At 32.2% G+C, this 61,546-nt stretch overlaps 1 pseudogene; it reads right to left on the minus strand.

The window, feature by feature from the left end:
* Positions 1 to 17,623: 17,623 nt before the first annotated feature.
* Positions 17,624 to 44,545, minus strand: LOC120092453 (annotated as a pseudogene).
* Between the last annotated feature and the right edge of the window lie 17,001 nt (positions 44,546 to 61,546).

Genomic DNA, 61,546 nt, shown 5'->3' on the forward strand with positions numbered 1-61,546 from the left:
TTTGTGCCAAGACTCTGTGTGAACAAGTTAAATTTGAGCATATAATTTGAGCAATTTATTTTTCGTTTGTGCATGTGTTTAATTTATAGTATCTTTTCATTCAACAAATGTATGCATGCAGCATAATGGCAGGTAATGGTAAAAGGACTAAACACGTATGGTCGAAGGTGGAGGATGCTAAGTTGATGGAATCCCTATTGTATTTGGTGGAGACCGATTGGAGGTCCGACAATGGGACGTTTCGACCAGGATACCTACAACACTTGGAGCGAATTCTGCATGAGAAATTGCCCGGTGCACACTGAATCAGAACACCATTGAGTGCAAGGTGAAGAGTTTGAAGAAATAATACAACATAGTATCAGAGATGTTAAGTCAGTCGGGGTTCAGCTGGAAAGAGGAGTTCAAATGTATCCAGGTTGAGAGGGAGTTTTCGATCTTTAGATTCGGGTAAGATTCTAGAAAAAAAAATGTACGGGTACGTGTTATAATATGAATATTAATAATGTGTATGTGTATCAATGCAGAGTCATCCCAATGTGAAGGGATATGGAACAAGCCATTCCCCCATCACGATGACCTCTCCACCGTACTTGGGAAAGACAGAGTAATAGGACAATTAAGTGATGACCATACGTGATGGCGACGAATGCATTCAGAGAGTTTGAAGATGAGTTTCGACTTGGATCACAAGACTGTTGCACACCTGAGGTTCGCCAGACAAAATCACTATTAAATCAAGATGGAATAGATGATGAGCCAATAGAGCAATCTCCAGGTAGAGTGAGTGTACCTGCCCAGTCATCTCGAGGCAGACTTGCATTGATCCATCATTCCAAGCTGAAATGATCGACATCATGAGATCGATTGTTGAAATGCAAAACACACACATGGGTAGACTTGCATTGTGGCAGAAGGAGAAGTATGAGCTGGAGTTCGGGCGTCAGAAGAAAGTAGTAAACGCCATATACAACATTGATGGGCTGGATGAAGATGATCAGATCCCCAAACTCAACTCAACTCTGCACTCAAACACAGACTTCCAAACTCAACTCAACACAACTCTGCACAACAAACACGACAATAGTTACCAACTCAACTCAATTCTGCAAACAAACGCGGACAATTTAACTCCTCAGATAATTTAACTCTCCAGATAAGAATTATCAACTCAACTCAACTCTCTACTTTTATCACGCACCAAACGCACTCTTAATGTTATTGTATATTAATTAAATCAAAGGAACTTGAAAGGTTATAACTAATTAAGTTTCATTACTTTTTCACCATTATTAAAATTAATTTTAAAATTTTACTTCATACTTATTTTTAATTAGTTAAGAGACATTCAAACGGTTGGCTTTTTGGCCCTTAATCTCAAATTAATTAATTATAATTAATTAATTAATATTTTGATGATAACAAGTATGTTGTTATTTACTAATAATTTAGTGTTTTTGAGTGTCTATTGCGTAGATCTTGGAACAACAATTCCAACGAAATTTGAATCATTTAAATTGGAGCTCAAACGGAAAAGATAGCCAAAACAAGTTTAACGGATAAATCTCAAGTTGATGACGTGACATATATATATATATATATTTATATTTATATATTTAACTAAAGTGGACCAATTAAAAGATGCCACTTGGGACATAAGTGGAATGACACAGGTGGGCTTTTGATTTTTGAATTGATTTTAAAAAGAAATTNATTTAAAAATATATATATTATTATATTATATTATGTTTATGTTTAACAATTACTTGAGTTTAAATCTTCACCATTTAATTTTCTTTTATCAACATCCATTGACCCCAATTGAATTTAATTTTCACCTATCCCATCTCTTTTTAAACACTCCATCCTCTCCAAATTTTAATAAAAACTACACATTTTTACAATCCTCAAAACCACCATTATTATTCTCTCCAAACTCTTTTTCTTTTCATCTTATTCTTGAGAGATTTATTATATTGAGAGGAATAATTTGTTGAAATCAACTCTTTGAGAGATTTTTTTTTTCCATCTTGTTCTTCATCTTATTCTTGAGAGATTTACCATGGAAAGGATCAAGTTTGTTCTTGTGTTCGTAAAAGGAACAAGTCAAGTTCGTAGTGATATACCCAAGAGGAGCTTGGGAAGTAGATGTAGGCTAGGTTGTGCTGAACCACTATAAAATTATCGATGTCAATTTCTCTATCCCTCTAATATTTAATTTTGCAATTGATTTGTTAATATATTTTATTGTATAAAATTAATTGCTAGAGATTGTTCTTCAATTTGTTAATGTCAATTTATTGATCATTTTGCATATGTATTAAATTATTGTTTAAATTACTTATTTTTCAAAAACGGTATCAATTTGCTTTATCGGGACCACATTAGGAAAAATTTTTAGTTAGTTTGATTAAACCCTATTTACCCTCTTTAGAGTTGTCATACCGATCTTACATACATAAAAGACTAAAAGTGGGTATTTAGTGAAAAATAATTAAGATTAAGAGTGTAAAATCTTGAAACCTAAAGACCAAATTAGAACAAAACTCAATTATCAAAGATAAAATTGTAACACTTTAAATGTGAGGGACTAAATTGAAATTAAACTAAAAACGTAAGGACTAAAAAATGTAACATTTGAAATTTATCGACCAAAATAAAAATTAGATCCAAAAACCAATAGACCGAAAAGTATTTTTTTCACTATATATGTATATATATATATATAAACCCCACAAAAATGGGCTCTAGAAAACATGGATAGGAGATTCATCAACCATTTTCAAACATTTCAATTCCCCATAAAGAAAGAGCTAAGGGACAGTCAGAGATTGGCTCTAATTTTGTGTTTTAGTAAGACTTTGAATTTAGTGTAGAAAAAACAATACAAGGAGAGAGAAATAGAGTGAACAATAGAAGCATAGAACACCTCAAATTACAGCCCCCAACAACCCCAAAAAAAAAAAAAACATAACAACACTTCCTTTCTGCTGTACTTACTCATTCCTCAAGGCCAAACTTTGCTGTTTTTTCCATTACATCATTTATATTCATCTCCCTTTTCTCTCTGTCTATTACCTCTATATTCATTTACATTGAACAACACAATATTGACACTCTTTTAAAGTCCTCTTCCCTTTTGCTTCATTTCTTCAATACCAAAGTGAAAGGCCTTTGAGTGTTTTAAGCATGGGAAAAGAATGGCACTTTGGAGGAAGATCATCTTCTCGTCATACAACCACCGTCGACCACCACCGACGATGCCACCGCCCCTCTCTTCCGAGCTGTATGAGCACCCTCTTTTGCTTCTTTGATTTTCGTTCCTCTCATTTTACTCACACCGTCTTCGATAATCGCCACCCGTCCTCATCCGACCTCCCGCATCATCCTCCTCCCCTACCCAAAGCTTCCCATCATGGTATATGCTTTGAAAATTTTAAATTTCAAATTTTTTTCAGAAAAATATTGTTTGATCAATTTCATTCTCTATGAATGCTTGTGAATATATATTACATAAAGTTTTGATGATGTAATAATGGATGATATTAGAAAAGCGTTACATTATTACATATATATATATATAAGGGCCCATTTTCAAACTATAAAGAAATAAGGAAAAAAGTGAGAGATGTGACCATTTTTATTTAATTAAAATTTAATTTACTCATATTTTCATTGGGAAATTCTCAGAAAATTTTGGTACCATCTTTTTGTACTTCAGGTGTTGAAGCACCAAGGAACAGCTTGGAATTAGATGGAGCTTCAATTTCTTGCTTAAGAAATAAACAAGAAAATTTGCAACTTCAAGTAAACTTTTCCTCTCTCCTCTTTCATCAAGTGTATTCAAATGATAGTGTAATGATGTTCAATCAATCATTTTTTTAATGTTATATATATATATATATATATATATATATATATATATTCAGACTTTACTAAAATATAATATTATACATCTTAAAACAGATGGGACTTCAAATCAAAACTAGAAATGGTAGCACAAAATCAAAAGCAAGTGAGCAACAACTTCCAAATAATGATCACATTATTGTATTAGAATCTCCAAGTACAAAGACACCAAATCTCTTGGCAAGACTAATGGGTCTTGATATTCTCCCTCAAACCTCCTCTTCTTCCTATTGTCGCGGGTCAAACTTTGGAACACGTTCTCTCCCAGAGAGCCCTAGAATATCGTCAGCAAGGCTATCAGGTGTCGACTATCATCATCCTCGCCTCTCACTCCATATTAATCTAGAAAATGAGAATATCGAAATTTGTGAAGAGATTAACCGAGAAAAGGAAATTACGAGAAGGGAAGTTGCTCTCGTTGATATCACCAATAGTAACAAAAGAATAGTTGGTTCTACTCAAAGTAAAGTCGAGATCAAATCCTCTAAGAAACTTAAGAAAATGACAGTTGATCATGAATCAAGTAGTAGTTCAAAAGTCCTACTAAGAAATCAAAAAGTAATGATTTCAAAGAAGCAAAAGTTCATATCGACGCCGATCCAAATACCAAAACCGAGGACAAGAGAAGGAGAAGCATTTGATTGTCCAACAAGTAATAACCTTCTTAACAACCTCAATCATTCAACCATTTTTCCAGTTAAGAAAGAGCCTTCTCCGGTGACCAAAGTCCCTCGTGAACAGGTACTTCACATTACTTTACATGTCCTTCAATTTTACCATCAGAGCATATTCTAAGATATTTATATAAATATATATTTAAAAAAATTTAAAAATAAAGTTTTGTGTACTTTTTTATATGTGACTTGTTATTAATGACCATAAAATAATATTGAAATAAATTGTATGAAAATAGATAATGTAAATAATTAAATACAAGTAAACTATACCCAAAGTCATTCATGTGAGTCAATTCGAAATATGAACCTCTACTAAGAGGGCATACAGATAAGAAATTCAATAATACGATAAATAAAATAATATAACCTCTTGTACTTTTTTTTTTCTTTTTAGTTTAAGGAAGCATAAATTTGAACTTATGACTTTTAAGAAAAAAAATACTAATGTTTTGATCATAACTCGATTTCACTCCTTATTCAGTAACACTTTCATCAAATATATATAATCGACTTAGAGGTCAGAGGTTCAATCTTCCACTTCATACATGTGGGCTATAAAAAGTTCCTAATTGATGCATATCATTTATATTAAAATATATGTTTTTTTTTAGAAAAGTAAATACATCACTATTTATTATATTATTCTATTTAATAGATTTGGTATTTTTGTAAATATTAATTATATGACGACTAGATAGATACAAAGACAAGATTTATCACAGAAAAATAGTTAATTGAACATAGGTAAATTGTTATGATATTGCTTTTAAAAAAGTCTAAAGGTTCAAATCTAGCATATTTGTGATGTAATTGAAAAAATATGCTAGAAAAATGTTTTTTTTTGGGTGCATTGTTGATGGTTGTAAATGAATTTCAACTGTCATAAAAGTTATAGCGTCTTTTCTTTTTTTTTTTTTATTTTTTTTTTTTTTTTAAGAATAAAGTTTGTTATTATGTTCTTGTCAACTTAAAAATATTTTAAAAATATATAATCTGATCTTAAAAAACTAAAAAATAGTTTTTAAAAATTTATTTTTATTTATGAAACTAAAGATTCAACTATCATCTATAAGAAAGGAGAGGAAATAGACTTAAATAATAATAATAGTAATTTATATTTGAAAGATCACAAAAATAAAGTTTGAAAGTTAAATACTTTTAAAAAGAAGAAGAAAATAAGATAGGCACAGGTAATACAAAAAGTTGAAACATTATTTTAATTTATAAAATTTTACTGTATTTCTTTATAGTTAACAGGTCATGTAAGATTTTCTGCAAAAGAATAAATTGATAATTTAAGTTGGTCAAGAGGTTCAAATTTTTCTGGTAAAAAATAGGTGAATAACTTTATTGAAGAATTAAATGCAACATTTTGTTTTTCTACATAAATTTGTTTTTAAGAAACAAAAGTAACTCTTTTTAATACATAATTGCATAGACTTGGAGCGTAAATTTACCACTGAGTTAAGTTCACTTTGACAAATAAAAATAATTTTAAGTCCAAAAGTTATTTATCATTGGTATTTTTTAATAATTTGTTTACCTTAAATTAAGTATCATATTCATTCAATTATCATTTGTCTTGCACAATTAAATTACTAAAATAACTCCAGAATGAAGAGTAATTTCAAAAATCAATTGAATTTGGGCAATTAAATTGATTCAATTAACAAAAAAATAAGAAAAAGAAATTATAATTGAGTCAAATACTTTACTTAAAATTTTTTGGTCCATGCTAAATAATTAAATGAAAATTTGATAATATGTACAAAAATAGAAGAATTAAAATAATATAACCAGTTGAATATTAATATAACCAGTTACTTAACTATAACTTAACATTGTGGTTATAAGAGTTAGTAGTAAGTTTGGTTGAACTTTTGGTATAGAAGTCCATGCACTTTAAAATAGTTCCAATAGCTTGTGATATTTTAAAGGTTATATCTGATTTCTTAAATTATAACAATTTTTAATATATTTTTTTAATTCTTTATATAAATCTTTCCTTCCCATTATAGTTAAGGTTTAAAATATCGATGTTAATTGAGATTCTAAAAAAATATATTAAAAATAAATTAGTAAATAAATATTTTATGATTTTTAAATAAATTTAAATGTATATTATTTATATTATATTTATATTAGTGATATTTTATTGTTTATTTTTTATTTTTTGTGGTTTTTTACAATATAATGACAATATTGATTCACATTTCTCGATATCAAACCCACAGAATACATAGGAATATTGACAAGTCAATAGAAATTTAATATTCAACTTAATTCTAAATTATAGATAAGTATTTAACCAGGAAAATAAATCAATTTGAAATTTTGATAACAAACTTTAAAAAAAAATTGATCATTTTTATTTATTTAGTTTTTTTATAAGCTCAACTTTCAAAAATCAAAAATTAAAAGATGGATCTTGTTTGATAACTATTTGATTTTTATTAAAAATTAGGCTTGTTATCTCACAAAATTTTTAGTTATTATTTTCATATTTCGACACATTTGAATTCTTAGTTAATTTTAAAAGACAAAAGTCTTTAAAAGCTACTTTTTTTTAGTTTTTCAAAATTTGGTTAGTTTTTTAAATCATTGGTAAAATATAGATNATAGTTTTTAAAGTTTCATTTTAAAAACACTCCTGTTTTTTCTTTTAGAAAGATTGAAAATACTCTTTTAAATGTAAACAACAAAACATAGAAAACAATAGATGAAAGTGTTGCACAAGTTTAATTTTTTAAAAAAATTTAAAAATAAATTTTCGTTTGATAACCATATGATTTTTTGTATTTGATTTTTTAAAATTAAATCTATAAACACCCTTCAACTTCAAATTACTTACTTTGTTACCTAATTTTTCACTAATATTTTTTAAAATCTAGTTATTTTTAAAAGCTTATTTTTAATTTAAAAAATTGACTAAGAACTCAAGAAATTAAAAGGAAAGTAAACTTCATTTTCAAAAACCAAAAACGAAAATGGAAAAGATTACGAAATAGACCCATTAAATTTCTTTGTTCAAAAATGTAAAAAATTGTTTCAAAAACAGCCGTGTAGGTACTCAAAGGGCAAGGGGAAGCCGGCGGGCAGAGACGACGGAGCGAGAAACGCCGTGAAGACGATGACCACGACCACCACAGACGGCGGATCAGCGGAGTTGAAATACATGAAAAGAATTCTAACCGATGAGGACAATTCAAACTCGATGATCTCACCCTCCAATAACAACCCATTGAAACAACCCTCAATCTTCCACCACCTAGAAACCACCGCCAGCGCTGCCGCGGAGGACGAGCAATGGGACAGGCACGTGCGAAGAGGAATGGAGAGAGTGAAGAAGAAGTACTTCCCACGTGGGAAATGTGAAGTAGTGAAAGATATGAATGCTTTAATAATCAACAAGAGAATGGCGGAGGAAATAGAAGGGATTGTGAAGGTGGTTGAGCTTCACGTTTTGGATTCCCTTTTACAAGAAACTGTTGCCCTAATTTCTTCACTACCAAAACGCTCTCGTTTTCCTTTGCATTTCATTTCATCTCAAAACATTCCTATTTTCTAATCTTTTTCCCCCTCTCCTTATGTTTTTAATTTACATCTTTTCTTTAACCTAAATTCCGAATTTTATTAACTAATTAAAGTTACTATATATGAGTTAATTACTTCTTTGTCTAATTAATTGTTGAGCATGTTCATTTAATTGTTCTAACCCGAGATTGGGCCCAAAATAGAATTTAATCTGATTTAATGAAAACATCAATCGGTTTGAATCTTGAATTTTCATCCAATCTTTATTTTCAAATATGAATTTATCTAATCATTTTATTTTATCCACATATTTCTATGTATTTTAGATTTTACTTTTATATGTCAAATAATCTCAATTTGTCTAATTATTTTTAGTTTTCCCTTCTTTGAACAAGTTTTTGTGTTTTCTAATTTTAATATTTTATATCACTTTATTTTTATTTTTATTTTTATTTTTTACTTTTTTATATCTATATAGTTTGAACTCTTTAAAGGCTTTTTTTTTTTTAATTAAAATTTTGATTTTTTGAATTTTTCTTAATCGATTCTAATATTTGTTGTATTTCCCGTCGTTTCCAAATAAGCATCTATAAGCTTTTGTTGTTTGTTCTTGTCATGGCTTTTCAACCAGCAATGTTTTTTTTTTTTAATCGTAAGTGGGATGATACCTTGTAGAGAGCACCATTGATTTCTTTTTTATGAATTCTTGAAGAAAAATGAAGCTTGATTGAAGAAGAATTTATTTGAGAATAGAGGTCTACATGTTAATCGAGGATCCTAACTTTAGGTTTGATTTCCTTCTTCGTAACTTTATAAATGTCGACATCGGTGCTTATACATCCATGGATCGCTCTTAGGTTCAAAATTTCTTTCAAAATACCCATAGCCCATGATTTTGTTTAAATTTTGCAATATCGCATCTCTTGTGTTGTATGATTGATTTTGAAAAAAATTAGGGAAAAAAACTTACGGAGAGGACTTATAATGCATTTAATTTTTTCTACCCACCAATGTTACTTTGAATAAGGAATTCTTTAGATTTGGAGTTTGAATGAGGTCAATCTTAAAGAATTATATTGTACTTATTTCAAGATCTCTAGCGCCTTATCTTTTGGTGTTGTTAGGTCAATCCTTTATTTTGAAATATTAAAATCACATTTTAGTTTGTTAGGAGGTTAGATAATATCTTACTTTTTTAAATAAAATCTATTTTAAATACTAATAAAATTTAGGTTGTTATGATTTTAAAATTATATATTTTTTAAATAAATTAATTGTAGGTATTATTTGGGTATTTTTTAATCTAATAATTAGTAATTAATTAAATCTAAATTAATTTTGCTATTTTTCATAGCCTAAAAACATCTTGCTATTTTTCAAAATGGAACCTTAAAAAATGTTATTTCTCTTGATAACTCATTTTTTAAAACGTAAAGTTTTTGTCCTTTTGCTTGTGTCATCGCTGGCGAAAATTTACTGAAATGACCTTATAGTACATGGCTCTCAACTCTTGATTCTTGCTATAATCGCTCATCCTTCCTTACTTTCAATCTCACAATGTCTGAATTATTCACTTTCTTTTAATACAAATAGAGAGAGCAAAGAGCAAAAAGTGAGAGACATGAACAAAAAGTGAGAGCGTGAGAGAGAATGAGTTGTAAGATAAAATAGAGGGAGGAGAGAAAGAAAACCTAAACCCTAAGGATCGAGAGTAGTGAGAGCACGATTCCAACTCATGTACACAATGGTCTATTTTGGTAATTTCACGCTAATATGACGTAAGAGTAAAAAAAAATACAAAACAAAACAAAAAAACAACTTAAGTTTTAAAAAGTCGTGCAGATTTTACATTTCGAGATCAAATTTCGGTCATCCGTACGTAAACTCCATTCAATTCCCAATACCAAAGAGTGAATTAATTGTAATTTTCAATATATATTTTAAAATTTGTTGAATAAAATTATTGTAACTTAACTAAGCATATGAATACATGTATATGTTATCAACCCAAGAGACACTATTTTGATGGACATGTGTTGAAGATCCCACGTGAAAAAAATTTAGAAACAATGGAATAATCCTATGTTTATCTAATATAGTATTAGAGCCTAGGAAATTCAAACGAGTATTTGGTTTTTTAAAAATAAAGAGACCCAACCAAAGAATAGTGAATCTAAATAGAACCATACGTCTTGATGTGGAATATTGAAGATCTGACATGAAAAAAATGGAAAAATCAACCTTACACTATTTGAAAGATATGTGGACTATACTCTTCTCATTATCCAATTTATTTTTATTTATGTGTGTGTGTGTTTTTTTTTTAATATAATTTAATTTCTAGTTTTTTTCAAAAAAGAAAATATATGTCAGTATGTTTGGCATTATTTTAAGTTGGGGAAAATACATGATAAAGGTTAGCTAGAGGTAGAATGTTGAAGTGAACAAATTATGTAGAATTGGCATGGAAAGAAAAGTCTTTGAAAAAAATAAAAAGAAAAAAAGTAATTACTTAGGGAAAAAGGTCTTACAACCAAAGAAACATTATAAAAAGAGAAAATTTAGAGATAGATGTTAGGGAAACAAAAAAAAATAGGTCAAGAAAGGAGGGACAAAAAGTAATACAAAGAAAAAAGTGGGAGATGAGTTGGAAAGAAAAAGGAAATTGTAGAGAAAAAGAGTAAAATATATAATTAGGGATAGAAAGATAAGTTAGAAGAATTTATAGAGTGAGAAGTTTGGAAGATAAATTAGGGAACTTATCATTTTTCTCGTATTCAAAATTAATCTAAAACATATTTTTAATATTTTTAAATTAATTTTAATAGTATAAAAATATTTTTAATAATAAATAAAGAATGAAAATTAATTTTAAACTTTTTCTCCATCGAATAAAATAATTTTAATCATTTCAAAATTATTATAATATATATCAAAAACTTTGAAGAAATTTAATAGAAGAAAAATTAGTAAGTGATTTACATTATGCAAGTGGCAGAGGGAGAAATTAAAAATAGTTAGTTGTTTTAAAAATAAAATATACATATATTTTTTTTTTTTCAAAAGTATCATATATCATTATTCAATTGATATACAACTTATATTATCGATTTCAAGATGAGGTCCGATCCCTCTAATCTTCACCCTACCTATTCTAAAAAAATACACTTTTCAAAATCTTAAAATCGAAAACTGGAAAAAAAAAAATCATGTTTTGTAATTAAAAGAAAATTTCTTGCTAGTGTACTAAAATTTTTTAGGTTGAATAAATGTGATGGTGCCTGTTCAAAGATTTGACCAATAAACAAATGTATAGTTAAACATATTAACTAGTTAACTGTGCAACTTACGTACGTATTATTGTAGTTAGATTTACTCTAATTTTTCCAAGACAAATTGATATTTTTTACGAGTAATATTGAACCCTAGCATGATGTATTGAGTTCGAAGGCATAATTCAGGGTTTTTTTTTTTTTAAGTTCAATAATTATGCATTGATGATTATATTTGTTAGAGTTGTGGTATTGACAATTAAGATTACAGTAGAATATTTTCTTCGTATAAGTTTCTTTTTCTGTTGATTTCAAAATATTTTGTTTGGATTGTCTTTTGCGTTCTACTCTGCATATTTAAGGATGATCTTTATATTTGCTAGCGATTCTAAAAAGATAATTATCATTGCGATTGTCTGGTGAGTTCGAGGAGAATTAGAAGTGAGTGTGGCCTTCTTGGCAAATGCTAAGTGTTCTTATCTCATCCGTCCTCATCTAAAGAATACTGGTTGAGTTTACAACAAGTTGAGAGAGATTCTCTACCTTAGCAGGAATAGACTGGAGTGATCTTCATTGAAAGAAATAAAGATAAACTATTTGAGTGAGTAGGAGTCTAACATTTAGTGGGAGCGAAAATGTTATTTAATTTCAAGGAGATAAGTTTGACTTGTGTCACTGTTAATGTTTGTTTCAACATATAAATACAACATTGTAAATGTTTTTTTTTTTTACATTAGTAGATTTATCTTTCTTAGACATACTGCCCCAAGATATAGGTGATATCTCAACAAATTGGGTTAAGAATTTCTTCTTTTTTTCTTTATCTTTCTTTGTATATTGTTCTATGAAGTGTTACAACATCACTATTAACATCTATATTTGTGTATTATATTATCTTTCTATTTTTTTTAGAATCATTAATCTTTGAGATGGTAATTGATGTTTTATCTACTAAACCATACAATGGTAGATTTCTTACACTATTATAGTCAATCTATAATATTCTAAAAATATATCTATTTTTTAAATTACTGTTGTTAAAAATATAATAATAATACACAAGAGAAGAAGCATCATGTCCTTGTGTATTTACTTCCAAAAAAAAAAAAACAAATAAATAAATAAAAGAAATGAAGTCCTCTTTCCTAAAAGGTGTGAGATAACAAGAGCTTCATTAAAGGCTTTGAAATTAAAATGCAGAGTCAACTGGTGGGACAAAACTGCAAAGATTCCTACAAATAACTCAATGAGATTGATGAGATGTGTATGTGAGATTTTACCTCTGCTCTGACACTATATGGATTCAAATATAAAAGCCTTTTTTGTGATCTATTTTCAAAATAAATTATTAAAAAAAAAAAAAAAAAAAGATGCCTATTTATTGTGAAGAAAAACTTATATGAAAACATGAATAGATCTTTTGAAATTTTTCTTAATTCCTCAAATGTGAAATGCATAAACCAGACAGTTTTATGTATGACAAAACAAGAAGCAAACAATTGTTTTGAAAACAAATTTTCAAACAAACACAATTTTCTTACCGGTTAAATTATAAATTTAGTCATGAATAAATTTTTATATTTTTGTATTGTAAATTTTTAAACTTTAAAATATGTCGTATAGAACCATTGATTTAACATTAACTACTTTAACCAAAAGGGTAAGAGGTTCACATTTATTGAACTATACAAAAAAAAAAAGTGTTCAATACGTCACGGACTTCTACTTTGTGCCTCCTTTAAAAATAAAATTGCATTTATGTCTAATTATTCAAATTTGTGTTTAACGTATTTGTGAATTTAAAAAAATATATATATTGAATAAGTCAATATAATGATCTTTACAAAATTGAACATTTCTTATAATATACAAAATCAAAGAATCTAAACAGATCGGTACATTGTACTCAATAATCTTTAGTGTGTATTAAGGAAAAAAAATTGTTTTTTTTTTAATTTTATTTTATTTTTTTGAAAAAAAATAAAGAGTTTCAACTTGCAGAAAGAAAAAGTGAAAGGCAAAGGAATTTAAGCTAAAGTCTGAGAAATCTCTTAGATACTGAGCATATTGATGAAAGGGTGTAATTTGTTATTAAATACAATGGTAGAATACAGATGCCATTATATATGGTAATAAATATTCACCAGGAAATTCAAGTGCAAAAAGATAGATTACGGTCAATTATTGATGAAAGGCTATAATTATAATTTATTAACCTGCCAGGTCCTTTTTTTTCTTTTTTGTTCTTTTAAATAAATAATTAAAAAAAAGAGAGAAAATTGCAAAAAAAAAAAAAAAATTGAAAATTGTTTTCATGGAAAAACTAGCTATCAATATCTATCACGGATAGACATTAGCATTTTGTTATAATTGAAAATATGATCCTTGATAGATTGACATTTTACTATATTTGAAAATATTTTTAGCAATTTTCTATAGAGACTACTATCATTTATCATGATAGACACAGATAGATATGGATAGATCTATCAATATCTATTACAGATAGATTATGACATTTTACTATATTTATAAATATTTTGATTGATTTTACTATATTCGAAAATAACCCAAACGGCCAGGTTGATATCCATGAAATATCAATACCCCTTTTCCCCTCTCCTCTACTTGATGTATAATTTAATGTAATTTCTAAAATTCAAGTGTATGGAAGAAGGATATGCATGGGATTAATACGTGATACAGATGATGGGGTTGATTCCAATTTTTGGATGTATTTATTTTAGTTTCTAGTTTTCCATTATCAATAGCATAAAATCATTAAAAAAAATTGTTTTTCTTTTCACTTTTTAAAATGTAAAATATCTAATATGTTTGATAAATGTATTTCATTTTCTTAAAAGTTAAGAGATGTAAAGAGAAACTTAGAAAGTAAAATATGTGGAGAGGCACATTGATAAAAGTTTAGAGAGAGATGATAGTAAGAGAGGATAAAGGTTTTGGAGAGAAAGAAATTAGAAAAAGAGAAAAGTTAGAGAGAGTGAGAGTTATGTTAGCAAGAGAAGTAGAAAAAACAGTTATAGTACAAGTGAAGATATGGGTATTTGTGCGACTTCAAAGGAAAGAAATATTACTACCATAAAATCTACCTTACTTGATACTTTGTAGTTTTTAATTATTTGACGTTTCTTTGATGTGATTTTGGATAAGAAAATGTCAAGTAAAAGGGTTAAAAAAGCAGAGATCGACAAAATATTCCGCATATTTTCATGTAAACTAGTATGGTCTTGTAAATTTTGGAATCGTTCATATACATAGAAGGTAGTAGAAGATGGAAGAATTGTCTTATTGGAACAAATGTAATGCAGGAAATGAGAAATGGAAATTAAATTCGAATGTTTAATTTGAAAAAAAAAAAACATAGATGACATTGGAAATGTGTCAAGAATTAGATTACTTTACCATTATTTCGTGTCAAGATAAAAATATATTTGACAAATAAAAAATGTCAAGAGTAATCACAATAATAAGTGTCAAGAATTAATACACTTGACATGTCATCAGTGTCAAGTGTATTATATTTCTTGACACGTAAATTGTGTTAAGAAATATTTCTCTTGACGTTTTTCCAGTATCAAGTTATGATATTATAGTTAACAGTCGAATACTCGACGCTTTTATTAGCGTCAAGTATACCCTCTGCTTGACATTGGAAAAACGTCAAGTAATCCAATTTCTATAGTAGTGTACGTCCTACTTAACATTGAACTATGTTCATTGACAAAGAAAGTGAAAAAAAAAAATAGATTTTACGCTAGGACAAGATATGGACATATTTTGAAGTTTGAACTTAATATAACGCGTATTGTTAATTTTCTTATTCTTAGGGATTGATGTAACGTTTTAATGCTTTAATTTCATTCACGCGTTTATTTGCTTAATGTTTTTGATCAATTGGCAAGAACTTAAATGCTTTTATGTGCTTAATGCTTTGATCATCAACTGACAAGAGATTGAATGCTTTATTGTATCTAAATTTGTCACTTGAGAAATGTGTTTTATATTCAAACTTAAATGCATGGCTAAATTAGGTCTAAGATTGAAATATTTGGGATGGGTTTGGAAGTTGTTGAAAAATTCCAAGGCTTAAGGCATTGCATGTAAATGTAAATACATAGGAATATTAATTAGTTTCTATGCATGAGAAATATTGTGCTTAGAAGAGACAATTGTGATAATGAATTTCTTGACTTGTGGAACGTTGCATATATATTTTTTTTTAAAAAAAAGTCTAATTCAATTAAATTAAATCTTAAATATCCAATTGGTTTAATAAACTCCCTAAGACATGATTTCCATTGATTTTTCTCACTTATATTAGTTTTAATTTTAGTAATCAACGTGTTTCCATCTTTATATAAAAATAAAAGTTAGTATCCGTGGTAGTCAGATGAGTTAGAAATTCAATATAAAGAATAACATTCATAATTTAATAATGAAATGAAACCTTTAAAAAAGTACTTTTTAGAAAATATTTCAGACCTAACTAATAGATCAACTTAGTGGGCTTGATGGGTCATTCTCAAGACAATTCGGGGCCTAAATCTAAGAGCCTTGAAATAATGCCTAGGAAAGCCAAAAAAAAAATCTATCCAATGTGATCGATGAGTCATTTTCAAGATAATTTAGAGCTTACCTCGAAACCTTGAGCTAAAACTTAGAAAAATTATCAAAATGTGTATTACTCAAATGGTATAAAGCTTGTATAATCGAGTTTGAGATTAGAGGTTCGATTCTCCGATCCACGTATTGTCAAAAAAGAAAACTTAGGAAAACCAAAATGTCAATCTAAAAAACTTAGTCATTTCCACGATAATTTGGGGCACCCTAAACCCTAGATTCAAAGTTTAGAAAAAAGCCTAAAAATAAGTCCAACAGGCTTATGCATCATTTTCAAGACAATATGAGGTCATTTAGGAAAACCAAAAAAAAACCAGCCCAAATTTATCTCGAGACCTATCCAAAAGAGCCTTGTAGGGTTTGGTGGGAATTTTTTAGGACAAAAAGCTACAAATTAAATCTAAGAATAACCTAACAAAAGGATAAATATCCAAGTATTAATAAATAAATAATTAAACAGAATAATTTTAAATTTTGGAATTCCTATAATTAAGCCATCGAAAAGAAATGTGTACCTTGTTGGTATAAGTAGTAACTTTCAACTATTTTAAACCTTCTTAATTATACTTTCATATCCCCACATTCGTATGTGATCAAATAAAAAAGTTTACTATCAAATCACATTCAAATCAAGTGAGTTTTCTTTGCATAAATTTGTGCTTTATAACATCAACCGTTTAAAAAAATTCAATCCCTAACAAATCAATGTATACAACATTATGTACTGTCTGCCTATGCAAATTAATACACAGTATTAAGTGGAAGCAAATCAATGCATAAGATCGATATTTATAACCAAAAAATGCACAAAATTGATCATTAGAAAGATCTCCAAAAGCTCACTAGTTTTACAAAATATTGTGTTTTTCAACCTCATTAGCAAGCTGGTTAAAGTAGTGCTTTTAAAATGACACATAATTTTCAAGGTCACTTGATCACTAAGCTACAAACCCATAAAAATTTCAAATAGTATTCTTAATTTCAACACTTCTACACTTAGCCAACGTAAACATATAACTCAACTAACATGAAACATTAATCTCAACTAAAAGATAAGAGATTTCAATCTCTCATCTTCCATTTTTTAAGAAAATAATATTGTAGGGATTTAAATAGAGGATCTTCTAAACCACCTTCTCTAATAATATCTTAAATCATCGATTGACCCAAAAGCATAAGTTAACTGGTGAAGACAAATTTAATATTATATCATCTAACATCTCATATTGTTTGACTCTAAAAAGAAAAAAAACAAAATGCTTCTACACTTCAAATGTCACGTCAAATTTTCGATGAGATTTACCGTACAAAAATAGTTGAAACTCAAACTAACTTTATGGGGTACTTTATCTAAACTAGAAATTGTGTTAGAAATATGTACTGAATCTCTAACCTCTTAGTGGAGTAGCATCATCGATCCTTCTATTCTTGGTTTTTCTTGGAGAGAGGTGTGGAATATGGAAGAACTAGCAACCCATTTTATAATTTAATCATTTCAGGTTACATATCTTTTAAAACCAACTTCTTTTTTCTCAAAACAAACTTCATTTAAGAGATTAAGAAAAAAAGGAAGAAAACTAGAAAAACAAGTTGTTTTCAATGGCCTTAAGCTACACAAATGAGAGATATTATTACACCTACATTATATTTCTATATCTTATTTCATTGTGTTGAATAATAATTTTACATACAACTAAGGGTTAAATTAAAAGCAAGGCTTAAAAATGTTTGCAAATTGTGGTGTTTGGTTTTGTTAAATCTTTCATGAACATAGCTATAGATGCTCCCATTATTATGAGCAAGGCAATCCAATGAACAATTCAGTCTGCATGTCAGAACCTTGGCTACTTTGGCTGCATAAATTACTCATTATGCCTCCCTCTCCTTCAACACCTTCTTGCCATGGCTTAGCACCACACTAATGTGTAATCAAAGTCCCAAATAAATGTATTAGCAAAATTAACACAAATATTTATATACTACAAAAGCATACTAATAATGTATATTTAACATTAATTTTTTCAATATTCTAATTAAAACCACAAAACTTTCCAATCAAGGGTGGAATGAGGAAGGTATTAGGGGCACAATTGTCTTCCTTCAATTTGTTTTATGTTAAAAGTAATCCTCTAAAGTATCATAATTGGAAGACTCTAGCCTCTATGAAATGACTTCAAAGTGAATGTTTGTTTAGCCTAAGGAGTTCTTTAACCCATTGTACGCCACACGACTAACAAATATTAATTCCATGACTTAGCCTATGTTTGGTTTAACTTTTCAAGTGTTTAAATTTGAAAATAAGTCCTTTTGGAAAAAAATTGAATTGTTTAGTAATCACTCAAAATAACTATTTTAGACACTTTTTATCAAAAGAGTTTAAATAAAAAAGACTTTTTTCTCTAGTTAATCAAAACATGCCCTTATTAACGTTCCATGACTACTAAACAACTCTACTCCTAAACTTAAACGCCCCCTAAATACTTAAAATAGTATAAGACTTAGAAAGTTATTCCAAACATGTCCTTTATATTTGTATATAAATTTTTTACTATGCTCATGTTTCCAATACTTTCATGGAGTTTGATCCATGCATGAGAAAGAATTTGTCAACTTGAAAGCTAGTTTTACAAGTAGATTTTGGATTTTCAAAACAAAATTAGTGAACACACATGATTGAGTGGATGCCTTGATTGAAAAGAAAAAGATTGAACTCACATGCTCAACAAGTATAACATAAACTCAACTAAAAAGAATTATATGTCTCACACTCTTAGTGACTAAAAAACTTAAGGCTACTCTACTTATGAACATAGCACTCAAACATGGCCTTGGTATAATATTTTTTTCAATAAACTAACAGAAGAATCATTCATTTAGAGACAGTCAGAAGCAAGCCTATTTTAAGTTTTGTTGTGATTTTCAGCAAGGTTATAGTAAGATGTAGTCTTTAAGAATAATTGAAAAATGAGGCCTTACCTTTGCAGATAACTTTAGATTTTCTTCTAAAAGGAGTTTCCCCTGATTCAATAAAATAAACAGATAATGAAAATAATACATATGCAAAACATAAATTGATATGTAAAGTAAGAAGTAGAGTTATAAATGGATATATACAGGCTTATGTAAGGCAATTTTCATGTGAGCATTCTCTTTTTGTAAGATTGAAGATGAAATCTAAATATCAAATAATGACAGTTCTCCATATATGTTTCTGGGAAAATATTTATCAGAAATTTAACATGTTTTTTACAGGCATATTGACCATGAGATTGAGAAAGTATATGAATTGAATTTAAATTATAACTGGACAAAAATGTAAATTAATAAGCAGGTTTGGTAATGATTTCATTTTTCGTTTTATGTTTTTGAAATTTATACTTGTTTCTTTTCTACATTTTCCTCATTTTCTCATTATGATTTTTTACCTTTCTTTTAGAAAGGTTTGAGTCTTGAATCAAATCACAAAAGTAAAAATGAGTTTTTGAAAACTACGGCCTTATTTGATTACTATCTACTTTGTGGATTTTCAATTTTTAAAAAATTAAAACTATAAACACTTCTTCAACCTATAAGTTTTTATATATTTGGTTATCAAATTTCTACAAATATTTTCAAACACCAAGCCAAATTTTGAAAATTTAAAAAAAAAAAAAAAGTAGTTTGTGTTTTTTTAGAATTTGACCTAGAATTCTCCAAATATCTCCACAAATGCTACGATTCTATTCACTTTGGCATAAGTTCTCATGGTTTTTCTTTTGGTTTTACCCGAAAGGTACTGTACCAATTAAGATAATTATCCTTACTTATATACCCATAATATTCTTCTTATCTATCCAATCTGCAACTTTGATCACATTTCCAATAAAATAAAAGTGTTTCTTTGAGAAAGTTGAAAACTATAATTATGAATATGGTAAGAAACTGTTAGTAACTCAAAACTGCAAATTAGTTTTTGAGTTGGTCTAGTCAATTCCTAGTTTCTAGGAAATAGTTGAAGTTATTTTTAGTTGTAGTCAAGGCTAAGTTCCTATTCTTGTGGAGTTCGCGGGATTAGTTGCTAACATTGTGGAGTCTATTTTTAGACTTAAGATATGTATTTATATGGAGTTTTCTAGAATGAAATTCACACACTTCCCATTTTTCTCATTTCCCTCTCATTAGTTAGAACAACAGTGGTATCAGAGCCCTCAATTCTTAAGGGATCTGCGAGTGAGAATCAGTGAAATATTTCTAAGAGAAACCGAGTGATACACTTGTGAGAGTTGTTAGAGATGGAATTAGGATCAAACAGTCTTTCTTCATTGGCTCCATCTGTGTTTGGGTATCAGAATGCAAGCCTACATAGAGGGTTGTGATTATTGGGAAGCAATTGAGCAAGAGTATGAGATTGATCTACTTCCCAATAACCCAACAATACATCAGACCGAGACTCACAAGGAGAGGGTCACCAGGAAGGCAAAAACTCGAGCGTGCCTATATGCAGCTGTGTCTCCCGCCATATTCAACAGAATTATGGCCTTGAAGTCGGCAAAGGAGATCTGGGAGTTCCTCAAAAGTGAGAATGAAGATGATGAGAGGATTAAAGACATGAAAGTGTTCAACTTGATGCGAGAATTCGAGAATGTAAATGAAGGATTCTGAGTCCATTAAAGAATACTCAGATAAGTTGATTGGGATTGCTAACAAGGCAAAAGCATTAGGAACCAATTTATCTGACAACAGATTGGTTCAGAAGAATCTAGTTTCAGTACCTGAGAGGTATGAAGTAACCATTGCTTCTTTAGAAAATACTTAAGACCTCTCTAAACTCAAGGTGATAAAAGTAGTTAGTGCTTTGCAAGCACAAGAGTAGAGAAGGTTGATGAGACAAGAAGGAAGCATTGAGGGGGCATTGAAAGCTAGAGTGCAGCAGGGAGAAGGTGGAAGAGAGAAGAAGGGGAAAGGGAAGAAGGGAAGTGGCAACAATAACTCAGAGTCTACTGTAAAGGATGCTGGTAGCACATGCAAGCACTGCGGGAAGCAGAATCATCCACATTTCGGATGCTAGAGAAGGCTAGATGTGAAGTGTAGAAGATGTCATTTGTTGGGGCACATGGAACGATTTTGTAAGAAAGCAAAAACTCAACAACAGAGGAGCACATGTTGTAGTACAGTAAGAAGAAGATCAACTCTTTGTGGCTACTTGTTTCGCATCAGTCACTCAATGTGATGGTTGGTTGGTTGATATGGGTGTACCAATCACATGACAAGTGACAAAGAGTTGTTCAAGGACCTTGACAAGTCATTCAAGTCAAGGGTGAAGATAAGAAACGTTGAGTATCTAGAAGTAAAGGGGAAGGGCACAATGTCAATAGAGAGTTGTGTTGGAACCAAGTTGATTACTGAAGTGTTGTTTATCCATGAAATTGATAAAAACTTATTAAGCGTTGGTCAATTAGTAGAGAATGGATTCAAACTATTGTTTGAAGAAGGAAAGTGCCTCATTTCTGATTCCAATGGAAATGAGTTGTTCAAAATAAAGATGCAGCATAAGAGCTTCTCGTTGGATCCACTCGAGAAGGAGCAGATAGCTTTCAAGTGTCAAGTGAATGACACTGAGTTATGGCACAAGAGGTTGGGGCATTTTCATCAGTAACGATTGCTATCTGCAGAAGAATGAGATGACAGTAGGAGTACCAGTTCTAGAGGAGCTGAAAACAAACTGCAGAGCTTGTTTAACTGGGAAGCAAACAAGGTTGCCTTTCAAGAAGTCACAATGGAAAGCAACTGAGAAGTTGCAGCTCATCCATACTGACTTGTGTGGACCTCAACCAACTCTCTCACTAAATGGTAGCAGATATTTCATTATCTTTATTGATGATTATACCAGAATGTGTTGGATATATTTCATGAAGCATAAGTCTGAAGTAGCTGAAGTGTTTCTGAAGTTTAAGAGATGCGTTGAGAATCAAAGTGCCTGTAAGATTCATGTGGTGAGAACTGATAATGGGACTGAATATACATCGCAAAGATTCAATTCCTTCTGTGAAGAAGATGGGATAGAGCATCAGCTCACTGCTCCATATTCTCCACAGGAAAATGGAGTCAGTGAGAAGAAGAATAAGAGTATTATGGAAATGACAAGATGCTTATTGCATGAGAAAAGCTTGCCAAAGGAATTTTGGGCTAAAGCAGCAAACACAACAGTCTTTCTATTGAATAGACTACCCGAGGGTATTGGAAAAGAAGACACCTTATGAAGCTTGGTTTGATACTAAACCAAAACTAACAAATTTGAAGGTGTTTGGCTGCTTGTGTTTTTGTTATGTTCCACAGGTGAAGAGAGACAAGTTGAGTGAGAAGGCCGAACCAAGAATCTTTGTAGGCTATAGCATGGTGTTCAAAGCCTACAAGATATATCAACCTCACACAGAGAAGATGGTGATTAGCAAAGATGTTCAATTTTTGGAGGATGAAGAGTGGGACTGGATAGAAGAAGAAGAGGTGAAGCAACAAGAAGTCTCTCTGGATCCTAATGAATTAGTTGATGATGCACCAGTTAGAAGGACTAGACTATTGAGGAAGGTGTATGAAAGAAGTAGTGTAGCTCCATTAGAGCTTGCAGAATATGAAGAAGCTAAAAGAGATATGAAGTGGATGGAGACAATGAAGGAAGAGTTGAGTATGATAGAGAAAAAAAATACATGGGAGCTGGTAGAGAAGCCTGCAGACAGGAAAGTGATTGGAGTCAAATGGGTTTTCAAAACCAAATTGAACCCAGATGGCTCTGTGAACAAGTTCAAGGCCAGGTTAGTGGTAAAAGGGTATGCACAAGTCTGGGGAATTGATTTTTCTGAGACTTTTGCACCAGTTGCAAGAATGGACACAATCAGGTTGCTACTGGCTGTGTCAGCCCAGCATGGATGAAAGGTGTATCAACTAGATGTGAAGTCAACATTCCTAAATGGAGTGTTAGAAGAAGAGATATATATTAAGCAACCAGACGGATTCATCATACCAAGACAAGAACAGAAGGTTTATTTGTTGAAGAAGACTCTTTATGAGTTGAAGCAAGCTTCTAGGGTATGGTACAGTAAGATGGATGATCACTTGCTGAACCTGGGTTTTGTGAAGAGTCTAAGTGAATCCACACTCTATGTGAAGAAATCAAGTACTGCTATTGTGATTGTATCTCTCTATGTAGATGACTTGCTAGTGACAGGAAGTTATGATGTTCAGATAGAGATATTCAAGCAAGAAATGATGGAAGGTGTTTAAGATGACTAATCTAGGTCCGATGCATTACTTCCCAGGTATGGAGATTCAGCAAAGACAAAATGAAATGCTCCTCTGTTAGAAGAAGTATGTAAGAGAGATATTGAAGAGGTTCAATATGGAGGAGTGTAAGAGTCTGAACACCCCAATGATTCAGAAGGAGAAGTTGCAAAAGGATGATGGAGAGAAACCTGCTAATGAGAATATGTACAGAAGTCAAGTTGGATGCCTCTGTATCTCACATCCACTAGGCCTGACATTATGTACACTGTAAGTGTCTTATCTAGGTTTCTTCACTGTCCAAGCAAGAATCATATGGTTGTTGGAAAAAGGGTTATGAGATATCTGAAAGGCACACTATCATTTGGGATCAAATTTAGAAAAGTTAAAAATTTTGAGTTGCAAGGCTATTCAGATAGTAATTGAGCTGGGTCATTAGATGATATGAGAAGCACCTCTGGCTATTGTTTCACTTTTGGCTCAAGGTGTTTCTCATACTGTTCAAAAAAGCAAGATATAGTGGCTCAGTCAACTGCAGAAGCTGAGTTCATTGCAGCGACGGCAGCAGTCAACCAAGCTGTTTGGTTGAAGAAATTGATGCATGACTTGCATCTGAAGCAGGAAAAGTGTGTGAAGGTGTTTGTGGATAATCAAGCCACTCTAGCCATTTCATTGAATCAAGTTTTTCATGGAAGGACCAAACATTTTAAGATCAAGTATTATATTCTGAGAGAGGTGCAGAAGGAAAGAGAAGTGTAGCTGGTACATTGCAGCTCAGAAGAGCAAATAGCTGATATCTTCACTAAGTCCTTTTGTGTGAGTCGTTTTCAAGCTCTTAGGAGCAAGTTAGGTGTTTGAAGTATTTGAGTTAGAAGGAGAATGTTAGTAACTCAAAATTGCAAATTAGTTTTTGAGTTGGTCTAGTCAATTCCTAGTTTCTAGGAAATAGTTGAAGTTATTTTTAGTCGTAGTCAAGTCTAAGTTCCTATTCTTGTGGGGTTAGTAGGATTAGTTACTAACATTGTGGAATCTATTTTTAGACTTAAGATATGTATTTATATGGAGTTTTCTAGAATGAAATTTACTCACTTCCCATTTTTCTCATTTCCCTCTCATTAGTTAGAACAATAGAAACAAGTTTAAATTTCAAAAACAAAAAACTAATAAGAAAGTTGTCATCAAATGTGACCTATTTTTTTAGTATTCAAAACTTTGCTTAGTTTTTGAAAATATTGGGAGAAAGTAGATAACAAAACAAACAAATTTATGGGTGAAAGTAATATTTATAAACTTAGTTATCAAAAATGAAAAACCAAAAATCAATAGTTATTAGTTCTGAACCTTCCCACATATGTCACAAGATTTCACAAGTACACAATCAATAATATGTTGAAATTAGGGTTTTTTACTCTAGGGGCTTTTTTGTCTTTATACTTGTACCCTAGGGTTTTCCTTTTTTCTATTTAAGCTGACAGTCACTGTGTATTCTTTGTATCAGTTATATAATAAAAATTCTTCTTCCCGTGGTTTTTTCTCCCTGATTAGGGTTTTCCACATAAACCTTGTGTGTGCTATTTTTCTTTCTCTACTCTGTTTTTTTCATCATGGTATCAGAACATGGAGACAAAACCCTGGCCACAACCGAGGAAAACCCAACAGGAGAATCCCAAACTAATGGCACAGATATAGCCATTGTTATCCAAAACGCCATTAACCGATATTTCCAATCTCTCTTTCCCCACTTTCAACGTGATGACCAGCTGACCAGACCCAGTCACCCGATTAGATCTGACCAGCCGACGATCGGATCCGACCAGCCAGCAACTTTCTGCCCGATTTCGTTCGATCCCATATAGACGCAACCGATTGAAGCTTACCCACAGCAGACCCATTTGATGGCTTCCGTGCCGCATAGGTTGAAGTCGCCTCTGCCCATCGATGCCTTCCAAGTGACACAGCCGATCACCGTCGAACCACAAGGGTTGAAGCCGAACCTGCCTTTCTAGTCGACCTGCGACCTTCCGCCAAACTTCCAGCTAGGTAACGTCGTGTTTTCCGCCAAGCCAGGCATTTTTCCTTCCGTGCGGGTCGACCCATCAAGTTCAATAGGTAGGTTTCAGCCGATCCCTTGAGCAGGTGTAGACAGAGACTTCCAGCTGGGTTAACCGGGAATAAATCCAATAAGTGGCTGTCATTTAATCAATCGGGATCCCATGGCTCAGCCGGATGCGAATAGTAATTTGGGACAGTTATCATCAATCATTGGTGGATTTGGAAGAGGAGATTCATCGTCCCATCGTTGGGATCATGGGAATATAATCCAAGACCAGTTTACTCAGTTGCAACTACAGATTAAGAAGCATAATGAGATGTTCCAACAACAGATGGCTACCATTGGAGAAGCATAGGATCGACATCCAATGTCCAGTCAAATCTAAATCAGAATCAACCGATTTACCCTAGAAATTCGGTAACTTCTTTCCCTACGTACTCTTCAAATTTATTTTCTAGAGCTATAGGCAATTCTTCTAGCTTTATTATAAGAGAAAAGTTGAATGGTGAAAATTATTTTTCTTGGTCCCAATCTATTAAAATGGCCCTTGAGGGTCGTCACAAATTTGGGTATCTGACGGGAGAGATACCGAAACCAAGGCCAGGAAATCCCCAATAAAGAATTTGGAAAAGGGAGGATTCTTTGTTGAGATCTATTCTGGTAGGAAGTATGGAACCCCAAATTGGAAAACCCCTATTATATGCAGCCATAGCTCGAGATATTTGGGAGGTAATCCAAAAACTTTACTCGAGGAGACAGAACGCTTCGCGATTATATACCTTACGTAAGCAGGTCCACGAGTGTAAGCAAGGGGCAATGGATGTTACAGCTTACTTCAATAAATTGTCACTTCTTTGGCAAGAGATGGACTTGTGCCGTGAGATGATTTGGAATTTTCCTTGTGGAGGAGTTTTGCACTATCAATCTGAGGAAATCGATCGTGTATACGACTTTCTTGCCGAACTGAATTCTAAGTTTGATGTAGTATGCAGTCGTATATTAGGAACCCGTCTGATACCGTCCCTAATGGAGGTCTGTTCTGAAGTACGACTTGAGGAAGACAGGTCTAGGACAATGAATAATACTATTATGACTCCAACAGATTCTGTTGCTTCCAAAACTTCAGGCCCTGATAAATAGAACAGTAAGTCACCACCAGTATGTGAACATTGCAAGAAATTTTGGCACACGAAAGATCAATGCTGGAAATTGCATGGCCGTCCACCGAATGGTAAGAAATGATAGTCAGGTCGGGCACTGGTAGGTGAATCAGTAACTGGAGACACACAGCCTCAAAATCAGGAAAATAGTCAGAGCACTACTGGTACAGTAGGAGTCAGTGCAATCGCCCAATCAGGTACTCCTTTGGCTTGTTAGTATAACTGGTAATAAACCATGGATTTTAGATTCAGGGGCCACAAACCACTTGACTAGTTCCTTCAACCAGTTTTTCTCTTATCAACCAAGTGCTGGGAATGAGAGGATCAGAACTGCTGATGAATCTTTTGCCCCGGTTGCTGGAAAAGGATGGGTGTTACCTTTTGAGGGCTTAGTTCTCCAAGATGTGTTGCATGTACCAAAAGTTTCTTACAACTTTTTATCTATTAGTAAAATTATAAGGGATTTGAAATGTCGTGTTATCTTCTCACCTGATGCTATTGCTTTTCAGGATCTGAACTCGGGAATGACGATTGGCACTGTCCAGCATGATGGGAGGCTCTATTTCCTCACTGAATAAGCCACATTTAGGATATGTGATAGGACTAGTTTACTTTCATCTCATTTTTCTGTTTCTGAAACTGACTATATTTTGTGGCACTATCGCCTTGGGCACCCGAATTTTTAGTATATGAATTATTTGTTTCCTCGTCTTTTTCATAATGTTAATATTTCTAAGTTAAAATGTGATGTGTGTGTCCAAGCCAAACAGCCCCGTGTTTCTTTCAAGTCTCAACCTTATAAGCCTTCTAAACCATACCCTATTCCATAGTGATGTTTGGAGTCCGTCACCTATTACTACCATTACTGGAAAGCGATGGTTTGTAACCTTCATTGACGATCATACTAGGCTAACCTGGGTTTTCCTTCTGACAGACAAATCCGAAGTTACATCGGTCTTTCAACAATTCTACAATTCTATAGAAACCCAGTTCAATGCCAAAATCACTTTCTCCAGAGTGATAATGGTCGGGAATACCTTATTATTCCTTAAAAGAGTTCCTAATCTCAAAAGGAATAGTCCATCAAAGTTCTTGTGCGTACACCCCTCAACAAAATGGAGTGACCGAATAGAAAAACCGCCCCTAGTCGAAGTTGCTCGGTCTCTTATGTTGTCAACTTCCCTTCCTTCCTATTTATGGGGTGATGTCGTCTTGACAGCAACCCATCTCGAAAGGAACAATCCATCAGAGTTCCTGTGCAGTACACCCCTCAACAAAATGGAGTGACCGAATAGAAAACCGTCCCCTAGTCGAAGTTGCTCGGTCTCTTATGTTGTCAACTTCCCTTCCTTCCTATTTATGGGGTGATGTCGTCTTGACAGCAACCCATCTGATAAACTGGATGTCGTCCCGGGCTTTAAAGTTCCAAACCCCCTTAGATTCCTTCAAAGAGTCCTATCCAAATACCCGCTTCTTTCTGATGTACCCCTCCGAGTCTTTGGTTGTGTTATGTTTGTCCATTATTATGGCCCTAACCGAACCAAGTTTACCCCTCGAGCTCAGAAATGTGTCTTTGTGAGGTATCCACTTCATCAACGTGGGTACAAGTGTTATCATCCCTCTTCCAAAAAATACTTTATCTCCATGGATGTGACATTCTTCGAAGATCATCCATTCTTTCCCAATGGTTCTCTTCAGGGGGAGAATACTAGTGAAGAAACCAATTGGGGTCCGAGTCTATCTGTCTTGCTTGAGCCCATCCTTGACATCAGTAACAATGAATCCATTCTACAAACCAAACAAGTCTCATGGATCACATACTATAGGAGGAATCTCAAGAAGGAAATGGCGCTGCCTGTTATTTCTCCGACTCCAATCCATGAGTCAGAATGGAGATCAGTTCCAGGTATTAATAGTTCTATCCCTGATGATGGTAATAAATGTGATAAAATTGATGCTTGTGTTGAAAATGGTGAGAGCAAAAACAGGGAAGACGATGAAAGCAAAGATGTAATCGAGGCAGAAAATGATGATTGTGAGACACTTGTTCCAGGAGAGAATATTGTTGAACCTGGAAAAGAAATGTCACCTATTCCAACTGAAAACACCGTTGAAAGTGAAAAAATGACAGAACATGAGACGTATGAGTAGGAGGGTGAGTGCAATATGAAGTCCGAAGAAAGTAAAGACTGAGGTGCATCCTTTGACCTCCCGATTGCCCCAAGGAAAGGTAACAGATCGTGTACAATATATCCACTGCAGAGTTACTTGTCCTATAGCAATCTATCTCCTGTTCAAGGCCCTCACTACGAACCTAGATATAGTGGTGATACCAAACAATATACACAGAGCTTTGGAAATTCCTGAATGGAAAGCCGCAGTCATGGAAGAAATTAGGGCTCTCGAGAAAAATCATACGTGGGATTAAGTCACTCTTCCAAATGGTCATAAAGCAGTAAAATGTAAATGGGTGTTCACAGTAAAGTATAGACCCGATNTCTTCCAAATGGTCATAAAGCAGTAAAATGTAAATGGGTGTTCACAGTAAAGTATAGACCCGATGGAACAGTTGATAGATACAAGACCAGATTGGTTGCCAGGGGTTTTACTCAGACATTCGGGGTTGATCATTCCGAGACTTTTTCACCAGTAGCAAAGCTGAATACAGTACGGGTTCTGCTTTCAGTTGTAGTCAATAAAAATTGGCCCCTTCACCAGCTTGATGTGAAGAATGCCTTTCTCAACAGAGAGCTAGAGGAAGAAGTCTACATGAGTCCTCCCTCAGAATTCGAGAAATAGTTTAACCACCGAGTTTGCAGACTAAGGAAGTCCTTGATGGGTTAAAACAGTCCCCAAGGGCCTGGTTTGATAGGTTTACTACGTTCGTAAAGTCACAAGGGTATAGACAGGGACATTCAAATCATACTCTCTTTACTAAGAGGTCAGTACCTGGGAAGATTGTAGTTTTGATTGTTTATGTTGATGATATTGTCATTTCAGGTGATGATACCTCAGAAATTGACCGATTAAAGGCAAAGATAGCTGAGGCATTCGAAATCAAGAACCTTGGAAAACTAAGGTACTTCCTTGGAATAGAGGTAGCTAGATCGAGAGAAGAGATTTCAATTTCCCAACGGAAATATACTCTAGACTTGCTTAAGGAAACAGGTATGACAGGCTATAAACCAGTTGATACTCCTATAGAAGCAAATGTAAAGTTAAGTGATATGAGTGAAAGTGCTCCAGTTAACAAAGAGAGATATCAACGGCTTGTAGGAAAATTAATATATCTCTCTCATACTAGGCCCGACATTTCATATGCAGTGAGTATGGTAAGTCAGTTTATGCAGTCTCCGTACGAAGAACATATGAGGGCATTGGAGCGCATTTTGAGATATCTGAAAACGTCTTTAGGGAGAGGCTTGATGTTCAGGAAAACTAAAAGATGATGCATCGAGGCATACACAGATGCAGATTGGTCAGTTTCTGTGGTAGACAGAAAGTCAACATCAGGGTATTGTACCTTTGTGTGGGTAACCTTGTCACATGGAGGAGTAAAAAACAAGGTGTTGTTACCAGAAGTAGTACCGAAGTTGAGTACAGGGCCATGAGTCTAGGAATCTGTGAAGAAATTTGGCTTGAAAAAGTTTTAAGAGACCTTGATCAAGATCATACCGATCCAATGAAACTCTATTGTGATAACAAAGCCGCAATAAGCATAGCAAATAACCCAGTTCAACATGATAGAACAAAGCATGTGGAGATTGATCGATATTTTATCAAGAAGAGACTTGATAGTGGCAACATTTGTGTTTCTTATATTCCTTCCAAACCAACAGATTGCAGATGTCCTAACAAAGGGACTGCCCAGACAGTTGTTTGACTCGTGTGAGAGCAAGTTGGGTCTTATTGACATCTACGCCCCAACTTGAGGGGGAGTGTTAAAATTAGGGTTTTTTACTCTAGGGGCTTTTTTGTCTTTATACTTGTACCTTAGGGTTTCCCTTTTTTCTATTTAAGTTGGCAGTCACTGTGTATTCTTTGTATCAATCATATAATAAAAATCATTCTTCCCGTGGTTTTTTCTCTCTGATTAGGGCTTTCCACGTAAACCTTGTGTGTGCTATTTTTCTTTCTCTACTCTATTTTTTTCATCATAATGGAATGAGAAAAAGATGATACACTGCACGACTCTGAACTTAAAAGGTTGGTACTGTAGCATCTTATAGTAAAAACTCTTCAAAAATAAAAGAAGAAGAAAACCTTTGAACATGGTTTTCATTGGGATTTTAAAATTCTCCATTTACAATGGCTTTTCTTTGGTCTATATGGCTTGAGCAAAACTCTCATATTTTCACATATAAGAAACGAGAGTATAAAGCCTTTCTTACCTTTACACCTTTATTTCTCTTAGTTGGTGTAAATTAAGTATTGTTGGAGTTGAGTTGGTTGATTTTTTTACCGGAAAAATATCATGTTATTTGTTCTATGATTTGTAAGAGCATTGTTTCAATTTGAGCAGTTTCTATCTGAAAAAATAAATTGTAGGCACAACTTTCCATATCTTTCTTCATGAATATTCTCTTCCTTTCGGAAGTTATCCTCGTAGTAGCTCATATGTATTTGGGTGTTTGCGCTCGTTTAGGGTAAGCCTCTTATTGTTGTATAAGTGGTTACTTATTGTGAGAGTGTTATTTGAAAAGAAAGTTGTGTATACCTCTCTTCGAGGCTGTTATCTAGTGTCTTTCACAATTGGTTGAAGAGATCGATTAAGTTTATACTTCAGTGAAGAAGTTTGAAGCTAACTTATACCCAAAGGAGTCTATATGGTTGTATTGAGTGGATCTTATACTTAGAGGGAGTCTAAGTAAGTTTGTTTGAATGTTTCAAACAAAACTTGCAGAGAATATTATAGTTATAAGAGAGGAGATCTCAAGTTTAGGAGGAGCCTAAGTTAGACGTTAAGGAGTAGGCTATACATAACATCAATCATACTCCAACTAAAAGAGGATAGGTTCTTCAGTGATTCATACTCCAAGATTGAACAAAGATGCTAGGGGGTCTCTATAAGGAACCCTAACTAAAAGAAATTGGTTAATCTAGGCCTAACTTAATAGATAAGGCATCCGTTAACTCACTAACTGAACTAAAAGCTCAAGCTAATAGGTTTTGATACAGGACCTCCTACTCTAATACTATATTCAATCACCGTTTGAGTCATTAAACTAATCAACTATAGTAAATTTAATTATATCAACACTTTAATAACATCAATCATCATTTATAAAGTCGGTTGTTGGATATCCTACTCCCAATAGTTGAACTCAATAATAAAAAAATCAAATTTAACCAAAAGTTAAGCAAAACTGAGGCTTTACTGTTTAAAGAGATTAATGATAATTAGATGGTGTTATGTTTGTATGGACTTGTGGCCAAATGCAGCTTTCCTTATCTAAACAAAAGACCATGTTTTTTTTTGTTGTTGGACAAGGGTAGGCTATTTATTTGGATGTTTCTAGTTTCTTTGGTCATGGACAAGATAAGTGTTGGTTTATATGTTGGATGTTGGGTTATGTTGGATGTTTAGGTTTGGTAGTTCTGAAATGTTATTAATTAGATAGGATTTTAAGTTTTTAGTTTTTGAAAATTATGTTTGTTTTCTCACTTTTTTTTTTTTAACATGTTTTTATTTCTATTAAAAAAATATTTGAATTCTTAACCAAATTTGAAAAACAAAAACAAGTTTAGAAAATGTATCCAAGAGTGCCATTGTTCTTTCATGGATTCTAATTCTTTATGCAGCTTTGCCTTAGGGTTCTTTTTTATTTGTTCTCTCTCTTAAAATTCTTATATTAGTGTAAGTTGGAGTTCTCATCAAAGTTAGATTCTTGGTTTGTTTGGTTTTTGATTCCAGTAGGAGGACTTCTTCCATTTTGATAACGATTTCAAATTTTGTTTTTTCGTTATTGAAATTTATATCTTGTTTCTTCCCAATATTTCAGATCTAGTTTTTACTTTTCTACACTTGATTTTTTAGTCAAATTCTAAAAACAAAACCAATTTCTAAAAAAAAAAAAAAAGGAAAATCCTTTAACAAAACTTCGGTTTGGTTTTTTTGAAAATATAGATAGAAATGGATGACAAAACAAAGAAACTTAAGGGTAGAATTATATTTATAAGCTTAATTTTTTAAAATCAAATGGTTATCAAACTAATATGTTATTGCAGTTGTGTTGGCTCGGTTGTTTTTTTTATCTAAGCAAATTATCTCACAACATGTCTTTATGTTTGTCAAGGACATCTTGGTTATTTGATTCTCTGGAGAATATTTTTTCCTTATCTGTTGTAGATTTTCGGAAACCACTTTCTGTTCCGTCCAAGGAAAGATTCTTTGCCCTTACAGAATTGTTTCCTTACGAAGATTATATATATTTAGTCTCATGGTGGTTGTAAGGGTTGGTCCTTTTTGAAGAAATTTCACGGACATTTACGAGTGAGGTGTTATGGCAACAAGAAAAGTGTCTTCCTCTCTATGAGGGTGTGGCTAGTGTCTAATATTGCAACGTACATTCACATCTCTACTTCAGTGAAGAATAAGTTTTTGTATTAGTTTTGTACCTAGAGAAGTCTAAGTACTAGCTTTGAGAGAGATTCTCATTCTTAGGGGAAGCGTAAAGCCTAAACTATCTTGTATTGAAGTATGTTTCAAACAAGAAGATGAAAAGAGTAATAAAGCAACAAGAGAGGGATTCTCAAGTTTAGAAGAAGCATAAACTCTTCATTAGAGTAAGCTATTTAAGAGGCTCTGTATAAGTTGTCTAATAGATAAGTGTTTCATCGTAATTGTTAAAATCTTTTCAATGAAGTTTTTTTCATCGGGCACACTACCCCCAGATGTAGATGTGATTGCATCAAATTGTGTAACCAATCTTTGTGTGTTTATTTTTCTGTTATTCTCGCAATTTGGTTTATTATGTTCTATATTGTTTGTAACATCGTGTTTGACTTATGTATTCGCATATTAGATTCACATAAGTTTCGCAACCTAGCATATTTTATTTTTGTTGAGTTTTCATATTTGGAAGTGTTGTAGAATGCGAGGCAATACTTTGTTCAATTACTCTTGTTAGGTTAATATTTTTGTGATCTATCAGTTAGTTCATAGAAAATCTATAATTTAGGTTGGATCTTGTAAATAAAATAAAGATTTTAACTTTAAAATCAACTCCATAAGCTAAATGAAACTTCAAAGAACAAATTTTTTCTATTGTACAAGTAATCTAAAAATTCAAAAAGAAAATTTAGTTATCTGATATGAATGAACTGAAAAGCTATCACAATATGAAAATTACCTTTTCAATCAGCTTCTCTTTCTGCTCCTTGAATAGCTGAGCCTGTAAAAAAAAATTAAAAGGACAATTTTCAAAATATTAATTTTTACCACGAAAACGTCTCTAAAGGTTAATATTTTTCACGATTAATGCAATTTTCACACAAAATGTATTTATCAAAATTACTTCTACTCTGCTAATAAAATGTGTTTTAATAGTAAAAGACTTTGCTTTGTTTGGTTCAAATATGAAGAACTACATATATGGCTCTTGCATTTAATCTAAATTGTAATTAAGTCAAGCCACCACAACAAATATGTGTTCATGAAGATGACATCTTAGAACACTAGATTCCAGGATCACGAAGTGCACTATGAATTCTTAGTCATGCCATTTGGGATCACAAATTGCCTATCACCTTCGAACCCTCGATGAATTAGGGTTTTTTTTCGGTTTTTCAAGTACGTTCATACTAGTTTTCTTTGGATGACATCATGGATTCTAGTTTTAATTAGTCTACAAACACATTTCCCGTCTCTTGACTGTGATTGTGTATTCCAATGTTGGATCTTCGACAGTATATTAAATTTTTTAATTATCTTGCTAACTAGCCATTTTTGCTAGGCAACCTCATTCGATGTTTAGGTGGTGACCATCCAAAGCAATGAGATCTTATTATTGTTCAAGATGAATTTTCATTCAACAAAGTGAAAGAATAAATCTACAAAGAAAAGTGTTCTTTTTGAGGTTGTATATACTAAATTGCCTCAATCACTATGAACTTATCTAATTTAGCATCTCAAAACCAATTGGTATTTGAGATTTATGGGCTCAAAAGATTGCGAGAGACTGTTTTCAATGTGAGATTCTCAACATGCCCTCTCAAGATGGTGTTTTTGTGGGTTTATCATTCTTGGATCAAATTTCATTTTTTTTTATATAGGATCAACTATTTGTTTGGGTTTCATGAACTACGATACTATATTACCTAACATGGGTTCCATCTCAAAACTAATTTACTATGAGAAGGAGTAGCACGTGAATTTTATAAAAATTATGAGATCTCTCCATCTTTCCATTGTGGGATCCTCAACATATCCCCTCAAAGAAATTTCCCCCTTAGGAGGGATTTTGGTTAACAAATTTAGAAGGTGAACGAATGCATAGGGAATCGATGAGTCAAGTTTGCGCGTGTTCTTTCGGAGTTTTATTTCACATCGACGACCATCGTTTACACAACTGCTGCATTTAGCCATTATTCCTAACTGTTTTCTTTACATTTCATGCAATCAAAACAAACTCACAACATATTCTATTGGTTACCTTACATGCATACTGTCACTGAGTAGTTTCAGTAGCTGTAGCTCTTTTACTGCATGAGTATAATATTAATTTTTGTCCTTAGTTTTGTATTTCGTCGATAAGAGCTCATGATAACATTTTACCCTAAGTCGAAGAAATTTGTTCTCTTACAAAACTCATGAATACATGAGAAGGAAATTGTTCATGCATCGAAAATTGGTCTAGCGAAATCTACCTGTTAAATCTTGATGATCAAGAGATCTCATCCTCGTGTGTTCGTTAAAATTTAGCAAATAATTAAGAAATCTCATCATAAAAAATTTATTGCGACAATTTTCATATTCTTATATATATATATATATGTCATGCAAAAGTACTATGCAAATCCATAGTTTATAAAATTTAACAAAAATATAATAGTGTGAGAATTGTGAAACGTACCTTAGTTTCTCTAATACGGGTTAAGCTATGTACCAACTGTTTTTCAATCTCTCGAACTTCCTCAAAGGAACATGAATCCAACCCTCGTCCCAAAAGCTTCCTAAGATCATTATTCAAATTCAAAATAATACTCAATATCAATATTTAACCTATAACACATGTGACATTATTGAAAAATATGGTAAGCTTTATAAATTGCTTACTGTTGTGATTTTTCAAGTTCTTCGATTTTCTTTGCAGTTATGTCAGCTTCTTGCTTCAGTTGCTGCTTAGAGATCGATGCAACGGATTCGTGGTTAGCTCAAATCCATGATCAAATAAGGAAAATCTAATTCAAATTTGAGACTTGGGAGAAAATTCTATATAACAAAGTTCTATTTCAAATCATATTTAAAAGTGAGGTTACTTATAAAAAGTACTTGTAAACTTTACACTTCGATTTAAAAATACTTCTAATCATTCAAAAGTTATAATAATATCATTGACCGTCCTAAAAAAAATTACTATTGACCTTTTATTAGATGGTAATATTTGTAAATATAGTTAGAATGTTAGATGAAAATTGAGACGTTGAACAATGTGTTGATGACTCGAAATGAAAATTTTGACTCAAACACTACCAACGACCCTTTTTACATATCACCAACACACTCAATTTAGATTCCAATTTTCATCCAAAATTCTAAGGGGTTTCTACTTCAATGATTGTTTAAAAATATTTATGAAAGGTGGAACGTAATAATGCAACTTTGAAAAATAGGAGTACTTTTTAAACGAAGGACAAAGTTATATATATATATATATATATATATATATATTCTAATTTATCTTGAAATAAACTACTAGTTATTAAGCACTAATTAACTCAAAATTATCAACTAAACTAGTATTAACTTTTTTTAACAAGATACTAAAGGAACGAGGGAACAGGAGATGCATTGAGATATCTTTAGATTGACACATCATTATCACCTTCATCGTACTCCGAAACTTGTATTGATGCATTCATTCAAAAAGATGATCGTTCGAAAAAAATGCTATAGGAACTAGTATTAACTTGTTAAACTTGATTAATTTCCTAACATCTCATCCTACATCAGAAATCAATCTTATGTTAATTCTTCCAAATTGGTTGTTACATAGTCTTTCTGTTATGTTAAAAAATGATCGAGGGTTTTTTCTCCATTTGAAAATTTATTAATGCATCCATAAATATTTATATATTAAATTTGCTCCCTGATCTAACATTTCCTTTCTTCAATGCCTTAAATTACATAACATACCAACACATTTATATAATCAAAACTAAAGTAGCAGACAGAAATTTTCTTTGATCATTTTTTATAAAACATATTGTAACATAATCCACAAGAAACTTGTCATATATTAGCATTAAGAAATTTATATACTATCAGAAACAAATAATAAAGAATGGAATAATAATATTATTATTTAAAAAAATAAAGGAAAAAAAAAAAGAGAGTGAAAGATTTTGATGCCTTGGCAACCGTAACACAAACCCTAAAAAATTTCTATCCAAAAGTCTTATCGCAGTTTTCTTAAGTCAAATCATTATGATTTCAAGTCACCATCATTTGACTTTCTTCCTTCTTGAGTTTTTTAAGGTTGACGTAACCCATCCTTTTTTTTTTCTTTTTTTTTTTTTTAAACTATCGTCATTTGAGATGATAATTAATGACTTTATTCATTATCAAACATAACTTATATTTTAGATTAAGCTTCTTAAACAGTAGTTAGAATATTATTTTAGTCTCTATACTCTTAATCTTAAGAGTAGTGCAACTTTAAGTTTATTGTTAATCTCAATCTCTATAACATTTGTTTTTATGTTTTGGAAACATATTTATATTATGTAGTTAATTATTTATGAAAACTATGATAATTATTTAACCAAATTTGTTAAGAATTTACTTCAACAGACGAATTAAAAAGGGGAAAAAAACTACAGAAGCCCTAATTACAGTGGTTAAATTTAAACATACAAGAATAGGAACTAAAATGGAATAACATCAAAAGTTGAACGTTTAAGTACTATAAATCTCTTTTTTAAGCTTAGAGGCTTACTAAATACACGATTATAATTGAAAGTACAAATTAGAAATAATTTAAAGTTCATAAACAAAAAGGATTAAAATTAAAATAGAATATAAGTATGTAATTGAGTTTAGTTGAAGAAAAAACCTGCATGTATCCTTCTGATCGAAAAGGGTTGGTTTCTCCATTTTTCCCATACTTGCGATAGCGTTCGATTGTCTTTTGCATGCTGAACCAAATAAGATGATATAATTCAAGTGATAAATAAACCGAATAAAATTCAAACAATACTTAGCTATAAATTCAAAAAGATTGTTTTCAAATATAGAAAAATAAAATATTTATAAATCTAGCAAAATTTCATTCCGCGATAGACTACTATCTGTGTCATAATAGATACAAATAGTAGTCTATCGTAGATAAACGGTGATATTTTGCTATTATTTATATATATTTTTCGCAGTTTTATCATTTAAAATAATTTTTCTAATTTATTTAAAACTATAATAGTTTTATCTTTGTAGAATGAAATTGGAAACTAGCTATGATCTGTCACTGATAATGTAACATTTGGAATTCTATACTACCCTAAATTAACATTTATTAATTTGTTTTAAAATTTGATAATACATATTATTCTTAGTTGAATAGCTTATAATCTTTCTCATTTATGATCCAGTCCATTTACTTGCTTTTCCCTAAACAGGAAAAGCAACTGAATGAATTAATGTTGGGAAGTTTATGAGAGATTTTATGGAAAGGAATTGAGAGGGTGTGACAGATCTCATCTTGTCAAATGGGAGCTCTTGTGTCGAAAATCGGCGGAGGCGAGAGGTTCAGGCATCAACATCTTGAGATTATAGACTGTAGCTTTGTTGTTTATGTTTGGGAGTGATTTTGTAATTATTAAAATCATTTTTGTCATGTTCAAAATCACTCTAAAACTCATCTTCTAGATTATTATTACTTTGAGTCGTTATGTGATTCGTATTAAGAATTATCGTAAAAACCACCATTAAAATATGGTAGTAAATGTAATTACACCTTCAAATTTTCAATTGTAGAAATTGGGTCCTCAAACTTTTAGAAGTGTTAAAATTAGATCCTCAAAATTACAATAGTTAAATAAATTAGACCCCTTAAGTGATCAAAATTGAACCCTCAAACTTATAAGATTAAATCTTATAGGATAACAATCAAATTTATAAGATTGTTATCATGTCTACAAGTACATAAATTTGAGTGTTCAATTTTAATATTTATATAAATTTAAGGATTCAATTTTTATAATTAAAAATCTAAGAATATAATCGTAACTATAACCATATTTAAAAGCTCATTTGATATAATTATTTAGATATAAATGGGTGAAAATGAGTTTTAGTCTAGTCAATAAGCAGCTACATTGGCATCTACGTGCTGACAAAACGTGGCTCATTTGATATAATGATTTAATTTAAGAGGTCTCGTAATAATGTTTATAAGATACCTAAGCTCGTTCTTTTATATCTTTCAATTTTAAAAAGTATTTTCTACGTTATTGAATTTTTAATTTTGTGTTTTTTTTATAGAAACGACGGCTTTCATTGAGAAAAAAAAATTAAAAAAAAATACAAAGACATACAAAAGAACCAAGCCCAAAGAGACCTCTAGGTAAAAGGTTTCCGGCTAAGGAAAATAATACCTAGGAGATAATTACAAAAGGTCTTAAAAACCGAAGCCCAAAGAGAAATATGAAACCACAACAATGATAAGTCTCTAAGATGACATTTGAATAACCATTTGGTATTTTTATATTTGGTTTTTTAAATTTAAGCATATAAAACATTACTTGCATCTTTTGATTTCTTTGTTTTGTTGTCTACATTTTAAGAGTATTTTCAAAATCCAAACTAAGTTTTAAAAATTAAAAAAAAATAGTTTTTAAAATACTTGTTTTTGTTTTTAGAATTTAGCTAAGAATTCAATTGTTTATTTGGGGAAGATAAAAACTATGATTAAGAAATTCGAAAGAAAAAGAGAAAAAAAAAAACTTTAAGATCTTATTTGACAATTTTAAAATTCATAGACCTGAACCCAAAACTAAAAATTCATGGACTTTTTAGATACTTTTTAAAAATTCAATTGATTAGATAAAGAGTTGAAGAAATAAACTTGTAATTGGACATTTTTGTTATTTTCTTACCTTTTTGTTGGTTATTATATGTCATTCTTGGATTTGAACTTACTATTAAGTTCTGGTTTATTTTCTTAATAATTAATACATATCTTAATATAGCTGATTTCTTTTTTAGGGCTGTGTTGTAGCTTACATTTTTGTAGTTGATAAATAATTATTCTTGTCTTGTTTAATTAACCATTCTATGTTTTGTTTGATTTCCAATTATATATGTGTTTGTGTGAGAGAGAGTTAGGGATTCAACTTGAGATCAAGAGACAAATTAATGAGACAGAGATATTTATGAATGTTTGAAATTATATGTATTTAAAGGTTAATGATCATATATAATTAAAAAAAATCTTCGAATTGTCTAATCCTATTGGGTTTTCTAATACATTTTGAAGTTGTTATAAAGAATTAGGGAACTTATCTAATGGAATTTTCATACTAGATTTGGTATGAACCGTACAAGGCATCGTAATTTTAGTATTTTCTAATTTTATTCACATATTAAGTAGGATTGTTTATGTAATTTTGTTGCGATTAATGATGTGGTGTTATTTCATATCCAAAGAGTATCTTCTTTGGAAGGAGGAAATTGATGTCATATTTGATCACTACTACTATAGAGAAAAGGATAAAGTAAAATCGATTGCTTCTACATTTGAGGACTATGTCTTAACATGGTGGAATAATATGTTATCAAAGAGGAGTAAAAATCAAGCAATGCCTGTATGGAAGAGGTTAGGCTTCTTGTGATGAAACATTTTGTTCCTAAGTTTTTTTACAAATTGGAAACTTTGAGATAATGGACCAAAAGTGTGGAAAGCTACTATGAAGAGATGTTGCAATTATTTGAGCAGATGACCATATATGAAGATGAAGAAGCTACCATAGATTGATTCTATGTTGAAGGACTTAATGAGAAAATTGTTGATATGTTTGTTGATCGAGAAGAAATTCAACCTTGTGCAGATTTGGAAGAAATGGTGCATGTTGCCATCAAGATAGAAAGACAACTCTAAAGGAGATCATTAAGTACACTAAATCTAAGTCTAGTTCCAATGTCAATACATTAGTGGAAAAAAAAAATAGTTTACTTACCATGATATGACCATTTTGACAAGGTAAAAAGTAATACAAAGAAACTTGCTATTGTTGCACTTATGCATGATAATGGCATTTTGCCTAGTAAGGCATATGTTAATAATAGTGGGGTAGAGAGAGTAGATGGAAGGGAACTTGAAACTAGATTACTTGTGCTAACATTACTAGTCCATTAGATTCCAAAGTAACATTCGATCTTTCTCTTGTATCATTATTTCCAAGAGAAGTAAATCTTGATGTGTGTGAGTCGAAAAGCAAAAGGCATCAGACCGAGACAAAAGCAATAGAAATATATGAAGGGAAAAGGCATATGAAGAATACTCGATCTACAAGGAAAAAAAAGAGAGAGAGAGATAAAAGCCAAGAACATGAGTTTGAAAATTAGTGAGGTAAAATCTTTCTTGTTTACAAAACAAAACATTCAAGACCTTTTTTTTTACAATAAAAAATAAAAAAATAAAACATTGACTATGAAACAAAGCTCAAAGATTATGCCTAGTTTCTTTAATGGTAATAAATTGAATGAGGATTGGAAGGAGTAATATTCTTTCCAAAATAGATGGAATCCCAAACAGTGTCAACATTTGATATCTCATGACTATAAAGTTGTTTTATAAGGGAGACCGTCCAAGAGAAGTCTAAGAAAATTGACATCATTTTCTTCTCATGACTTTAAAACTACATTACAAGGTTTTGATTTGGTTCAAGGATGATGTGCACCATCCAAGCTATCGATTTATTATTTATATTTTATTTAATAATTTTGATGTAATTTTAGTTTTTTTTATTATTATTTATCCTCTTTATGATATATATATTAAGTAGGGATATTTTGTAATTTTGTTATAATTAATGATGTGACATTGGGATTTCATTGGGAGGTTATATAAAACCTTGCCATTAGACTGTGTTTGATAAGTTTTTACAATGAATTGAGTCTTAACTTTTATGCTTCTTTCAAGATTAGTAAGGAGAGCTTCTTGAATTTACAATTTATGTATTGAATTACATGTGAAGAGAATTAAATTGTTCGAATTTTGGGCTAAGAAACTCATTTTGTCTCAAGATGCTTGATCTTACAACAATCCATGTTTAACCCAAATCTTAGTGTTGAAATCAAATCAATTTAGAGGTTTTAGTGATTGAGAATTAGGAATTCTCATATTAAAAGGGTTTCTAATTCCAATATCGAGATTACTAAAACAAAAAAAAAAAAATCATAAATTATGGTTAATATTTTTCTTTATTCTTTTTACCTTTACTATATAATCAAATGCATTGAGATTTAATTAGTTAATTTAATAATTATTTACAAATTAATCATTTCCATGTTAATTCTTACCCTCACTTACTTGTAACACTTCAGACACTTGTAGAATCCATGACTCTCAATGTACTTCTGGACGAGAATTATCATTTTCTACATATACTTTTTTACCTATTTTATATATATTATCTAATAAATTAAAGCTTCAATATCTTAAAATGAATGATTATCAATAAAAATGAAGATAGAAACATAGATCCATAGTCAAACTAAAAAAGGATTAAACAAAAATTACACAAAATGCATTCAAGAAAGCTCAAATATTCATAATAAAAGCACAAAAATATTCTTAAAAATATAATTAGTTACTCTAGCCTAAAGTGAAGGATTAAACATGACTAAATGAAACCACACTCCTTATTTCAAGAACCCTCTATACCTAGACACACTCCTTTATTTCTTTCCATTCAAATATTTCAAAAAAAAACAAAAAACAAAACAAAGTGAAATTGTCATAAAGTGACCCAAAAAAAGATTATATGTATGTACGTAGGTATTGATATGATGGATTAAAGGTTTGGAACATATTGAGATACACATTCCACTGTTCTTCATATTACTGGATACTCAAAATTAAAATAAATAGAGGTACACTATTAAAGATATAAATAAGTTTACTAAAGTCTTTTAAAGAAGTAAATATTAAGATCAACGACTTATTTATAATTCTACATATCCAATAAGTTGAAATTATTAATATGATCGAAATTAAAGAATTCAATTAGCGTATATTGTCGCTTTTTTTAAGACTATGTAAACGCATAAATGTGTATATATGATGTATTTTCTAGAGTAATAACCAAAGAATTGTTTCAAAGTGAGAGCAATAATTACAAATATGTAAAGCAAGGATATTTTATTAATTGCATGTTGCTTTAGAATAATAAAACGGCAGAAATTATATCAAGTAAGTGTAGTTTTAATGAACAAATAGGTGGTGAAAAAAATGATCATGAAAAGGGGGGGAAGAGAGTAAATTATAGAATGTACGGTCACAAAATAATTGAAAGCGATGGAAAATAGGTAGAAAAATAATAATAATAAATAGTAGAAAAATATATTCTTCTTTTTTTTTTTTTTGAAAGAGATTATTTCCTGTGATTAATAATTAATCATTAAAGGCATTTGAACATATAATAATCTACAGTAATAAAGAAATAGAGAAATAATTAAGTAAACTATATATATGTATTATGTAACATGTTTCCCTTTCTCTTACAATAAAACCAAAAAAAACACACAACATAAAATAATTCATATAATATAAATTAAATTGGTAAACTTAGAAGGTATATAAATATAATATATATATATATATATTATATATATATATATATAATGTGCATCAAGATGAATATAAATTAATGGTTAGATTATTTTTATATATATCCAAATTGCAGTATAACTCCTCCCAATGCAACAAAAGTAAAATAAAAGGTCCATTATTAGCAAATTCTTTTTGAATTATACCTCAAGAAAAAAGGTACAATTGACCCATAAAAATCATAGTCTTAAAACAACATAATAATTCAAAAAAAAAAAAAAAAAAAAAAAGACTGCCCATAGTTTATGTCTTAAGGAAATTAATAAATAAAAATCCCCCAAAAAAAAATAAAAAGTACTACGGTTTTCCCAGAAAGGAAAATCTTGGAAAATCAGATGAAATCTAAGAGGTACAATTTTGGAATAAATAATCACTGTGAAAGATAGATATTGTTGAGATATTTACTCTAAAAAATGCCTGTTCTTTTTTTTTTTTTTTCTTTTTTTTTTCAATTTTTTTTTATTATCGTCCTTTTAATTCATGAATAAAAATTCAATTAAAATTGAAATTTATTTGGGGGGGGTTGGAAAAATTGAACTTACTCGGAGCTTGAGAATTCATAGAGCCTTCCTTTTTGGGAGAAAATTATGACAGAAACTTCAGCATCACAAAGAGAACAGATAGTTCTTAAGCTTTTTTCAAGAGCCCATTTCTTCTCTTTGAGAATGTCACTTGACGACTTGTCGAATTTTCAATTCGTTTCATTTCTACTTTTCCTCGAACCATATGTTCTTCTTTGAAATTTATCCCTAAAAGGGGGATATTAGATAAAGAAATTCAAGCTGGGATTAATTCCAAAAAAAAAAAAAAAAAAGAAAGGAAAGATGAGAGAAACTTCAGAGAACAATGATATTTGGGAATTTTTGAATTTTTTTGGGTAATTTTTGAAAACCAGAAGGGATTTTGGGGGAATAATGGAAAAGTAGGGGGTTTTAGTGCAGAAGAAGAAGAAGAAGAAGAAGAAGAAGAAGAAAAGAAGAAGAAGAGAAAGAAGAAGAAGAAAGAAGAATGTTTGTTTTTGGTGAAGAAAAGAGTTGAAAAAAAAAAAGAAGAAGAAGAAAAAGAAAGAATGTTGTTTTTGGTGAGAAAAGAGTTGAAAAAAAAAAAAAGAAGAAGAAAGAAGAAGAAGAATGTTGTTTTGGTGAGAAAAGAGTTGAAAAAAAAAAGAAGAAGAAGAAGAAGAAGAATGTTGTTTTTGGTGAGAAAAGAGTTGGAAAAAAAAAAAAAAAAAAAAAGAAGAAACCCTAAAAGTGGAAGGAAATGAGAAGACAGAAAATAGAGGAAGCCTATGATTGTGGGTTGGAATCTATCCCCATTTCTTTTCTATCTCTTCTCAACCAACAATAGCATTTTACTTTCTCTTTCCATGCATATTATTATCATTATTATTATTTATTTATTTATTTTTATCATTGACTTGACTAATTACCAAAAAAAACAAACAATAATAAATGGGCGATTTGGCAAGAAATTAGTTATTATAATCATAGATTATTGTAGCTAAATTATAATAGTTTGTGTTTTGGTATAGATTATTTTAATTTGAGTTATAATAGTATATGTTTGAGGATTTACTATTTTAGTTTGACCAAAAAATAATAAACACTATAATAAAGAATAAAAAAATGATTAATGTAAACCAGTAAAACTTGTAGTAAATAGTGAATACCATAGTAAATGGGAGTTTTGAAATAGTGTTACTGTAGCTAATTGAATAATACAAAATAATACAGATGTGATTATTATAGTCTTAGTATAGTTATCACTCCAAACACATCCTAAAATTAAAACAAACTTTGTATTTAATGAAGCAAGCAATGTAATCTCAATAATTAATAATGTAATTCATATTCATTAACATTTATCTACTTTTATTCAATTTCCAAAAATTGAGGGGAAAAACCTGTTACTTTGTCAACTCTCAATTATTATAAAGAACTTAAAAAAAAAAAAAAAAAGAAGAAAGAAAGAAAGAAAGAAAGAAAAAGAATACATTCTTCGCCTCGATTTTGAATCTAATTTCGATTTCGTCCTTGAATTTTAAAATTTTATAATTTTGTTTTTGAGGTTTGAGTTTTGTTTCAATTTGGTCCATAAATTTTAAAATTTACACTTTTAGTTAACCTTGATTTTTCACTAAATGCTCTCTTTCATTATTAAGTTTTAATGTCTATGAATTAAATTAAAAGAATTAAAAATATATATAGAATTAATTGAGTTTTACTTTTTTTCATCATTATTAAACTTAAACTAAAAATTAAGTCTCCAATTATTTTATTGATTTATATATGTAAGAAAATGCATTAAATCTTTAAAGTTATTTTTACTATAAGTGCCAAATTGTTATATATTTTAAAGTATATTGACTAAATTATTGCCTACTAAAATTTAAGGACTAAATTATTATAAAATTAAAAGTACACGAATTATATTATTAAAAATTAAAAGCTAGAGATTAAAATGTTACTTCTATAAAAGTTTAAGAACCAAAAATGATTTTTAAACTTTTTTTATTGATATTATTATTTGTTGATGGTTTGAACAATTTGGGAATGTGGAAATAACAACTCTTGTGTTTTTTTTCTTTTGAGTACAACCAATGAGGACATGAAGACATGTCACTAACCACAAAAGAGATAGTACATGACAATTAGCGTTCATTTATGCATTTTGATAAATAATAAATTATTGTCAATTTACTATGAAAAATAAGGTAAAAATGTCGCAAAAAATTTTAGTCCATAAATTTTGACTCGAAATAATTTAGTTCATGATGAACTTTAGCATATAACAAACTAATCCTTATACTTTTGACATTGTAACAATTCAGTCCATTTCATGAAAGGAAAAAAAATCAAACTTAATTATCAATTTTAATAATGGAACAACTTAGGGGTCGTTTAGGACAAATAGTTGGTTATTATAGTCATATGTTATTATAGTTAGATTATAATAGTTTGTGTTTGGGGTATAAATTATTTAGTTTTAGTTATAATAATATGTATTTGAGGCATGAACTATTTTAGTTATAGTAGGTATTAGTAAACACTGTAACAAAAAATAAAATAAAAAATGGTGAATGTAGAATAGTAAAAACTGTAGCAAATAGTAAATATTGTAGCAAATTGGAGTTTTGAAATAGTTTTGAAAGAGTTGGTTATTATAGTCTTAGGATAGTCATTGCCCCAAACGCTCACTTAGTCTTTATAATTTATAAACAAACTTGAACCTCAATTATTTATCAATAAACGCTCACTTAGTCTTTATAATTTATAAACAAACTTGAACCTCAATTATTTATCAATCACACGTGTAAAAAAAAACTTCACTAAATTCCAATAGTATTTTCTTACGATAGAGAGACTAAATCGTAGCATTACAAATTTACAGAAATTAAATTGTTAAAAATCTAAAAAGTACATAGACTATATTATTACAAATTTAGGAGTTTATAAAACTAAATCTTAAATATCCAATTTCCCCACGGGGATGGGGATTCCCTGATGAGGCGGGGAATGGGAGAGGAAGTATGAGAAAAAAATCTCCCATGAGCTAAACGGGGAGGGGGATTCCCCGTTCCGTCACCGACCCCGGACCCACCCCGTTCCCCGTACTCACCCTGATTAGTTTTTACATATTTATTTAGTATAGTTATCTAATATTATATTATTATTATTATTATATAAACATTACATTTAATTTCAAATTTGATTATTTATTAGGAAATATAATGAATACATTTAAATTGAATGTTTAAATTTAAATTATATATGTGAATAATTTGATTTATAATTATTTCTTTTTACTAAAAAAAAATAATTAACTTTTTTAGGTCGAAATTTGAGTAATTTATCTTTAAATTCAAATTGTCATATAAAACTAACCATAATAAATAATTTAATGATAAAGTTAATTATTTAATTAAAATTGCTTACATTAGTGATTTAAATTAATAGGCATTTTACAAAAAAAAATAATAACAAGGAAAAATTTAAAAGCATAAAATTATGATTGTAAAATATGCAACTTAATCTACAAAAAAAAAATAATAACAAGGAAAAATTTAAAAGCATAAAATTATGATTGTAAAATATGCAACTTAATCTACAAAAAAAAAATAATAACAAGGAAAAATTTTCCGCGGGGAATCTCCGTCCCGATCCCCATAGAAAATTTCACAGAGATATAAAATGGGAAGTAGGAAGGGAGATGGAGAATGACATCCCGACTCCACCTCGTAGACATCTCTAACTAAAATAGGTATTTAAAAAAATATATATGAGAGCAAAAGTAAACAAAAACACATAAATCAAGCACCTCAAGATGGATTTAACCTAGACAAGCAATGTATGAATTTGCGTGCATATAACCTCGGTGCTTCTCTCATTTTGGTAAAATTAACGCCCCCAAAAAAAGCACCCACAATTCAATTTTGACACTCAAATAAAATAAAATATAATATATATAAATATATTATAATTAAACTTTTATTTTATTTTATTTTATTCCTTTGGTTTCCTAAACTTCAGTTTGTAACCATGTAAGTTTAATTATCGAAAAAAGGCTATCGCCGTACAATTTCGTGCGTGACAACCAATCAGAATCCGACAGCACAATCGTCAATGTGGACCCCACATGTTACTTCATCCAATGAGGTGTGACCGTCACGTGATCTCCTCGTCCAGCGTGCTAACTTCCAAGCCCACTCTCTTCCTTGGAGAAATTGACTTTATCCTCACTTTTCAGTTATTATTTTTTTTTAAAAAAAAATATTGTAATTAAAGTGTAGGGTAGAAGAATCGAAAATCAAATTACGAGGTTAATAATATAAACATCATATCAATTGAGTTACGGTCTTTTTAATTAAATATTTATAATCAATTATTAATTATTATTATTATTTTATCCTATATAAAAAAAATTTAACCAAACTTATTTGCACAACCTTTTTTTCCTTACCCATATAACCACTAGGAGTTTTCAAAAAATCTGATGATCCGAAAAAATCGATTAATCCAATCCAACACCTTTGATTTGGATTGAGTTATTAATTTGTTTGAGTTGGGTTTGGTTCAAATAAATGAAAACTTTATGGGTTGGGTTGGTTCATGGGTCATCTAAAATAACTCAAACCAATCTAAATTTATTATTAATTTTAAAATGTATTTTTTTTTTGCTTATGTACAATTAGATATACATATATTTATTTTAGTTTTCTTTAATTTTATCATTTTTTGGATAATTTATTCTTCAACAACTATTGAAAATAGTTTTTTTTTTTTCACTTTGAAAAAAAGATTATGCATTATATAAATTGAAATTGAGTTGTTAATCTTAATTCATATATGAAAATAGTTAAATCGAATTTGTACGTATTAACATTTTACTTCCTTTTATAAATAAGTAAATAAATAAATGACTCGAGTAACCTGAACCAACCTAACCCAAATGCTTCATGGTTGAGTTGGATTGAGTTCATTTTTTAATAAGGGTTATTTGGGTTAAAGAAATTTACAACCCGAACAATTGGGTTGGGTTTAAAAAGCCCTTCAACCCAGCCCTTCAACCCAGCCCAACCCAACCTATGAACACATCTAATAACCACGTTTTTCGGTGTTTGGAAGTAGATTTGTAGAGACTTAGAATAAAAATACGAAACTAAGAACGGTTTTCAAATATAGAAAAATAAATAAATAAATAATTATAAATAATAGTAAAATATCACAGTCTATTTACGATAAATCGCAGTGGTAGTCTATCGCGGTCAATCCTATATAAAATGTGATATTTTGCTATTATTTATAAATATTTTCGATAATTTTATAATTTAAAATTATTTTTTTAGCATATTTTCTGTCTTTGAAAATTTAAATATTTAAAAAAAAAATTTCTATAAAAAAAGATCTTTGTTTCTTTAGTGTTTTTAATCTACTAAGATTAGCATCTTTCTTTCTCTTTTTCCCTTTTTTTTGAAAAAAAAAACCATTAATCATATTAGATCAACTAAACAATCTACATTATCAATTTATTATTTATGTTTACTGGGGCATGTGGTAATTGAATTATATTAAGAACACAAAGTAGATATTTGTTATTGATGTTGGAGATCATTTCGATTTTGAAGAGTAAAACGAAGAGTTCTTGTAGTACACGTAAATAACTCTGGCAAATTAATGATGTACTCATGGTTGGGTGGAAACTATGTAATTCAAGAATTCGTTTAAAATACGATTATACAATGCAAGTAACCTCGTGTTAAATGAATTTCATGACGTTTCAAATAATACTTAGATATCTTTATAATGGTATGATATTATCCATTTTTGGTATATACCTTTTATGGTTTTACTTTTAGTTTCACCCAAAAGATCTCATACCATTAGAGATGGTTTTCCTCTCTTGTAAACCAACAATCATCCTCTTATTTAGCAAATGTGAAACGTTGATCGTATTCCCAACAATTATAATGGTGTCTTCTGTATTTTGGATGGGGTTAGGCATGTTACATCAATGACAAAAAATCTATTTTTAAATGTGCTCGATATTAAGAGTTATGGTTTCAAAAGTAAAGGTGGAGTCATGTTATATGTCTACAAGGGGTTTTAGGTAGTTCTAGAGGTATGAAATACAGAACTTTGATTTTTTTGTTGGGTTTCATAGTAACAGGTTATGATATTGTTGCACCGTCCACTGTTGATAATGAGGATATGACCAAATTATGGCATATGAGACTTGGTTATATGAGTGAAAAGGGAGATGTATATTTTGTTAAAGAGGAATTTTTTTTGTGGGCATAAGAAGTAGGATCTTGAACGCTATGAATATTGTGTGTTTATGAAACTTCATTGTAGCAAGTTTCCAAGGGACGTTCACCAAACAAATGAGACACTTGATTACATCCATTCAAAGTGTTGGGGCCTTCCAGAGTTGTACTTCATGTCTATAATTGATGACTACTCAAGAATGGCTTGAGTATTTATGATGAAGCATAAAAGTATAGTCTTCAAGAATTTCAAGCAATGGGAGATCTTGATTGAAAAATATCAAAAGATTGTGAACTAATGACAGTCTAGAATTCCATGGGTCCGAGTTCCATGAGTTTTTTAAAGCTAAAGGGATTGTTAGTCATCATACTGTCAAGGATATTCCCACGACATAGTGAGTGTGCAAAACATATGAATCAGACATTATTGGAGAAAGTAAGATACATGCTCTCTAATGTTAGGTTGGCGAGAAGATTTAGGGCAGAAGCGATAAATACAACATATTATCTGATCAACCGTGGACCTCATACAAGTATTGCCTGTAAAGTGCCTAATGAGTCGTGGTCTGGTAAGCCTACAAACTATTCTTTATTAAGAGTTTTTTGTTGTATTATTTACTATCATGTCAATGAAGGTGTATGCTCAAAGTGGACAATATCAATACCATTGTAGAGATACGTGGACGGTCATTATCCCTAACAGTTTTCACGTATAGAACAATTCTGAAATATAAACAGAAGGATCAAGGATTCATTTATTTATTTTTCTAGTTTACACTCAATTGGGATCGATATTGAAAATTTTTCTAGATGACGTTGTTCGACGAGATCTTCGAAGAAATTTAATGTATTGAAATCCACTTTGTATTTGTATTAGTTTCAGTTTAGTGAGTGTAATCTCTAATATATAATCATTTGGTGCTTTATCTCGAGTGTTGAATGAAGTTTTTCTTCCAAATCTTTTAGGAGCTTTAACTTCAAAGTCTTGAACTCAAGAGAATTGTTTTTTTGTCTTCTCGATCTTCATTCTGTATATCTTTAGGAGAGTTATACTCTTCATAGCTTTAATCTTTTGATCTTCAAGGCTTCAAGAGAGTAATATTATTCATATAGTCAAAGATTCAATGATTAGAGTGTAAGAGCCTCATAGCTTCGCTCTTTTGTTCTTTCAGGATAAGACCCCTGTTTATAGAGTTCTTATAGATATTAGGTGGGTTTGAGCTTGATTATCTTTTAGACCCAACAATTGAACTTGGATTTGAGCCTAACCTTGGAGTGAGAGACATGTGACATCTCTTAATTTGTCATGTATTGGTCTCCAAAATTTTATTTAGAGACTAATAATTTTGTACACCGGTGAATTCCAATTTCTTTCTTCTTTTTTTTTTTTAATGAAATATTTATTTATAGTTTTCTTGTTTCATCAAGTAAACTTCATAATGTTTTTTTCCAAAAATTACTTTTTTAGCAGATTTTTAATAGAAGCATTTGGTCTTTTAATAATACTTAATATTACTTTTATGTATCATGGATCTTTTAAACTTATTTCTCAAAATTGGATCTCAAAATTGGATACTGAATTGACCAAATTTTAAGAATCAAATGTACATATCTTTAAAAATTTAGGGACTAAAAAAAATTGTTTTTCCTTTTTTTCTTTTTCACCAAAACGAAAAAGAACATACTCTTCTCACTGTTTTTTTTTCTTCTGCTATTATTATTAGTATTATTTCCCACTTTCTCTCTTTCTTTTCTTTTTCTTTAATTTTTGGGTGAATTTTATTGGCTAAATGTGGTGGTGGATTTATCAACCAATGAAAGACCCATTCCTTTTCTATACTAACCAATAATCTATACTATATTAATAGGGCAAAATCAGAAGAATCTTTGACTCTCCATTTTACCTTTACTTCTTTTTTGAAAAAAAATTTAATCCCCTAATTTTTCTTCTTGAACCCTCATCTTTTGCTCTTAAAAATAACTTTTTTTTAAGCCTCATAAACATTTCACGTATAACTATTTCTTTATATAACACGATGGACGTTTTTTATGAATAAGAACTTTCATAAAAGTAGTTTGTTGCACAATAATTTATATGTTAAAAGTTGTCGAATCCTGAGAACAACGTTCAAAGTTTCTGAAAGGTTAGTGGTCATTTCATTTGATTTCAAAGTTTTGAAAAGTTTGATAATGAGAATGAATGAATGACCATTGGATTCACTATCATTCATCCATTATCATGATTTATTTAGATTTCCTTATCATATCGTTATGTCGTAAATTTCCACAGGTCTTAGAATTTGTGTGAACTGAGGATTTTCGTGGATTTGATATATATATATATATGTATTTTTTGGCAAAAGTACACGATGAACAAATCATTTGAAATTTATGATCGTGTTATGAAGATTAGGTTAGAGTTTGATTTGACTGTTTTTTATTTATTGAAATGTAGTTTTTTAAGAAGATTATTTTTTTTAAAAAAAATTAAACTTTTATATTTTTGTTTATGTTAGAGAATCTCTTGCTTTTTTCTATTTTATACCATGGTTTTTTTTTTATTCGTCCACAATAATAATTTGTAGATTTCTATTTGGTATCTTGGTTGCAAATATATGTTACTCTTTTCATTGATATTTATGCAATTATTGAAGTTCTCGCTCTAATGATTAAAAAGGTACAACTATTTTTTCTTTTCATTTATACATAAAAAAAGATATATAAATCATTCTGTTTTTAAATTTGGGATTTAAAGGGCAATTTAAAGGATATTATGATATTTTAGTGTACAATTTTGTAAATTTTTTTATTCAGGTTGTATGTGACATACATATGTTCATCTTCATTTGTAGTTTTTGGTATATTATTAAGTAGATGTTTTATCGTTATTGATATGTTTTATTGCTTTTTTAATTACAATTTGAGATAAATTTATTTTCAATTGATATTGAGATTGGAAAGAGAAAAAAGAAAGTTGGTTGAGATGATAGGAAAAATTGGTTTGTTTATAGGAAAAATAAAGAGAAAATAGGAGAGTGGGAGATATTGAGAGCTATTTGAGAAAATAAGGGAATAGTGAAGAAGGAAGGGAGAAATTGATAGAAATAAGTAATTTTATTCTTAATTTAAAAAGTGTAATCATCTATCGGTTCTCCATCTCCATAATCTCATAATTTTAGGGTATTTGTTAACAAAATTAAATATTACTATTTAGTCATGAATAAAATCCATCGTACTATTTTGACATATCTATAAAATTGGTAATATTTATTGGTATATTGTATAGTTAAATCAAAATTAAATATTATTATTCAGTCATGAACAAGTTTCTACTTTTTAATATTATTTTTCAAATTTAAATATTAGTTTGTATCAATTCTCTTAACCGATCTTTTTTAGATTCCAAGTCATTGAAATTAAAGTTTTTTTTTGGTTAGATTTTAATTAGATGAAGATGCTTGAGAATCTATAATTAATGTTGTTATTTCAACCCTCGATCTTTTTTTTTCCGGTTAAACTTTCATTTTATCCATTATCTTAATTAATCTTTTTCTATATTTTTGGCCATTGAAGTTAAAGTTTTTTTTTTCAATAGTCATCCTTGAGAATTATAACAATTTCCCTTATTACAACCCTAATTTTTTTTTTGTTAAATCTTTTATTTGTATAATTTATTTTTGGGAATTCTTATAAATAGAAAAATCCAAAAAAATATTTATCTTTTATAGCAAAAATTCCAAGAGTTTTGTACTTGTTGAAGGATAAAATTTTGGACCAATCACAAGTCACCACGTCGTTTGCTAAATTAATGACGAATTTCTAAATCATTAACTTTGGGTCCAAGTTAAGAAATTGTACACATTTCCGAATTGAATTGAAGACCAGTTTTGATGACGTCACACGGTTGAATCAGATGAGATTAAATTGGCCCAATTTGATATTATTATTTGGGTTCAAAGTCCAAAACTACAAAAAAAAAAAAAATGAATTGGACCCAAATCTCAGATCAGGCCAAAACCAACTAATTGGGCCTAAGGGCCAGGCCCATGGACCAACCAAGCCACGAAGCCCGCTTGAGAAACTCTATAAATAGAGAAGTTCTCTTCATTTGTAGGGCAACATTTCTACATTCAGAGGATCCAGAGAGAATTCATCAACAATCAGAAGCCTCCCAAGACTCCTGAAGCTGCACACCTATAAGACAGAAGACTCTTGAAGACACAAAGACTTTTCCAAGACTTCTTACTCCAAGGACTTCTACTTCAACTTCCAAGACTTCACTTCAAGAACGTTCGGTGCTTTTCTTCTCCAAGTCAAGCACATTCACCCAACTGAGAGAGAATCAGAGAATCAAGTATTAGAGATCGAACCACATCACATCAAATCAACTTCAACATCAACACGGACCCGAGTTCAACTCCACGAAACACATTTCTTCGAAAATCTCGTGTGAACAAAATTGGCGCGCCCGGTGGGACTTCTCTACCTCTCATCTATTTCTCAACATTCAAACAAGGCGCCTAAGAAGGTGGCATCCAAATCTCCTAAGAGAATGGCATCTAAAGCTTCCTCCACAAATGACTCGTACAAGGGACCGGTCACCCACGACCGCTCAAGAGAAATCACACAGGAGCAAGAGCAGAGTTCCCCCATCGCCCACGACATCTTGAGGCAAATGATGGAATCCCCACAAAGTGGGATTGTCATCAAGGAAAAAACCTTGTTCGACAACTCTACTTTCGCATCCAGCAAGCTAAAAAGAGATTCACCGCCAGATGTGATTTCTATCATGATGGCGGATGTGACGGCAGAAGCGACCATGGCTGAAATAGAAAGGAAGATTAACTTTCTGATGAAAACCGTTGAGGAGCGAGACCATGAGATCGCTGCCCTGAAAGAACAAATGCAGTTTCGAGAGGTTCCTGAATCAAGCCAAGCACCCACGATCAAAGCAATCGACAAGGGGAAGACCGTGCTACAAGAAAACCAATTGCAACAGTCAGCCTCGGTGGCCTCTTTGTCAGTCCAACAACTGCAAGACATGATCATGACCTCCATAAGAGCTCAATATGGAGGGCTGGCCCAAACTTCCTTCATGTATTCCAAGCCACACACCCAAAGAATCGACAATCTAAGAATGCCTACAGGGTATCAGCCCCCAAAGTTCCAACAATTCGACAAAAAGGGCAACCCAAAGCAACACATCGCCCACTTCGTAGAAACATATGAAAATGCGAGAATAAGAGGAGACCTACTAGTCAAACAGTTCGTTAGAACCCTTAAAGGGAACGCTTTTGACTAGTACCAGACTTAGAGCCTGAGGTGATTGACAGCTGGAAGCAACTTGAAAGAGAATTCTTGAATCACTTCTACAGCATCAGGCGCACCATCAGCATGATGGAGCTGATGAATGCTAAACAACGGAAAGGGGAGCCAGTTGTTGACTATCAATCCATGGAGAGCTCTGAGTCTGGATTGCAAAGATCGACCCATCGAATTGTCTGCTGTGGAAATGTGCACGCAGGGTATGCACTGGGAACTTCTCTATATCCTACAAGGGATAAAGCCCCGTACCTTTGAAGAATTGGCGACCCGCGCTCACGACATGGAGCTAAGTATCGCCAATAGAGGAACGAGGGACTTTCTGAACCAAGAACCAAGGAAAGACAAGAAAAAGGTGAAGGGCACCGAGAAAATTGTGAAGGGCGCCACGAAGGAATCAATGGTCGTTAATACAACTCCATTGAAGTTCTCCTCAAAAGGGAAAGAAAAGAAGATAGAGAAGAAAGACCAAGAAAGCGAAAGACGTTGCCCAACCCTGAAGGAACGACATGAAAAAGTCTACCCATTCCCCGACTCTAACGTAGCGGAAATGCTTGAGCAACTACTGGAGAATCACCTTATCCAACTGCCAAAATGTAGACGACTGGAACAGACCAGCAAGGTGGATGATCCCAACTACTGCAAGTATCACAGGGTCATTAGTCACCCCGTCAAAAAATGTTTTGTACTGAAGGAATTAATCCTCAAATTGACCCGTGAAAGGAAAATAGAGTTGGATCTAAACGAGGTGGTCCAAACGAATCATGCTGCGGTAACGGTAACTCCAAGCGTGGCGCCACCAACCATATTTTATGAAGAAAAGGAGAGTTCGGTCCAATTTGGGACCTTCGAACCTGTGGTAGTGCGATTTCTATAGGAGGTCCAAACTACAGACCCTCAAAATGGAAGAGAGCGCATTGACGATGACGATAACGGAGGTTGGATCCTTTTGGCGCACCGTAAGAAAGAAAGACTAAACTTTACCTAGAAAGAGCTACGCTCTTATAGAAGTTACAAGGGAGGGAGCAAGGCACAAAAAAGTAAGGGTAAAAAAAAGGCTCAAAGACCCAAGGCTGTCGACGGGAGGACAATGATATTCCTCATCCCAGACGACAGATGACCTTAGTAGATTTCCTTCCAAAGAACTTCTGCAATTGGGGTTCAGAGAAGATACCAGAGATTGCCGCATGTCATGCTGTCAGTATCAGGGAAGAGGAAGATACAATTCCATGCCCATTAAAGTCGATAGAAGAACCAAAGGGTTCGTCACTATTCAACATAGACGACCTGCTTTCATTCCCGCCAGAAGCTAAGACGACCCTTATTGAAGCGTTGTTAGAATCCAACGCCTCTGGTGCATCGACCCCCGCAGCACGTGCTTATGCCTCGTGTTGCACATCCATAGGCTTCTCAGACGAAGATCTGCTACTGGGATCCAAATTGCATAATAGTCCTTTGTTTCTCTGGATAAATTCGAGAACAGAGAGTGGGTCAAATCTTCATCGACAACAAATTCGCCATCAATATAATGCCTAAGACGACTATGAAACAGTTGGGCATATTCATGGAAGAGTTATCAAACAGCAAATTAGTAATTCGGGGTTTCAATCAAGTAGCCAAAGGGCAATAGGCATGATACGCTTGGAGCTTCTCATTGGCAATCTGAAGGTCGACGCGCTGTTTCATGTGATAGACTTAAATACCACCTACAAACTGCTATTGGGACGCCTTTGGATTCATGGGAATGGTGTGATTACATTGACACTACATCACTGTTTCAAGTTTTACCAACATGGGATTAAGAAGGTCGAAGCAGATTCTAATCCCTTTTCTGAAGCCGAGTCTCACTTCGCAGATGCAAAGTTTTACCTAAAGAGCGAGAATTCCGGTGAGACGATACCGACAGAGAACTTGCTGACAAAGAAAGTGGGTGGATCCTGGTTGAAGTAGCCATTAGACACGGAGAAAAGGGCAGGTATCAAGGTACGAGCCTTCAGCCCAAAAGAGAATAGAATGTCCCTCGGCATTGGAGAAACACCCGTGGTGAGGGGCGAGGAAGCCTCAAAACCTCCGATTCTACGCTATGTCCCTTTGTCGAGACGAAATAAGGGTGAGACACCTTTTACGAAATGCTCAAAAGGTTTGTAGGTCGGCGACATAGAAATTTTAAAGGAGAGTTTCGTCACACCCCTCACGTCGATAACGAAGCAGGAAGTCCACAAGCCGGAGGCGGAAGTTCAAAGCGACTCAAGAGTGGCGAATGGAAGACGGGATCGACCAACGTACAAAGCTGTCTGGCGAGAAGGCGAGCTACGACTTCATAAATCACACTAAGTTCAAAAGTTTTGAAGATTTACGAGCAACCCCGACTCTCGCCAACCCAAAAGAAGCTTTTGCAAGAGGGACACGCTATACCCACGTCGAGGGCGGGTCTCGGATATGAGCTGTTAGAGCCACTCCACATAATCAGAAAGGCGAAAGGGAAAGTGGCCAACAACAATCATATCACTGCGGAAGAAGTTGATGATACAGGAGAGAAGGAGGGCAAAGATAAAAGAGCCTCAGACTTCGATCGTATTAGACCACTTGCCGCACGGGCCTTGGTCTTCGAAAGATTAAGCATGACAGAAGCAGAAAGGGGAGGCCCGCATACTACTCCCAGAGATACTGGACGCTCAGTCTTTCGAAGGTTAACTCTGCCAAATGAAGAAAATAAGGAAATCATCTGTCAATCGCCAATGGTGGTGTGACCGTCAGCCTTCGAAAGACTAGACATAGTTCCAAAGGAGAGTGAAGGAAAACCCCGCACTCTCATTTTTGATCGCTTGAAGCACGAGATGGCTAAATATCCCCTTGATCAATATGTCCCTAGTAAGACAAAGGGGAAGGGAAGAGCCTGCGCTGACGTTCTCGAAACAACTACAAGAAAGAGGGGGCTGATACCTCGAGCGTCCATCTGGCGGCAAATCCACCTTAAAAACGCTGAAGCGTTATCGGACCAAAAGCCATCAGGAGAGGCAAGAAGTGATGGAGAAATCTGTAGTACCATCCTCTCACGCAAGAAGAGAAATACCTTCGTTACTCTAAACACAAGTGAGGGCACGCTCAAAATAAAAAGGCGCGACGTTTTTTTCACCAATCCTCAGAATGGAAATCTAGAGCAGGAGGAAGGCGAAACTTTGTGCCACCACATCACCATCACCGAAGAATCCGAAGAAGGTATGACTGAAGAGGAAGTGGAGGACGGTCCACAAGGGCTAGAGGATGGTGGTCAATCCATGGTGGACGAGTTAAAAGAGGTGAATATGGGCACCGTAGAAGAGTCGCGTTCGACTTTCATCAGTGCGTCTCTCTCGGAAGAAGGGGAGGACGAATACATGAGTTTACTCACCGAATACAGGGATGTTTTCGCCTGGTCATACAAAGGGATGTCGGGACTAGATCCAAAAGTAGCAGTCCACCATCTCGCGATCAAACAGGGGTGTCGACCCGTTAAGTAGGCTCAACGACGCTTTCAGCCAGAACTTATCCCCCAGATTGAGGTTGAGGTCAATAAACTGATTGAGGCCGGGTTCATTCATGAAGTTAAATATTCAACATGGATAGCCAACATCGTCCTGGTTAGAAAAAAGAACAGACAGCTTCGTGTTTGCGTAGACTTTCGAGACCTAAACAGCGTCTGTCCTAAAGATGATTTTCCATTGCCCATCACAGAAATCATGGTTGATGCGACAACGAGACATGAGGCCCTATCCTTCATGGACGGATCTTCCAGATATAACCAGATACGGATGGCCCTCGCAGACGAGGAAATGACGACATTTCGAACCCCAAAAGGGATATATTATTACAAGGTAATGCCCTTCGGGTTGAAGAACGCCGGCGTTACTTATCAATGTGCCATGTAGAAGGTGTTTGACGATATGTTGCACAAACATGTGGAGTGTTATGTGGATGACCTTGTGGTCAAGACCAAGCGACGATAGGACCATTTGAAAGATCTAAGGACCATGTTCGATCGCCTAGGAAAGACCAGTTAAAGATGAACCCCTTCAAATGCGCGTTTGGCGTAACTTAAGGAAAGTTTTTGGGTTTCATTATAAGACATCGAAGGATAGGGATAAACCAATATAAGATTGATGCCATCCAGAAGATGCCAAGACCAAGAAATCTACATAAGCTAAGAAGTTTGCAAGGACGTCTGGCCTACATCTGGATGTTTATTTCTAACCTGGCAGGGCGGTGTCAACCCTTTCAAAGACTGATGAGAAATGAAGAGAAATTCGAATGGGACGAGGCTTGTCAGGAGGCCTTCACAGTTCATTTAATTGCGAAAGTCGATCCCATCAAATACGTTCTTTCCATGCCGGTCATCTCGGGACGTTTAGCCAAATGGACAATCATGCTTCAACAGTACGACATTGTTTATGTACCACAAAGGGCAGTTAAAGGGCAGACATNCAAAGACTGATGAGAAATGAAGAGAAATTCGAATGGGACGAGGCTTGTCAGGATGCTTTCGATAACATAAAGAGATACATGATCAACCCTTCTGTCTTAGGAGTCCCAGTAGCAGGCAAGCCGTTGATACTATACATTGCAGCACAAGAGAGATCACTGGGGGCACTATTGCCACAAGAAAGACAAAAGGGAAAAGAACGCACTCTCTATTACTTGAGTAGAACCCTGAATGGAACCGAGATCAATTATTCCCCTGTAGAGAAGACGTGGCTCGCGCTCTTCTTCGCCATAGATAAGTTGAGGCACTACATGAAGGCCTTCACAGTTCATTTAATTGCGAAAGCCGACCCCATCAAATACGTCTTGTCCAGGCCGGTCATCTCGGGACGTTTAGCCAAATGGACAATCATGCTTCAACAGTACGACATTGTTTATGTACCACAAAGGGCAGTTAAAGGGCAGACATTGGCTGACTTCCTGGCAGATCATCCGGTTCCATCGAATTGGGAGTTAAGTGAAGACTTGCCTGATGACGAAGTTCTCTTCACAGAGACCTCCGAACTGTGGGTCATGTTCTTTGATGGTGCAGCACGAAAAAATGGTGCGGGGGTAGGTATCGTCCTCATTTCGCCAGAAAAGCACATGCTGCCTTATAGCTTCGCACTTGCCGAGTCATTTTCAAACAACGTCGCCGAATACCAAGCTTTGATAATTGGCCTCGAAATGGCCTTAGAGATTGGAGTAGCTTGTATAGAAATCTTCGGCGACTCAAAGTCGATAATCAATCAACTCTTATGCCAGTACGAGGTGAAGCAAGACGACTTGAAACCCTACTTCACTTACGCTTGCCAGTTGATGGAGAAATTCAAAAGCGTGGCATTGGAACATGTCCTGAGGACAGAGAACAAGAAAGCGGATACCTTGGCAAACCTAGCCACTGCTTTAACGAACCTGGATAATGTACCCTTTAATATATCACTTTGGCGAAGATGGGTTGTACCTTCGATTGAGACCACATATGGGGAAACGAATGCGATATAAGTCTACCTAACCGACGAGGAAGACTGGCGGCAACCCATCATAGATTACCTTGAACATGGAAGGCTTTCAGATGACTTCCGCCGTAAAATCGAGGTTCGCAGGAGGGCTGCGCATTTCATTTACTACAATTTGAAGAACTTTTCCTTCGGTGCCTCAGTAAGGAAGAGTCAGTGAAGGCTTTGAAGGAGGCACACTCAGGCGTATATGGCGCGCATCAAGCAGGACCAAAGCTACAATTCCAACTGAGAAGAATGGGTATATCATTGGTCGGGAATGATCCAAGACTCAATGGATTATGCAAAGAAATGTGAAGCCTATCAATATCATGCGAATTTCATTCACAAACCGCCCGAGCCTCTACATCCGACCATAGCCTCGTGGCCTTTTGAAGCATGGGGGCTCGATCTGGTC

Source organism: Benincasa hispida, chromosome 12, assembly GCF_009727055.1.
Source record: "Benincasa hispida cultivar B227 chromosome 12, ASM972705v1, whole genome shotgun sequence".
Classification (NCBI taxonomy): domain Eukaryota; kingdom Viridiplantae; phylum Streptophyta; class Magnoliopsida; order Cucurbitales; family Cucurbitaceae; genus Benincasa; species Benincasa hispida.